Source organism: Equus quagga, chromosome 11, assembly GCF_021613505.1.
Source record: "Equus quagga isolate Etosha38 chromosome 11, UCLA_HA_Equagga_1.0, whole genome shotgun sequence".
Classification (NCBI taxonomy): domain Eukaryota; kingdom Metazoa; phylum Chordata; class Mammalia; order Perissodactyla; family Equidae; genus Equus; species Equus quagga.
In genome coordinates this window covers 97001076-97069432 of record NC_060277.1, presented here as the reverse complement: position 1 = coordinate 97069432, position 68357 = coordinate 97001076, and the positions used below count along the sequence as shown (strand labels likewise).

Below are 68357 nucleotides of genomic sequence, written 5' to 3'. Positions count from 1 at the left end.
GCCTCTCCCTGGGGTCTGCCTCAGCCTTTGAGAAAAAGGCTTTTTGAACCCTGGGCGACCTTGGCTATTCCCTCACCTCTCAGAGCCTTAGTTTCCTCATCTGTAATACGGGGATAAACGCAGCTCGTGGTGGGTTGTGCCTGAAATCACGCACTGCCCAGTGCACAGTAGGTGCTGAATAAACGCTAGTCCTTTCCTCTTTCCTTCAAAGGCCCAGGAGCCCAGTGGAGACTGCAATGGGCTGGGGACAGTAGCACGTGCTTGTGCAGTCCCAGCATTACTTATGCTCAGAAGACACCAGTGCCCTCAGTGACACCTGGATGAGGCTGGGGGCACACTGCCTTGGCAGGGGTCTCTATGCCAGGCCCGGCTGGACCCGGGTCTGTATGTGCCAAGCTGGATGCACAGATGGCAGACTCAGCTGCTTCTGGGGAGGAGACTGGCTTCTGCCTCTTCCTGCCCCATCTCCAATTCTTTAATGGAGAGGGATACAATGGGGTATCCAGAGAGACCTCTCCTCCAGGACATCATGAACAGCAGGTCAAGAGCCAAGGTCAGAGCTCCCATCTCAGCCTCCAGGAGAAAGAGACTTTCCTGACAGTCCTGTCACTCCTCTGCTCTTCTCCAAGGTATTGCCAAGCACGGGCTGAAAAGGTTGCCTTTTGGAAGGAATTGTCACAGCTCCCATAAGCTGGAGGAAACAAGTCCAGCCTACCGTCTCCCACTCCCACCCATGGACAGGTTTGGGAAGATGGACCCTCAACCCTGGTCTGCCCCAGGAGTCTAGATCCAAATGCTTCACTTCCCCAGGAGGCTAGACCTGCTGTGGGGGTCTGCGGGGTCAAGACAGAGTTCAGGCTAGGTACCCCGTCCAGAGGTGGCTTCCTCCTCAGCTCCTGTGAAGTGGAGGCATCATGCACTGTCTGGGTGTGGGCTCCGCGATCTAGCCGATCTAGCTGGGGTGGAGGAAAGGAGGAGGAAGGGCCCTCCCCCCTCGGGCTCCCCTCCGCCTTGGCCTCCCCCTCCCTTTCCAGGCCGGGATATAAGCCCCGCAGGGAAAGCTCTGAGCAGAGGAGGCCGCACTGCAGCAGCCTCGCCCTTGGGACTCCTCTTGCCTTCCACCTCCTGCTCATCTCCGCTTCGGGAGCTGTCGCTGTGAGTGGCCCGGGGCCCAGGAATGGTCTCCTGCTGGGGAACCCCGGCTGTTTTGCGGGGAAACTGAGGTTGGGAGGGTGGAAACTGGGACTGAGTGATGGGAAGCTGGATTGAGAGGGGGCCAGCAGAAGTGGGAAGGAGAGAGGCCCGGGAGCCCCCGCTGCCAGCATAGCTGTCTTCCTCCATCTACCGTTCTGGGAAGCGGCGTGTGGGGACAGGGGAGGCAGGTAGGGCTTAATGCCCCTCTGACAGAGGAGGAAACGGAGGCCAGAGACGGTGCAGTGAACACACAGTGAGCGGGTGGCTGAGCCTTGGTCGGGTACCAGCCCCAGGCAGGCCGCTGGAGCTTGGGCCTGACGGCAGAATCAGCCTCCCGCCGTCGGGATCGAGGCTCCGGGAGACCCACGCTCCAATGCCCGCTCTCCAGATGGTGCTGGTGTGCAGGCCGTGGCCCGCCATGGCCATCGTGCTGCTGGCCCTGCTCGCCTGCCTGGGGGCGCTGGCCGACGCCTACCCCGCCAAACCCGAGGCTCCGGGCGAAGGCGCCTCGCCCGAGGAGCTGAGCCGCTACTACGCCTCGCTGCGCCACTACCTCAACCTGGTCACCCGGCAGCGGTGAGCATGTGCCGGGCGGGCTGGGGTCCCCGGGCCTTCTGCCCTCCGCCCCACCCACCAGGGGGCGTGGCTAGTCCTGACCCCGCCCATCTCCGGCCCCGCCCCCAGGTATGGGAAACGGGACAGCCCCGAAGCTCTCCTCTCGAAACTGCTCTTCCCCGACGGCGAGGACCGCCCGCTCAAGTCGCGGTAAAAGCGTCCCCGTCGCCACACGCCCTGCGCCCCGGAGCGCGGCCTGGTCCAGCTGCCCCACGGAGCCCCAGCCCTGGCCCCGCCACCTAGTACTTTACCCCGGACCCATGGCCGGGCTCCAGATTCCCTTCCTTTCCCCCCTCCAGGTCAGAAGGCGCCTACGTGTGGTGACGACCCCCAATGCCTCCTGGGAGATATGCTAACGACGCCGACCTCATTTGCATATTTGCTCCTGACCCCGGAACGTGGACTCCTCTCCCTGCCGGCTGCGGCTGGGGAGGGTCCCGGGTGGGGTCCTCATGCCATTTCTCGCTGCTCCCGCCCTCCAGGTTGGAGGGCTGTGCGCGGTCCTCCCCCGGTCCCCAAATAAAGAGCAAATTTCACTGCAACGGAATGTGTGTTTTTGCGTTTCCTTTCCCTTCTTATTCGTGGAGGTGGCATCCAGGTGGGAGTGGAGGGTAGAGGCGCGAGACTCGGCACCTCAGACCAAAGGCGCCCCAGGTCAGGGCTGGGGCGAGTGAGGGGCTCCTTCTACTCTGAGCCAAGAGAAGACATTACCGCCCAGGCGGACAGTGGACTGCACCCAGACAAGGGACCTCTATGAAACTCTAGTCGGTGGAGGGGCCGGGAGGGTGGGGTCAGGATGAAAGTTCTTGAAAAGGGCCAGGGAGGAGCAGGAAGAAGAGTCATCCAAGAAGGAGGGTGGGGAAGGCGGAAAGGAGCATGCTAGGCAGCCTGGGAGGATAGATGGGGACAGAGCTGCATCCCCTCAAAGGTGAAGGCGGTTGGGGGCACACGCTAGGCACCAACACCCCAGGGGGGTTACCAAGGAGAGGTATTACTAGCCCCCAGGGCTGTAGTGGCTGGAGGTGGAGATGGGATCCAAGATGGGGCTGTGCAGGAAGAGTCATTGGGGGACGAGGCGGGGGTGTGTGCTGCGGGAAGGGGTCATTTCTAATATCCCCCATTCCCTGGGCAGGGGGAGCAATGGGAATGTGAAGGGATGGGAATGAAGAGTCCCCTGCGATGAATCGTGCATGACCACAGACAATTTCTGCTCTTTCCCTCATTATCCGCCCTCCCCCACCTTGCTGAATTCACACTCTGTGAGTAAGTCACTAATTGTGCCTTCCTGGTGACAGGCCGTGGGGATACCCTCCTGTGCACCCCCCCTTGCCCTGGACTAGAAGCTGAAGGCTGAAGGCACTTTGGATGTTCAAACTGGAGTCTACCCCAAATCCCTCACCACTCTGCACCTAGCACTGTCAGGAAGCCCTGCGCCTGGCTGCAGGGTGATCTCTGACACCCTTCCTTCTCAGCCTCTTTCCTCCAGGAAGCCTGCCTTGATTGTCCCTGATCTGTCCTCTTCCTGCCCCCTGTGGCTGCCCAGCTCCCATGGCCACTGCTCAGTTCTGTCCATGTTTCTTTGTCCTGGCTCCCCTCTAGGTCTGGGGATCCCCTGAAGGAAGGGCCTATGCCTCCTCCCTCAGACACGGCCTCCTCCGTCTGTGGGCTCTCTCCTAGGCCTCTAGTTCAGCAGGACCTGGCAGAGCCTGAGAAAGGGAGCTGGGGGACGAGAGGGAGAATCAAGTTGAGGCCAAAGGCCCAGACTCAGAGAGGGTAAGAAGGGCAGGAAGGCTGGGTAGTGTCATTTTGGAGCACGGGGGCCTTGCAGGACTATTTGCAATTAGGTGGCTCTGGGAGAAGACCCTAGAGCTGGCTCTGACATAGCTGCAGGAGAGGCCCCTGCTGGACACCACCTGCCCTAGGGGCCCATGGGCCTCTGCCTCCTGTTATCCCCTGCACTGCCTCCCAGGCTCCCTTGAGGTACGAGGTAGGGCCAGAAGGGCGAGGTGGAGGCGGGTCCCGGGCCTGGTGCAGTCATGACTATGCGGTCTCTGATGCTCTAAGCTTTTGCCCAGGCCACTCCCCATGCCTGCAGAGCCCTTTCCTTCTCTTTAGTTTGGAAAACCTCTTCAGGGTGGTGGTCACCTCCTCCCAGAAGCCTTTCCTTGTTTCTGAGGGTAGAGTTAGTTTCTCTGGCTCCCTCTCCTCATTGTCTGCGATCCACTTCCCATCTTGTTCCCCCCCCACCCATCTTCTCTTCTCCAATACCAGTCCCCTTGCACCGGGAGACGTGGGACGGGAGATGCAATGGCTGCCACGAGCTTTGGATCATTTTGTGGTTAGAGGAGTGGGGGGAGGTGTATCTGTGTTGGTGTCCGTGATCCCTTGTCTGTCGGTCTGCCTGGGAGAGCTGTTGTCAGTAGGAGGTTAATGGATGGTAGGAATTATGCATGACCACAGACAATTTCTCCCCAGCTCCACGCATCTGGTTGACCATCAGTGACGTGGGCTCCCCTCATGTTCACGTGGAGGAGCGTTGAGCAGGCGGTTAGTCCACTGCTGATCAGACTCACCCCATGTCGGGGCGGGAAGGAGCCTTAGGTGTAATATTAGTGATGACAACAGCAATGGCCACCTTTTTAAAAAAGCACACACTTCCACGCTAGACATTGAGCTATTTGTTCCACACACAGTCAGTATATTGCTAGGATATTGATTTGGCCTTGTAAACAGAGACAGAATTAACAATGGCTTGAACAAGATAGAAGTTTATTTCTCTTACATAAAACGCAAGTGGCACCTGGGGAGTTGGCAGCTCAGCTCCATGAGGGCATCCAAGGGCCCAGGGTCCTGTTTTGTGGCTTCCCCATGCCCTCACCTCCATGACTGAAGATGTTCAGCCAGAGAAGGGGAAAGGGCAGGCGTGCTAGTTACTCTGCTGTGTAACAAGTTACCCTAAAACTCAGCAGCTTAAAACAGCCTTTGTATTTCACTCACGATTTTGTGGGTCAGGACTGGGAAGGGCTGGACTAGGCAGTTGTCACTTGGAGTCTCTCATGCAGTGACAGTCAGAGGTTGGCAGGGGCTCCAGTCGTCAGAGGGCTCCACTGGGCTGACACCTGAGAGGACTTCCGCACATGCCTGGCGGGGGCTGCTGGCTGTGGGCTGGGAGCTTGGCTCGGGCTGTTGACCCAGCAGCTATGCATGGCCTCTCTGGTGTGATGTTCTCGGGGTAGCGGGACTTACACAGCAGCCGGCTCCCCCCAGACTGAGTGCGCCAAGAGAACCAGGAGGAAGCTGTGTTGCTGTCTTAGTTTTCTAGGGCTGCTGTGACAAAGTACCACAAACTGGGTGGGTTAAACACAGTTCTGGACGCTAGAAGCTGAAACCAAGGTGTTGGTTCCTTCTGCGGGCTGTGTGGGAAGGGTCCGTTCCAGGCCTCCCTCCTTGGCCTGTAGACGGGTGCCCCCTCTGTGTCTCTTCACATCATCCACGCATGTCCATTTCTGTATCCAAATTTCCCTTTAATAAAGACAACAATCATATTGGAGTAGAGCCCACCTACTCCAGTATGGCCTCGTCCTAATCAATTACATCTGTAACGATCCTATTTCCAAATAAGGTCACATTCTGAGGTGCTGGGGGTTAGGACTCCAATGTATGAATTTTGTGGGGACCCAATTTGACCCATATAATTGCCTTTTATGACCTAGCCTCAGAAGTCACATAGCATCTTCCACCATAGTCTACCGGCCAAAGAAGTCACAGGTCCAGCCGCAGTCAGGACGAGGGGACACAGACCCCATTGGAGAACTCTGTGTGGGGTGGGGGGATTTTTCTGGTCTTTGGTGCAGTTTGCCACAGGAGGGCGCGTCCGCTCCTGAAAGCAGAATGGCACAGTCATTTAAACTCCCATCTCATTGATTAAAACTTCGTCACGTGGCCCCATCTCGCTGCAATCATAACCTAAAGATGTCTTCAGCTGAGTGGCCATGTGCCCGTCTCAAGCTCTCACATCATGGAAGGAGAGAGTGGATGTTGGGCGACTAGCATTACCTGCTGCAAACAGGATCTCCTTTGAGCATGATCTAGAAATCATTTGGTCCCATCCCTTCACTGAGCAGACTGGAATCTCGAGGCCCAGAGAGGGGCAGAGACTTGCAGGAGGCCAAATAGTTGGGGACAAAGGTAAGAGAGCCACTCCAAGCCAGCTCTGATTCCACTGACCGTTAAGTCTAAACTCTTCTATCAGAAACGCAAGGCTCCCCACAACACAGCGCTTTCTCCTCTCGTGGCATTTCACACAGTTCCTCACTGTGTGCTCCCGGATTGCTCAGTCCCACTGCCACCTCCCTACTTCTGTGAAATAACATTCTCCCACCATTCTTTTTTTTTTTTTTTTTAGGAAGATTAGTCCTGAGCTAACTGCTGTCAATCCTCCTCTTTTTGCTGAGGAAGACTGGCCCTGAGCTAACATCCATGTCCATCTTCCTCTACTTTATACATGGGACACCTATACACAGCCTGGCTTGCCAAGCGGTGCCATGTCTGCACCCGGGATCTGAACTGGCGAACCCTGGGCGCCGAAGTGGAATGTGTGCACTTAACTGCTGCGTCACCGGGCCGGCCCCTCTCCCATCATTCTTGAAGGCCACCTCAAGCCTCATGTCCTCCAGGAAACTTCCTGCCCCGCCCTGCCCTGGTATATCTATAGCCTGAATCTGAGCCTTCACACAGGACTATCCTACACCATGAGCCCCTCGAGGGCAGAGACCCCAGAGTTGGTGTAGTGGCTTCCAAGACAAAAGTTTGGCATTTGAGTCCCGTCTCTGCCGTTAATTGGCTGAGTGACTTTGGCCTAGACATTTCATTTCACTGCATGTATTTCTTCCCTGGTTAAACAGGATACTGACACCTTAATTAATAATGATAGTTCACTGCTTTAAGGCTCAGAGAGATCATGTAAGTTGCCAAAGGTCACACAGCTAATGAATGGCAGAGTAGTGAGTAGTGGAGCTGAATCTATAGTCCGGATCAGTCTGGCCCAGCCTGGCCCGTGTGTAACCCTTGTAACCTAGAGCCCCACAGGTTCCAAGGAGCACTGCATTTAAGGCACAGCAGCTCCACACCAAAAGCAATGAAGGGACCTCCAGTTTTCCCCCCAGTCCTCAGGAGACATCACAGATCCATCCTAAGGTCTACAGCAATGCTTACTAAAATGCCCCTGCTTTTCCTTTACTCTCCTGCTCACTGCTTACCCATCTCAAGACTGCTCTGGTACCTCTCCCTTTCAAAAACCCCGAGGGACAAATTCCCTTCCTTCCACACCCAGACCCCATGGTTCCCTTCCTCCTCAGTCACCCCCTCCCCAACACTTTCTTTCGTAGATTGGTTTAGCTTCTCTCTTAGCAAGAAAGAGGGCTTCCTCTTTAAAGGTTTGTTTTTGCAGGCACTGTGTGCAGGGAGGGAGAAATATTGAGCACCCCTGGGCCTGCAGGGGGCCCTGGCGGCAGATGGAGTCCCCAGGGCAGAGGGAAGTAGGGGCAGAGTCCAGTCTCCAAGTTAGTGACCTGAGGCCCCAGTTGGGCCTGAGCTGGTCCTGAGCTGGCGGGATACAGGCTCAAGGTGTGTGTGTGTGTGTGTGTGTGTGTGTGTGTGTGTGTGAGACGGCTATCCTCAGCCCAAGGGACCCCAAGGGTTCCTGGCATCTGGGGGAAGTTGCCCCAGCCTTCCCCACCTCTGCTGCTGCCACCCAGTGTGGCAGTGAGACGTTGGCGTAAGAGTTGGGCCAGGCTGCTCTGGAGACACACTTGTGAGAGGTGGGTGATGGAGGACATGATGTCGGTCAACTTCCTGTCCTTGCAGTCCCACGTGTGTGGACCCCCATTCCCCTTGCTACTGCATACTCACCTTCCCTCTGTGACCCCAGGTGTTTCTGGGGTGTTCCTTCCCCAGCCTCATCACACCCCTCACTCCATCCCCAACACTGCTCAGTGGCAGCCTCCTGTCCCAGAGGGTGTGGGTTTGGGCAGGGGAGGGGGACCAGTATCATTTTCACTTGGTCCCTCTGCAGGTAAGCACTTGGTGCCTTCTCCGCACAGGGCTCCATGGCGAGCCCCAGGAACACATGAAGACGAGTGAGACGCAACCGTTGCTCAGTTCTGGACATGGTCATATAGTTTAGAAAGCACATCCACTAGCTCTTCCACCTCGATTGTCACAACATCCCTGAGAGGACCCAGAGGAGGAATCTGTTGTTTGCAAAGGAGAAAAATGAGAGCTACAGGTTGAGTTGTCATTGTGGAGTACCCGTCATTTCTTAGGCACTGACAAAGCTGTTTACTTCTGTGACAAGATCAAACTATAAATGGCCCCAGCACTTGAGTCAATCCCCAGATCTACCATCTGTCGACAGGAACTCGTTCCTGACGCGGGTAGTGGCCGGAACATGTCCCACCAGGCTACAGTCCTAAGGGAGCCCAGAACCTTTGGGCTGGGGTTGGAGCCTGTCGCCCCCTGGTGGCAGGCTGCAGTCTCTTCCGGCCTCACCAGAGGCGGGCCTGGGACCAGCCGCTAATCCACCACCCTTGTTTTGCAAGTGGGAACCGAGATCCAGAGAAGGGCTGGGGCTTGCGGAGACAGATGGACCTCCATGTTTGCTATGTGGAATGAAAATTGTTGTCAGGTGAAGCATTATTGTTCTTCTTGTTACCAGAAATCAGAACTGAGAGGAACACGGCGGAACACTGATGTTTACTGAGACTTCCTTATCCTATCTTGAGGAAAATCAAAGCTGAGATCTCTGCGGCATCACCTCTGGTCCTCAGCCCCCAAACTCCTCTCCCAGCACACAATTTTAGTTTCCTGATCTGGGACAGCAGGGGTGAGAGGTCCTTTGCTCCCTACTCAGGCTTCAGCGTGTCATTCAGACACAGCCCGTTCCTACTCCCTGGCCTGACTGGGGAGGGGGCTGCGAGTTGGGGGAAGGGACCCTGAGCAGGGAGAATCAGAGACTCCTGGTGGGGCGGGATGGTGGGGTTGGAATCTGAGCCAGAACTTGAGTCCAGACAGCTGTGTGATCTTAGGCACGTGTCTTCACCTCTGTGAGCCTCATGTTTCTCAGCCCCAAATGGGAAATTATAGCAATAATTTGACAACCTCACTTAGAGAGTCCAGATTTTGGAGTTAGACTTTGTTGCAAACCGTGGATCTCCCACTGACTGCTTATGTGGCTTGAGGCTAGTTACTTAATGTCTTTGAGCCTTAGTTTCTGAATCCGTAAAACGGGTTGTTGTAGGGACTCAGCGAGGTGATGAAGCTGGGAGCACTTTGGAAAACTCAAAGATTTACAAGTGACGCTGGTTTTTATCACTCCCCTGGAATGGGGGCTCTGGGAGATGGTGACTAGACAGCGGCACCCCCCATTTCCCCCGAATGCAGGCACATCTGTTCTCATTCTGCAGCCTGTGCACCAGCCAGGGAGTGGGTTTCTCCCTGTCTGGGTCCTCTCTCCTTTCCACAATGCCTAGTGCCTGAGGCATCTCCCTGTTCCCACCTTGTTCGAATCACAAATTGGAGCGGAAGTCCTGAGTCTCCATCCTTCATCCCTGGAGTCTCAGAGCTGCAGTCCCAATCTTCTGCCTGAGGAGTCCGTTTGATAATTTGGGTTGATCCTTGGGAGGCAGGAGGAGCTGTTCTGAGGCTGCGACCAGAGCCTTTTAGCCATCCTTTGGTCCCAGAACTCTGTCCTTCTTGGACCAAGCCTGCACGGGTGCCCAAAGGCAGATGAGGGGCCCACAGCGGACTTTCATCAGGTTCACTTTTACCTGTTACGCCGCTGGTCTGGCACCCATGACACTGCCTTGTCCCCTTCCTGTCCCCAGCCCCAGCGCTGGTGTTACAGGTACCAGGGAGACGGTGGGAGGAGGGGGTGAAGGCTGGGGAGTGAGAGAGGCTGACAGGAGGCGGGGACTCTGGGGGGCTGAGGACTATAAAGGGGCACAGCCGAGGGCAGGGGGACCCATCCAGCCTGAGGCAGGCACCGCTTGGCTCAGTACCTGCTTGCTCAGGACTCAGGGTAAGTGGGCTCAACCTGCTCAGGGATCTGGGGGGCTCCTGGAGCTAGGGCCTGGAATGGGGGCAAGGAATTAGTGCTTTGCAGGGCTGGGGGCCTTGAGAGGCCTGAGGTCCTGCTTGGGTCTGGCTCTACATCTGGACAAATCTTCACCCCAGAAGAGCAGTCTGCTGACTAGAGGACCATGAACGTGTATGGGGAAGGGGTGGTGGCTGTGAACACAAATGTGTGAGTGACTGTGACCCTGTGAGTGACTGAGATCCGTGTGTGTGGCTGTGCCTGTCTGCCCAGGGTGACATGGGCAGCAGTGTCTTCTCCAGGACCTGCATCTGCATGTCTACCCCTGGAGGTGGGGTTGGGGGGGCAGACCCACAAGGAATGGATTTGTGTCCTTTGGTTCACAAGTTCGTTCTGTGCCCCCACCCTGTAGGTGAGCTGGAGTGCCCCTATTTCCCACCAGCCCCTTCCCTCCAACTCCCACCCCACATCTGCCTCCTAAGAGCCGTCAGCCCTGCATGTCTCCTGCCCCATGTCCCCACCCTCTCCGCTGCACTCTTGTACTTTGCCAAGGCCCTGGCTGAGCTCTGGCTGCTGTGCTGCTCGTGAGAGGGGGCTGGCTGTGCTCCCCAAGGCAGAGTCTAGGAGGTGGGGGGGTCAGGTCTGAGTAGCCCTTTGCTCTGCCCCTTGGTCCCCAGGCATGGAGAAATGGGTGAGGGGCTAAAATTCCGGGTGGGTGGGCTCTATTCTGCCTTTATCCCCCCACTTCTTGCTCCTCAGATGGCTGCCGCAGGCCGCTGCCTCTCCCTGCTGCTCTTGTCCACATGCATGGCTCTGTTGCTGCAGCCACCACTGGGTGCCCAGGGGGCCCCGATGGAGCCAGTGTACCCAGGGGACAATGCCACACCAGAGCAGATGGCCCAGTACGCGGCGGAGCTCCGCAGATACATCAACATGCTGACCAGGCCCAGGTGTGTGTGAGACAGAGGGACACAGATCTCAGCCCCTGGGGCCCTGGCCACCATCCCGGCCCCAGCCCCCTCCTTGGTCCTGGGAAAGCAGCGCATCTCTACTGACCGGGCCTGGGCCCCGAGTGGGATGGTGCCCAAGCGTAGGCAGGGGGCAGGTGAGCTGGTGCCTGGGCACAGCGTGTGCCCCAGCTGCCTCTCCCCCCAGGTACGGGAAAAGAGACAAAGAAGACACGCTGGGCTTCCTGGAGTGGGGATCCCCCCATGCAGCTGCCCCCAGGTGGGTCTGATTTCCAGCCCTGCCTGCCAGCTCCCTGGGGCTGAAACGGGGGTGGGAGAGGAGGCAGAGGTGGTGGTGGGGAGGACAGGGGCCCAGGGCTGGCCCGAGGGCATGAGGACCACCCACTCACACTGCCATGTTCTGCCCTCTCCTCACAGGGAGCTCAGCCCCATGGACTTGTAATGCCACCTCCGGCCTCCTCGGATTCCAAGGGCAGCTCTCCCCTTTGCACCCTTGGCTCCCACCAAAGCTTGCTCCCTGCTCCCACACAGGCTAAATAAAGCAAATCAAAGGCAGAGCCTCTGTGTGTGTGTCTCTGTGGACCCCTGGTGGGGGCAGGAGGGGCCACACGCACAGGAAAGAAGGGGGGAGGGGAAGAGAATAAGCTAAAGGAGAGTGTCGTTAATGATCCAGAATGTCTGTACCATCATCGGAGCCATTCAGCTCATTCTCTCCACTTTACAGAGGGGCAAGTTGTGGCCAGAGGGAAGCAGGGACTCCCCCAAGGTCATTCAGCAAGTCAGTGAATCTTCCCATTTCAGCACCTCTGGCCCCTCCTGATCATCTCTCTCCGGACATAATTCCCCCTTCCCCGTGCCCCCCCCCCCCCCCACCGCCATGCTTTCCTATAGCCTGGGCAGTAGATGGAGTACTCATTTATACTAAAGTGTCTTGGCATGGGGGCAGGGGAGATGGCCCTGGTCCTAAGACAGTCACCAGTTGCATTGGTGGCATCAGAGCTGCCCTCCTCTGGGCAGGTCAGAGATGTGTCACTGTGCAAGTTCAGCTGGAGCACAGCTCATCAGGGGGCACAGGGCAGGACCCACGGAAGCATGGCAGGAGGAGGGGGGCTCTGATGGGGAGGGGTCTGGAGACGGGTCACACACAGACTGTTGGGAAAAGGAGCCTACTGTGTGCCAGGGGCATTGAATTCTCTCAACAATGCTGTGAGGAAGAGATTGCTATCCTCACTCTTCAGAGGAGGAAAGCAAGGCTCAGAGAGCTACAGCAGCTTGTCCAAGGTCCTGGAGCAGACGGCAATCTAATATAGAATTACAGCACTGGCTCTGGAGTCAGATGAACCTGGGGCTGAATCTGGGATCTGCCACTTTCCGTCTGTGTGCTTTTGGGCGGGGATATAACCTCACTGAGTCTAGACTCCTCATCTGTAAAACGGGAAGAATGATAGGGTTGTAGTGAGCACGACATGAAATGATGCATGCGAGACATTTAGCATGGCCCTTGACCCACGTGAGCGCTCAGTGAACCGGAACCTTTGAGGGGCAGCCTCGTGATGCAGACCTTGGCTGACCAGCTGTGTCCATGAAGCACGCTGGGAAGACGAGTGGAGAGACAACGTGCTCTTCAAGCATGTGAAGCTCCATCTTATGGAAGAGGGTTGGGGTTAACTCCATGTGGCTCAGGACGGGGCTCAGGAAGGCAGGCTTTCCGTGACTACACAGAAGCATCTTTGAAGAACCAGAAGCTTGGTGAGAACTTGCCCCGAGAGGTAGTGAACTCCTGGGAGGAGGAGCTATTGAAGCCGCTGCAGGAGGGGAGGCCGCAGGGGGTATGTGGCCTTTGGGGAGGAGGCTGGATTAACCTCCAGAGTTCTGACCACCTCCACGGGTCCAATCTGTGAATTCCACACTCCAGCTCTGGGAGGGCAAGGACCCGGATGCTGCCCTGGGGAGGCCTGCACTGTGGAGGAGTCCCAGGGGTGCCAGGGGCCTTCGCCAGCCCTTGCCCTTCTCAGGTACCCCGATTAGGTGGGGATGGGGTGGTGTGTGTATGACTAGGAGGGAGTGAGCTTGTTGCTCTCCTTTGTTTCTGGGGCTGGGAGCACCTGTGGGTAAGGGAAAGTCCTGGCAGGGGTGAGGGGGAGTGAGAGAATGAGAACCTTTCTGGTTCCTGGAATGGCTTCTCCTGCCTCCCCCCCCATGCTCTGCCTGAAAGGATGGGCCTTGTGGGTTTGGTGGATGAGAGGGTCCACTTTCTGGCTTGGCACCTCACGCTGACCCCATGGCAATGACACCACAATCATGTTTGCCCTCAAGTCCTGGCTGCTATGGTGTGTGCAAATAACCTGAAACTGGAGCCAGGCCCTAAAAGGCAAAGGGCTGGAGAGGATACAGCTCCCAGGAAATGCGCGGCTCAGGTGGATGCTTAAATCCAAGCTGGTGTCTGCAAAGGGGGCTCATTTCAGCAGAACAGAGTTGAGTTTGAATGATGGAGCCCGAAGTCCTAGAATTTTCTCTGGCAGTTAAGGGGATGGGTTCTGAGTAGGGAGAAGTGTAGACACTTCCCAGGGGCAGGAATCGGGACCCTGTTCTGGACATGCCTGCGTGTGAGTTGCATCCTGAGAGGGGCCTCTGCAGCTGAGGGCCTCTGCCCCCGCCCAGGCCTATCTGACTGCCATCAGCCCCTAGACGAGAGTGCCACCCCGCTCCTGGCTTCTGGGGGACAGGCCCTGGCTGGGCTCCTGCCCCTTCCCCTGCTCTGCTCACTGCCAGAGGGGATGAGAGGGCCCCGGAGGCAAAGGCACTTCTGTTTGTCGCTGTGCCACACTGACATCCCAGGCTGGCATCAAAGCTGCCCTGCTCTGGGTAGAAACTGGGAGGGAGGGGGTGGTCTGGCTCTGAGGTTGCTGGGACCTGCTTCTCTTCTGTTCTCCCTCTCAGTTAGAGCTCCCCCTCCCCCAACGGTGTGTGTTTGAGGTAGAGGAGAGGGAGGGGCTGAGGGAGAAGGCAGGGAAGACCCTGCAGCTGAGGTCTTTTTCTCCCACAGCGGGAGCTCTGGCGTCCCCTCTCCCCGCTGAAGAACAGGTCCCTTCCTGCCAAGGGCCCTTGGAAGCCATGGAAACAAGAGAGATTTTATTTCTCTTTATTGTTCTCACTGGGAAGTGGGGAGGAGTTAAGGCCTCTCTCAGAATACAAAGGGGTCGGTGGGCAGGGAGACTGGAGTTGAGCGTCTGGAGGTCAAGGTCCGGACTGGAGAAGGAAGTGGGGGGGGGGCCTATACCCCCGGCCCCCCAGGGCTTCCTCTCGCTCCCCCCCGACCCTGCCCCCAGTTCTGAGGCCCCTGACTGGTGCCCGCCGTGCTCAGGGTCTCCTACCTGGGGCCCTGGGAGGAGACTCATGGTCGGCTTTCCCGGTGTGCAGCGGGGGGGAGTTTCGTGGCGTTCGCTGGTGAGGTTTTTGTGGCGTTAGCGGTTTTCCTGTGGTTTTCAACATCTTTAGATTTCTTGGTGTCCTTAGACTTCAAGCTGGGGAACACGTCTTTGTAGAGGTCATGGGGCCGCTCAGCGAGCCCAGCTCGGGTCTGTGATGCGCGGGGAGGGGGTGCCAGGTGGCGTCCATTTCCTCCCCCACCCGTCCTCCCTCCCGCCCGCCCTCCGCCTGCCCACCTGCCGTTGAAGAACTTCTCCAAGAACTTATTGAACGGGCCGAAGCCAGTCAGCCATTCAGTCAGTCTGGGCCCGGGAGGATCTTCCAGCTGCAGCTCCTCCCCCAGGGCGCCCTCCGGCTCCAGCAACAGCAGCACCAGGCACGTCAGGGCTAGTGCGCACGCGCACCGCAGAACCGGAGCCTGGAGGCGGCGAAGCAGACCAAGGCGCGGGCGGTCATGTGACGCCCGGACCCGCGGCTTGTGGCCGGCAGGGCGAGCTGGGGCGCGGGGACCGCTCTGACCCAGGGACGTGTCTGCCTCTGGGACGTAGACAGGTGCACGAGCGCCGTAAGGGATGTCCAGGTGCCCAGGCCGAATGGTGCACCCCTGGACGTGCACAGGGATGTGCGCAAAGCACCGGATAAACGGGGACTCGGGGGATGGGGCTGGGGCTGGGGATGGACAGGGTGGCACATCCTGAGACGGACATAAGAGGACGGCCTAGAGCCATTGGTCACCTCCCTAACCTCACTGGCCTTTGCCGAAACTCCCTGCTCACCCTCCTCCAGCCTCACCCGCCTCCTTGCCGTTCCTAAAAATGTCAGACAGGCTGTTCTCTCTGCCTGGAATATCCTTCCTCAAGATGTACGCATGGCCAACTTTCTAGCACCCTTCAGACATCAGCTCAAAATTCGCCTTCTAATTGGGTCCTGCTCTGACCCCTGTTTAAAATTGTAATCCATCCCTTCCTCTTGCTCTATTCCCCTCCATTGCACCATCTAACGTATTATATTCCATACTTATTTTTTTATTGTCCTCGTCGCTCCCTAGCAGCACTCCCACAATATAAGCACCATTATAGCTGGGCTCTTTGCCTGTTCTGTTAACCGATGTATCACAAGCACCTGGAACAGTGCCTGATACTTGGTAGGTGCTCAATAATACAGGTTAAATGAATGACTAATAGTTGCATACAAGATGCCAGCCCAGGGATCTCCAAAAACACACCCAGCTGTGCACAGAGAATTTTGTGCCGGCAACACACAGTGAGTCACATACAATGATGTCCATACACATGATACACACCCCCAGAGTCCCCGAGACCCTTGACCCTCTCCTGGCCAGGAACTCCCCTCATCCGCAAAACCCAAAGCAGGGACAGAAACCCTAACAGCTGTCCTGGCCATCAGACTGGCAGAGGGGGCTGCCCCGACCTCTCTCCTTCGTGCCCTTAATACTCTGGGAGGGGCCCTTGGTGCCAGGCCCCCTTCCCCAAGTTCCTGGAGAACAGAGCTGACAGGGGTCCCAGACTCAGCCAACAGACATTACCATGGTGCTGGGCAGGTGCAGAGTGGCACAGCAAAAGGGCCTCTGGACAGGACCTCTGAGGCCCTTTATACTCTTCAGATCTGTGTCCTCTTCCTCTAAGGCTCTGCCCCTGATTTGGCCTCCTTCTCCTGCCCCTGTGTCATAACCTGGGAGATGGGAACAGGGAGAGGGTGGGGGTGGAAGCACACGGGCTGCTGGCTGTCCTGACCAGGGCACAGTCCCTGCCAGGGGCCCAGAGCATGGGTGGCAGAGGCGGGAGGCACTGGGGAGTAGGGTGACATTTTGCTCCGAGTCTTCAGCTCCTATGGAGGACCTGTCTCTGGGGCTGAGAGGGGCTGAGAGGGGCTGTGCTTTTCCCAGGGGCTATTTTCGTGGTTGGGAAGGGGGCCATGCTTCCCATCCAGCTGGATCCAGGGTTTCTCCTTTCCCTGCACGGCTGCTGTGGGACCTCAGCAGCCCTCTTCCTGGCTTCTAGGTCTTCTGGCATGGGGAGGGGGTAAAGCTGAGGTTTCTACCTTCAGGTGCAGGCCCTACTGCTCATCCTGGAGATTTTCCCAGCCTGCCTAGCCACTTTGGAGCCCCTGATGGATGACCGGCAGAGCCCTCTGAAGGGTGGTGGGTGTTGACTGCTTGAATAATGAACTTAGGCCCTTGGGCTGCCTTGGGTCACAGAGCTTTGACTGTGTGGCCTGTCAGGGGCCCTCTATCTGCTCAACAGTGCTGCTTTTCTGGGACAAGGTTGTGAAATGTGTGCTGATGCTTTTTCATGCCCACACCACCCCAAGAAGGGGCACAGTAGAAACAGCAGGGGCTTCTGGGTAGGAATCCTGACTTCATCACTTCCTGGCTGTGGGACCTTGATTAAGGGGCGTTATCTCCCCTGAGCCTCTGTCTCCTCATCTGTGACAGGCACCCATGGCATAGGGCTGTTGGGAGGATCCAGTCAGGTGACATAGCTCCAGCCTTTGGACAGCTCCTGGCACATGTCAGCTAATGAACATGTGTGAGCCCCTCCACTCCTGGATGTGTTCTTTGTCCCCATCCACACATTTTCTTGTGTGTGAATGGAAGGGATAAGAAACTCAGTGTCAATGTCACTGAAGTTTATGGCATAGCTCAATAGCCGAGTGAGACCAGGACTGCATTTCCATGGAGCCAAGACTCTCCGGAAAAAGAAACGGGATTCCTATGATAAAATTCCATAGTACAAGGTGGAGGGAGAGATCCAGGGGCCAGTGTACCCCAAATCCCAACAAACAGGCTACCATTTATTCCACTTAGGCACAAGCCCAGTGCTGACACCCCCATCCCAGAAAGAGCTCAAATGATGTAGCCTCGTGCAGCTTTGGCTGTGAGAAGCCAGGCTGCCTTACAAACCCTAGGCCACCTCCACGGGCATCAAGATCTCAGTACCTCACTCTTCCACGCTTACTCACTTATTCCAGGAACTGCCAAGTTCTGAGGGATAGTGCTCAGCGACCCTCCTTCCTGGCCCAGAACAAGAGAAGATGCTTGATGGGGTGAGCAGGTTGGGGTAGGAGGCACAAAGGCCTCACTATTAATATCAACAATAATAGCTCTATGACTATATAGTTACACGCTAATAACTGACCCATCGTTGCACTTGCTCAGGGCCAGGTACTGGGAGGAGCATTCTGTTGCAGGATCGTCTCTAATTTTGATGACACTTGTAACACATCATTAACTCCTTTTGCCTTTGAGGAAACAGGCTCAGAGAAGTTAGGAGACCTACTGAAGATCCGTGGGGCTGAGATGCAAGCTCAGGATGAGATCTGGAGAAGCAGTCCCACCTTCTCGGAAAGCTACCCCCAGCCAGTTCCGTGCCTCTCTGTTCTTCATGCCTCAGGCCATCTGCACTGCTCAGTCCCCCTCCTTCGCCTCCAAGTCCCTTGGCCCATCAGCCGCTCATGACTCGGCAGGGCTGCTTGCTATGCTATGTGGCCCCTCCTCCTGCCCCCTCTCCCTCCATCTGCTTGGCTGTGTTCCTCACAGGAGCCTTTTTGAGTGAATTCTTCTCTGCTCCTCTAGGTCTGGTGGTCAAGCCACAGGCATTGGCATCAGACTGACCTGGGTTCCAGGCTGGACATGGCCACTTGCTGGCTGTGTGTCCTCAGACAAGTCACTTTGCTTCTCTGAGCATGGTGTCCTCAGCCATGGGGGAATGCTAGAGCTGGAACATGGAATTATTGGAGGGCAAAGCTGAGAGAAAGGTCCTCAGGCTTCCAGCCTCAAAGTCTTCTTTGAATTCCTTGAGTTCTTTGGCTTCAGCTGGCTTGCGCTGGGTTTTTACTTGCTCCCAAAACACAGCAAAGCAAACTGGAAAGCCTTTGACTAATAAAGCTTCTGTTACTCCCTGGATTATTCGGTCCAACCTTCTTAGTGTGATGTTTAAGGTCCTTCACAATTTGACCTCAGCCCACTTAAAAAAAAAAGCACCTTTGAAAACAAAGTAGTATGGAAGTATAATTTACACACAGTAAAATTCACCCATTTTAAGGGTACAGTTGGATGAGTTTTGACATGTATGTAACCACCCCACAGTCAAGACACAGAACTTTTCCATCCCCCGAGCACGTTCCCTATTGCCCGTCTCCCATTCATCCAGCCCCCGCGGCCACTGATCTGGTCTCTGTAGATTAGTTTTGCCTGTTTTAGAACTTCATATAAATGACATCAAACAGCGTGTTCTTTTTGTGTCTGGCTTCTATCTCTCAGCATAAGGTTTTGACATTTCTCTGTACTGTTAGGCACATAAGTCGTTTATTCTCTTTTATTGCAGAGAAGTACTGGTCCTTTGTGAGGAGGCCCCGCCGTTTGTTTATCTCGCCCCTGTTCTGGACATCTGCCTTTCGACCCACTTTCTTTAGCCACATCTGCTTTTCTTCCTCCCTCGTTGCACCTGTCCGCCCTCCAGCTTTTAGACTCCAGTGGCTCCTGCACAGCCCTGCACCTCCGCATCCTCCAGCCTTTGGGCCACTCCTTCAATCTGGAACGAGCGCTTCTGTTCCTCTGCCTGGCAGACTCCCTCAACCCCGGGGCCCAGTTCCAGCCATTCCTCTTCTACGATGCCTCCCTGGTCCCCTCCCTGCCCTGCCCTGGGCTCCTGGGGCTCTCGTTCCACTTGGGTGGCTGTGATGACATTTATCAGGTCTTCTGCTGGGCCAGACTGAACTCCAGGAGAGGGAACAGTGCCTTACTCACTCCGTGTCCCATGGACGTGGCCCAGTGCCTGGAATAGAATAGATGCCTGAGCACTGTCTTGCCTGAGAAACAGACTCTATAAAATCAGGATGTGGATTTTCACTTCATCCTGAGGGGGATGAGGGAAGGCAGGCGGGTCAGCTCCCAGCTGGGGCCAAAACCGTCTGGGGAGGGATCAGAGAGGCTCCGAGAGAAAGGAGGGAGTCAGTCTTTGAGCCCAGTTCTTCCTGCCTGAGCTTGGTTGGCACATCCAAAGCCCCTTCTCCCAAGCCTGAGACCCCGCCCAATGGAGACAGGCCTGGGTCTCTCCTCACAGCCTTTGGGTCTGAGAGCCTTAGACTCAAACCTTTTGCCCCAGTGAATGATTTGGTCTAACCCTTGGGAGGCAGGAGGGGCTGTTTCCATGCCTGGGACCCAGAGGGTCAATCTTCCTGATGTCCTCACACATCCCCCTCTGTCCCGCCCTCACTCCTAGGCCACAGGCCTGTACTTGATCTGGCTAAGCCTTTTGGCTGGATCTCGAGGCAGAGTGGGGGTGTGGGTATGCTAAAAACAGCTCTTGTCTTTGCAAAGGGGAGTGGTCTGGAAAAGTCCAGACTAGGAGTCCTCGGGGGCCACTTGACATATTTATTGCACAGTATTTAATGAGCACCTGTCCTCCTGGAGGGGCTGCAGGCGCTGGGGACACAGCAGTGAGCACAACAAAGTCCCCTTCCAGGAGCTTCCATTCCACATACACCCCCTTTTTGGGGGGTAAAAGTTTTTATGAGATATAGTTCATATACCATACAATTCACTCACTTAAAGTGCACAATTCAGTGGCTTCTAGTATATTCCAAGAGCTGTGCAACCATCGCCACAATCAATTTTGGAGCATTTTCATCTCCCCAAAAGGAAACCCCATGCCCTTTAGCAGTCACCTCACATTGCCCCCAGCCCCAGGCAACCAGCAGCCTACTTTCTGTAGAGATATGTCTATTCCAGACATTCCATATAAATGGAATCACATAATACCTAGACTTTTTGTGTGTGTGTGTGTGAGGAAGATTGGCCCTAAGCTAACATCTGTGCCAATCTTCCTCTGTCTTATGTGGGACGCCGCCATAGTGTGGCTTGACAAGTGGTGCTAGGTCCATGCCTGGGATCCAAACCTGCGAACCCTGGGCCGCTGAAGTGGAGTGTGCGAACTTGACCACTACGCCACCGTGCGGGCCCCTAATGTGTAGTCTTTTGTAATTGGCTTCTTTCACCTAGCGTGTGTTTTCAAGGTTCATCCATGTTGGAGCACGTGTATGAAGTTAGACGGGCAGTTCAGAAGACCACCTTCACTTCTGATACCCACTGCAAGTTCACGTGTCCCTAAGACCACCATTAGAGTTGATGATTTGCTAGAAGGATTCACAGAATACAGGCAAGCTGTTTTACTCATGATTATTGTTTATTGCAGCTAAAGGATACAGCCACAAGAACAGACATGTATGGCAGAGGCCAGGAAAGTTCCAACCATGGAGCTTCCAGTCGTCATCTCTCACGGGGTTGTGGACAGCATTACCTTCCCAGCAATGATATGTGACAATATGCATGACTGCTGCCAACCGGGGAAGCTCACCCGAGCCTGGGTGTCCAGACTCCCTCATTTATTGGGGCCCCTTCACATAGGCGTGGTTGACCACCCACATGGCTGATCTGTCTCCAGTCCCTCTGGAGGTTGAGGGCACTCAGTGCAGGGGAGAAGAGAAGGTCCAAAGAGAAGTTCAGGCCTCCAGGTCATAGTCTTTTCAGAAAATCCACTTGGGCCCTTGGATTATGGCAACCCAGTTTCTGACAGCAGGGACTCAGGGCTTGGGTGGGGGGATGCTGGGTTACTCTGGTCAGGCCCTCCTCCAAAGAATTAAGATCCCAGTGCATAAGACAGGGAGATAGGAGTGAGAGGAAACATGGTGCGTGGTGGGCTAGGGAGGAGCGTTCAGGAAAAGAGATGGTCAGTCCTGGGAAGGGCAGTGAGGGGCCCAGTGAGACTCTCTCACAGTGCTTGGGAGCCCCCTCCCCCACCTCCTATCCCCAACCCCAACGCTGGTTCACGCAGGGAAGCGATGGCATCCTCCCTCCTGGCCCCCCGAGGCTGAATGCTCACCACTCCAGGGTCCTGGGTCTGGCTGCCCAAGGATTCTGTGGTGGACTCAGGAGGGGAGACCTCCAGCACTAGACAAACTCCCCAGGTTTTAACTCTTACCAAGAATGGGTCATTTTTGGTAACTGCAGTGGGGGAAGCAGGAGTGGGCTGCTGGGGAGGGGAGCTCAGGATCCCACAGTGGCAGAACCCAGCAATTCCCTACATCACACACCCACCCCCACACCCCCACACTGGCTGTGAGTACAGACTTGTGCATATGCACAGACACAGCATATTGCTACCCTCATATGTGCATCTGTGCACACAGACACACAAATGCATCATGAACACAGTCATGCACATGTAAACACATACCCACAGATGTGTCCTTGCACACACCTCGGGCACACTTAGACCCATGCTTGCTGTCTGTGTGTGCCAGTGCACACCTCACAGGTTTCTGCCCACCTGGCTCAGGAAGGCCCAGAGCTCCTAAGGGGACGCTGCCACCTGAGCACTTCTTTCTGCCTACCCCAGGGCTGGTCCTTTGGGAGGGTGTAGGGGTCAACCAGAAGGGGGAGTGCCCAGGGAGTTCCTGCCATCAGCAGTGACTGTACCCTCCTCTCCCTGCACCTCCATCATAGGCCCTGAGGCCTGCTGCCAGGACCTGAGCACTCCCAGTCGGCTTTGGGTGATGGTGGCCACCCCCCCACTCTCTGTATTGGTGGGGGTGGGAGGGCAGCCGCTGCAATGGATCTGGCCTGGAAAAGGACAGTGGCGGTGGTGACGGGCACAGATGATCTAGACTTCTCCCTCTCCCAGGGCCCCACCTACTCCCCACGCCAGCACCTCGGGACAGGCAGCTGGAGGTGGAGAAGCCAGAGGGCTCAGAGCCCCTGTGGGATGGGCAGGAGGTCACCGACTCTGCCCCCAGGCACCTCAGAGAGGACAGGTGCACAGGGCGGGCCCAGGGTGGCTAAACCCCAATGCAGAGGGCAGGAGAAGATCCTGGGGGGAGCTTGGAGCTGAGCAGTTGGCGCCAAACAGGGCTGGAGAAAAGAGCTGTTGCTGGGCAGTGGCGCAGGGGAGGGACAGAGAATGGCTCTGGGACTGGGACCTCCCTGCATTCCCAGGATGGGTGGCCAGGCCCTCCCCTCCCCCCACCATGGTTCACAGAGCACTTTTGTATGGGTTATCCCCTCAGGTCTACACGGAACCTGTGGGTGGATACTGCCCAGCCCAGGCCTGCCTGAGGCCACTCAACAAGTTGTCCCAGTGCTCTCCACAGTCCTTGGCTGTCCCCTCTGTCTCTGCCCCAACCCACTCTGTAAGTGTTCCCTTGGCTCAGGGCAAAGGGGGAGGGAAGCAGCACAGGGCGTGTGTGTGTGTGTGTGTGTGTGTACATGCAGCCCTCCTCCAGGTCACCAGTTCAAGTGGAGACACTCTTCTCTCCTTTCTTTCTGTCTCCAAATAGCAACTCAAGTGCCTCCTATAGTCCCCAGGGCATCTACTCCCACTGTCCGGAGCCTCCCTCCACTCCCTCACCTTTGGCCCCCACCCTTGCCCTCTCCAGAGTCTACAGGGGTGCTCCAAGGCACAGTCGGCTTGGGGAGGTCTCAGCAATGGGCAGGGGCTCATTGAGATGGCTAGCAGGACGCCCTTTCACTCCCAGGGTCTGCCCTGCCTTTTGCAAGCTCTTCCCCACTCTGGCGATGGGCTACCTGTTGCTGGCTCCCTTACATGGCGCCCACAGCGAAGCCCTTGGCACCTCAGTGGGGGCACTGGAGGGAGAGGAGGACAAGAGAAGTGGGTGGCTCAGATAGGGCTGGGCAAGATGCCACTAATGGGTGTGTGGGCAGCGGGAAGAGGGCATGCTATCCGTACCAGATACCTGGGGCTCCAGAAGCCCTGGGTGGACCCCCACCTTCCCCAGAAGGACCTGAGGTCAGTTAAGGGCACATCAGACAGCCAGAGAGAGACTAACTACCCACTGCCAAGCTGGCACCTAGCTAGAGCCTGCTTAGACCTACTCCCAGAAGGGAAGCACATTTGTGGAGCAGCTTCTGTGTGCCTGGCACTGTGGCGGCCGCTCTACATCTGTCCTCTCCCAAGGTGGCGGCTGTTAGCCCCATTGTACAATGAGGAAATTGAGGCTCAGAGAGGTTATGTAACCAGCCTAGGACACAAACACCACGTGGCTGAGTCAGTATGTCAATACAGAATTGTCTGGTTCCAGAACTTCCCACTCCATGGGGTTGTGGCCGAGTAAAGCAGACAGGCAGGATGAAGCGTGAGTGGTGGGCTAGGGCTGGGGTTGGGGGACAAGGGCAGGGAGGCTGCTTCTGGGAGAGGTTTTGGGTCTCTGTCTTCTAAACGGGCAATCTGATGTGGGTGCAGGGCAGGCTAGTGGTGGTGGTGGTGGTGGTGGTGGTGGTGGAGGGGGTTTCAGGGTCTTGAAGGTTGTGAGGGGAGCAAGGGCCAGCACACCTGGCCCTCCAGGGGGGGTTTGGATTGGTGGTGGTGGGGAGGCAAAGCTACCTGTCTGGATGCCCTGTTGAGCCTGGGCTGGGGAGGGTGGGGATACAGCTTTTTCTTTAGAATTGTGGTTTCCAAAGTAAGCATGCACCTAGAGGTGCACAAGATGATCCTTTGGGGTGTAAGAAAATGCTGGCACTTCTGTTTATAGTTTAAAAACATATTCATTTTTAAATTTCCTTTTTTAAATGCATATTTTAGTTCAATAGCATAGATATAATAAAACATAAATGTAAACATATGTAAATATATATATACGCTCTAAGAGTTCCAGACTTTTTTCTACTGAGATATATAGCCAATAGAAAAGGTTTCCAGAACAAGACTGGCGAATCGCAGGGTGGGGGCGTGGAACCGAAGCGGGTGGATGTCCGGGAGGAAGATAGACTCGGGATAGCTGTTGGCGGCCCCTGCTGGGCATTACCGGAAGTGCAACATCACTCAAGACAGTCTGATCCGCTGGAAATTCAGAACGCCCGCTCTGAGTTGCATTTCTCTCGCGGCCCTGACTCTCAAAGCCCTAGGATGAACACCCACCAGAGGGAAACCTTGATTCAGGGGAAGCAGTGACACTGCCTGCACCCTTGTGACCTCTGAGGCGGAGGCAGGGTGGAAGACAGAGGGAGACTGAAGCTGGCACCTTGTCTGGAACAGAACAGGAGCATCCTGCTCTGCATTGAGAACTGTTTCTCTCCACTCTGTCACCTCCCCGGGGCTGTTGTAAAGAACCAAACAATTTATCAATCGTAAGGTCCTGAACAGATGTGATGGGCTGGCATTTTATAAGGCCCTTATTAGAGAGATGATTGCTGACTGACTAACTGGGGGAGGCAGCTTGTAAGAATAATGAATTGGGCTCCACCTCCCTAGTGGGCCAGAATCTGGGATCCCACCTTGTCTTGGGGATCCTGAATGGAATTGAAGGTTTGCTGCGGGTTGTTATGGGGTAATAGTTGCCTGACTGAGTAGTAATTAACATTGTGGAGGATTTCAAAATCCTTCCACTTCCCAACCAAATGCAAATAACTGAGTGATTCCCTGCCCAGAGGTGGACAGGTGAGAGTGGAGGGTGTCCTTCATCATGGGAAGGGGACTTCCTCCTGAGTTGAATTAGGAGGATCTTCTGACTTGAAGGCAGAGGGGGTTGGAAGCAGTGTGCTCCAGGAAGCCTCTTTGGTCCGAGACCGAAGCCTGCAATTCCAGTCCCCGCCATCTGGGGTCACTAGCTATCTTCTCCTCCCTCTGTTAAGGTGGAGGGCCCCGAAACCTCCGGGCTCTCAGTAGTTTGGCCTGGTTCTGTGGCTTTCTCCGTACCTCAACATATTCCTTCCCGAGTTCCGGGGCGAGCTGAATTTCTTGGGACCCGGGGACTAGTTCCCTGCTTCAGGGATGTATTCCGAAATCAAACCCATTTCTGAGATTGCCAAGCAAGTTTTCCAGGTGCAGGCCACTTCTGATCTTAGGAGCCCAGCTAGCAAGGAACAGGGATAACCCCTGCATATTCCAGAGGACAACTGGCGACGGGGAGGAGGGGGGACGACACGAAGACGACGACATCGAGACCGGAATAGTACCGCGGTAGGCCCCAAATGCGCAGCGCACTGAGCGAAGGGTGGTCTCCGGGCTGAATTTCCAGTATTCTGAGGCCATACAGTATCTTTTACTAGCAGGTCTGGGGTGGAGCCAGAGGCCGGGCAAAGGCGGGCAACTGGGTTTAACGCTTTATTTACTTCTTGAGATCGAACTCTGAGGAAGCATAGCGAGTTACTTCTTTCTGTATTCCATAGATAGATAGACCAGCTCGCCCGTGCAGGCTTATTGTAGGGTCTCGAACTCCTTCGCGAAGACGCTTCCCCTTTTTTTGCAAATTATTCTGGAGAATCTGGGATCCAAGTATCCACCATTCGAGTCCTTAAAAGGTGCCCCTGAGCCGGAGGCCCTATGGGGCTGGGTCTCCTGCTCCTTGGGGGTCTCCCTAAACTCCTCTGGTTCCCCTTCCCAGTTGGGAAGCACGATAACAGGGAAAGTGAGGCATGCCTGGGACTGGAACGCGGGTCCAAACTGAGAGAAGGGGGCGGAGTAATCTTTCACCATCGCCCTTTTAAGGGATCTCTGGGCGCCAAGGGACACCAGTTGGTACAGGTCCCAGTTCGTGCTTCCCCGAGTGGGAAGCGAGCAGGGGGTCGTGGGCTGTGCGGTGTCTCCCAAACCCCCACCTCCCCGCCTACCCACTAGCTGTTCGGAAAGACGACTTTCCCCGGGTCGTCCCACGGCGTCCACATCCCCCTCCCCCTTCTCTCCCCTCTCGGTCTCCGCCCCCTCGCGCAGAGGAGGCCTCTCCGCTTTAAGAGCCTGGTAGCGATTGACAAGCAATAAACGCGGAGCGCCGGGCTGTGCTGGAGCCGCCGGGAGATAGGGGCTCCCCCGGGCGCAGGTAGGCGCCCCCTGGTCCGGTACCCACCCCAGGTCCCCTGTCTCCTCTTCATCCTTGCACGGCACTTGGGGCCCTATTCTCTGGGTCCAATCTCCCCCGGCCCCTTCTCTCAGGCCCGTCCCCTCCCTTCCCACCTCCCGCTCCCCCCTCCCCTTCCTTGGGTGCTCCGAGAGAGAGACCAAACCCGCTGCCCATTGACGCTGGCCCCCGCCCCCGCGGTGAGGGCTCCAGAGTGACGTAGGGCGCAGAGCTGGTGAGCTGTGCGGAGCCTGGGTGTCCGCCCGGCTTCTCCAGGCGCTGAGCGCATTCGGGGGACTTTGGAGCCGGGCATTACGTAAGAACCGCGCTGTTTGCGCTTCCGGGGGGTGGGGGCGCGAGACAGGGGTTTCGTGGGTCCCCGTGGCCCCGTTGTTCCGTTGGGAGGCCAACACCTCAGTCTTCCCTGGGAGGGGGTCCCGGGAAGGGGTGCGCTCCTTCTTCCGCCTCTCAGGCTGTAGGGGGGTCGGGTCGGGGTCGGGGGCCAGGGTTAGGGTCTGGTGACCTGGGAGGGGATCCATGCCAGGAGCGAGGAGCCAGGGTCGGAAAGTTAGGTCAACTAAGGGGGCAGAGTGAGGACGGGGGCGGGGGGGACAGCCATTCAGTGACCTCATCCCCCTGGTCTCCCGCGGGCGCGCACGCAAAGAGCCTTCTTTGATGGCTCGCTACACGCCCCCCTCCCCCCAGGTCCTAGCGCCCAGCGGGTTAGGGCTGCGCTCCTGGGGCGGGGGCGATCTCATGGTGGGTGCGTGGAGGTCCGCCCGGCCTCTAGACCCCCATCCTTCGGCCCTCAGTCTAGCTACCCCTCCCCATGAATTGTCGGTCTTCAAAGCGCCTTTGTCAGACCTTTCTCCTCTGCATCTCTTTGTATGTGTATTGATGGAGGGGTGGGTGTGAGGTTGGAGGAAACCTCCCCCTCTCACGCTGGCCTGCATCACCTACCGACCCTGGGTGATGTGGATAGCCTGGAGGTAGGGGTGAGAGGGCACCTGGGCCCAGGCTTTTGGAAGTCGAGGTGCAGGTTCCCAGATGCCTGGGCCCCTGACCTTGGCACGGAGCCAGGCTGGCTCGCCTGGCACTGCTGTTCTCCTGTGGGCAGAGCCGGGCCCCGCCCTCTCAGAGGCTTGGGTGGGGGTGCGGCAGAGCTAGCTGATACCGTGGGAACCGACTCCCCAGGGAGAAAACTTGGGCAGGCTGGGCGAGACTTCTGGGGACAGGATCCCGCCTGCCTCTTCCCTCCCTTCACCCTCTAGAGAAGGAGGCTGTCAGGAGTCCCCTCTGACTGCCACTACCTCTGTCAGGGAGAGCGCAGGTAGCTAGGAGAAGGCTTCAGGCTCCAGTTCGCCAGGACCTGGGATGGGGAAGGAAGGGTTCCCTCCTGGCAGCTGTCTAGGAATAGGGACAGCAGACGTTGGCACCGGAGGCACTGGCTGGCACAGTAGATCCTGAGCGTTTCTCCCAGCCTGGGGTGCTGGCCTGAGGGGGGGTGCCCTTCCTCTCCTTGAAGGCTCTCTCCTTTCATGTCCTCAGGGGCAGATCCTGGAGGAAGGGGAGCTGTCCCCTCACCTTTGTAGTTTCTGCTACCTGGACTCAGGTGACCAGCTCATGTCTGGGAGGGGGGTGGGAGCAGAGAGAGTTTTATTAAAATCAGGTAGCGGTCCCTCTGGGGAGAATCTTTTTTTGTGTGGAGATGAAGTTGCAGCTCCCCCACCTCCAGGGCCCAGCAGGCATTCAGTCCTAAAGTGGGCACTGCCAGCTGCTTCCCCCCACACCCCCACCCCTGCTGTGAGCCACTGCCTCCTGTTGTTATGGCAACTGGGAATTAGGGTTTTCTCCAACAGCACAGCCCAGGAAGGCAAAGGGAGGAAGGGTGGTGGGTTACCCCCTTGCCCCCGCCCCTGGAGAATGAGGGAGCCAACCTCAGCTTGGGAAGGCCATGGGATGGGAGCTGGGGCTGTAAACTCATGGCTGGTTCTGCCCAGAGTCCCCTGCTGTCCTTGTCCCAGCTCTGGGCTAAGAAGGGGTGAGGGGAGAATGAGGAAGCCAGAGAGGCCTTGGGGAGGTACGACACCATTTCTCTCAGCCAGATGGACAAGTGTTTGCGGAGCATCTACACTGTGCTGGGCCTAGGATCCAGAGGCAAATAAAACAGGTGTAGCTCTTGACCTCATGGAGCTTACAGTCTGGGAGTACCCATCTTTCCTGCTTTTGACTCAAATTCTGGACTCCTGTACCCACTTCCTCTCCAAAAAAAAAGAAAGAAACAAACAAACAGATGGCAGGCAGAAACACTTAATTATTTTTGAGAGTCATAAAGCCTGGGTGTTCATTGTCCCTTTCTTTATTAGCTTTGTGACCTTGGGAAAATGAATTAACCTCTCTGATCCTCTGTCTCCTCCTCCTTGGAGAAATGGACATGTAATATCTGCGTTTCCTGCCTCCCAGGACTGTGGGATCATCCAGTTTCTGGGCAATGCCCTGTCCCCTACCTTGTTAGCTGATCCTGAGGGGGAACCCCTTCCCCATTGCTTTGCCCTTGTGCCTTCTCATCCTCCTCTCTCCTCTCCTCCAGGAGAGACTTTTCAGAGCCCTTGCTGACCTCACCATGCCTGTGGCCGCCACCAACTCTGAGACTGGTAAGAAGGGGGTGAGGATGTTCAGAGGGTGCCAGGCAGGGACTTGAGGGTGGGGAGCAGCCGTCAGGCAGCCCCACAGCTCCCTGCAAGAACCAGCTGCCTTGCACCGCTGCTCCGCCCAGCCACTCAGCCATTCTTTCAGCTGGCTTCTATGACTCTGCTGCACCTGCCCCATGGTGGGGCTGGAGACACAGCGCAACTCACCTCTGTGGAGGGCAGGGGGATGCGTGCCCCAGAGATGATCCACACTGTTGCTGGAAGGCAATGGCCTGGGGCCAGGCTGCTTAGAGCAGGGGCCTCTAGGAGCTGGGCCTTGGGGGGTGGCTTGGGGATGGAGGGACTGCAGCAGCAAGGCCTGGGGCTCAGAAGTTCGTGGAGCAGTGCCCACCAGATGGGTGGGGTAGACCAGCGAATGCTAGAGATGGGGGCGTGTATGTGCTGTGGTGCAGGAAGCTGTGCGTGGAGAATGCCAGGTCAGGAAGCCTCAACTTGGTTCTGTAGGAGGTTTGGGGGCAAGGGAGTGGGCCACCCAGACAAGCTCGGAAGCCTCAGGAGCAAGCTACGTAACCTCTTGGAGCCTGCGTCTCCTCTCCTGTGAAGAGGCCGAGTGAAACTCCCAGGCTGTGGTGGGATAGCGCAGTACTGTTAAAAATATTCAGTTGTTGTGCTGTGCTGCTGGGGTACCTTGGCTGATTAACCTGTGACCTTGAGTCAGTCACTTCCCTTTTAGGACCCAGGTTTCCCCATCTGTAAGATGAGGTGATGGGACAAGATTAGTGTCCTTAAACTTTTATGGGTCCTGGATCCTTTGATCCAGGTGAGAATCTGGTGACAGCCACAGGCCCTCATTGGAGACAAATGCTTCTATGTGTGAAATCTGCATTCCACTCCGGGGGTTCGTGGGCCCCCTTAAGTGCATTCAGGGACCCGCCAGGTGAAGTTCCCTGTGCTAGAGGCTCACTAAGCGGCCTGATAACCACTGGAAACTGCTGTGGTTTGCCCTGATGTATCCTAATTTCCCCTGCCTGCATGCTTGCCGCCCGTGCAGCTCCTCCCTGCACTCTGGGCCCTGCTGCTCCCTCGGCAAGATGTTGCCCAGTCTCTCCCATTCTGGTTAGCGTGGGTGGCTCCCCTGTCCCTCCCCTTTGAGAAACTGAACCAGGAAAGCGAAGGCTGCTGTGGTAGGCCAGAGCCCAAACTGTGACACCCTTGTCCCCCCCCCAGGAAAGCCCTCTTCTCTATGCAGTGGAGGGACTGTGCCAGTATCCCTCAGCTTCTGCAGCCTGGGAGGGCTCAGTGCTTCCACCTCCTGTCCAGCCTGCTGCGCCCCCGGGCCTCTCCCCCTGCTCTAGCCTGCCTGGGCCCCACTGTAAGCTGCTTAGGGGTTAATTAAGCCCATCCCTGAGCCCGTGATTAAAGGTCTATCAATCTGGGGCTGCCCAGTAAACCCATTAATAGTGCCTGACAGCAGTGAAAACGCTCCACAATTTGGCTTCCCTGCTGCCGCGCTTGATGGTGGTGTGGTAGGATGGGGTGGGGGACAGGGCAGGGAATGGAGCCCAGGGGTGTGGGTATGGGGCCTGCTTCCTCTGAGAACTCATGGGGCCCCTGATCCCCCAGTGTTGTGCCATGGGCTGCTTCTGCCTTCCCATATCCAAAGGAAGGTCAGGAGCAAGCTGCTTAACCTCTTGGAGCCTGCATTTCCTCTTCTGTAAAGAGATGATGTGAGACCAAAAGGCTCTAAGTTTCTTAGCCTCCCCCTCAGGCGGCCCTCTCTGCTTGCTCTGGGCTGGATGGGCTCCAGGCCTCAAAAATCTAGCGGTGGGTTCTGCTCCTTCTCATTTCACGGTCATTACACTTCCCACAGACAGCTGCGCCCTGGCCTCTGGGGTCAGGTTCACCACCCCCTGCCCCGGGAGATCCCTGCCTTGGGCTCTTCAGAGACTGAAGCTAGCAAGGTCCTCTCCCACCCTTCCCACTGATCAACATGGTCGTTGTCATTGTGGAGGGAGGGAAATGTGTTCCTCTTGCAGAGAGACCCCAAGTCTATTTCTAGTAAGGTGGAGAAACCCTTTTCCTGAGGGTTGGAAGCAGGGTGGAGATGTATGGGTGATGGCCTGGGCTGAGAGTTTAGAGAACTTGCCCCTGGAGACTCCAGACCTGCAGCTTCGCCCTCTCTTCCCCCTTGACCCAACTCCTTCCTTTCTTTGAATAAGGCAGGGATGTGGGCTGCTTTCAGGTGGAGCTGTTCCTTTAAATCTCTCTCTCATCCCTGGGTTAAAGTCCTGGTGTGTAAGCCCGCCTGCTGCCATGGCAACCAGGGGTGCAGTGCAACCTGGTGCCACTCCTCAGGGAATGGCTGGCTGCTGGCCTCATGGGTACAGGGTCTCAGAGGAATAAAGGTTCTGGGCTGGGGTTAACTGTCAAGTCCCCCCTTCCTGCCCACCCTTGTCCCTGTTGTGGGAATGTGCTGTCACCTTTTCACTCCTCCAATTCCAAGATGCCTGACTTGCCCACTGGGCATCACCCCCTTACCTAAGGGCAACAGCTAATGGGAGATGGGGGAGGGGAGAAGCCGCTGCTGAGATGTAGGGTCAGAAGGGCTTGAGGTACCCTTCCCTGCCCACAGTGGTGCTACCCGCCTTCCTTTTCCTCCCTGTCCCCTCACCACCCTGCCCCATGGCTGGCAGCCAAGGGGAGACAACTGGGGCTTGAGGTATTTGCCCTGTGCCAGAGTGGTGCCACTGGTCCTGGCGGAGAACTGAGAGTCGTACTTGGGGCCTTCCTTTGATCCTGAGGGGGTCATTGGAAAGGGGCCTGGAGAGGGGACATAGAGTAGAGGTCTGAGGGCAGGAGGAGGAGGTGGCACAGGGTGTATTTGAGGAGGGACTTCCAGGAAAAGGGGGCGGGAACTAGATGGTGCCAAGTCCCCACCCCCTTGGGTTTCGAGCTTCCGAGATCAGGCCGTCCTAGGAGAGGGATTCTCTCTTTCCCATTGCCCCCTCCCCACCTGTCTGCTCCAGTCGGGGTTTTGGCCAATCAGCAAGGCGGTTAGAGCGGCTGAGCCTTGCTATTGGCTGATCCTGCAGAGGGCGCTCCCTGAGTCCCGCCTCCTCCAGCGCAGCCCCCTCTGGCTGGGAAGGCGCCCACGGTGGCGTGGAGGCCACTTCGGCAGCCTGGGCGGGTGGAGGCGGCCATGGCGGGCAGCCCAGGCAGCGGGGCCTCCTTGGAGGGCATATCCCTGGGCTCCTCTGAGGAAGCCGAGCTCCGGAGGGAAGGTAGGGGAAGGCAGGAAGGGGAGTTTGGGGGTGAAAGCTGGACTGGGGGTTGGGGGCGTCTGGAGAGGTGCCCTAGGAGTGGGCTCCCGGGAACCTAAGGGTGTAAGGGCATGGCCCACCAGGAGTGCTGGCCCGGGCAGAGGGCACCGGCTTTCCCCCATGGCTGGCGGCTGGGGAGGATGACAGGGGAGGGTGGATTCCAGGATACTCTGGCAGAGTGGGAAGGGTCCTGCCCTGGCCTTTTTCTGAGCCAACTAAGGGCCTTGCAGGTCTCTGAGCAATGCCAAGCCCAGGCCTGGGCAGGAGAGGCCTGGAGGGCAGCTTGGATGTTGTTTCTGGAGAAAGTAGGGAGGAGGAGGGGGAAGAGGGTGAGAGTCCAGGAGTCCCTGAACCTTGTCTGCCTGCTCCAGTGTCACTGCCCCCTCCTCCCCATCCCCCTTCCTTCCTGGAGGAGGGGGCAGTGACAAGAGCAGTGAGAGGTGCCAGGAACCATATCCACCCCTCCTCCTCCATGGCTTGGGTGCTGTTCTGCAGATGTAGGCGTGGGTGGCAGAGTGGCAGAGTAATGATACCCCCTGCCCATCTCTGCCCCCAGCTGGGCACACTCTGCTTCTTCCTTCCTTCTCCCAGAACCTGCCATAGCCAGAAGCTCCCACCTCTGCCAGTGGGTGAAGACAACCCCCACTTCAGATCTCAGCAGCCAGTGCTGTGGCCCAGCACCAGGTGTTCTCATGTCCTTGGTTATGTCCCATCCCAGGCTAAGGGTTTGCTGATCCCTGAGATGACTTGGTCCGACCACTGCACTTGGGTGCCCACAGCCATCCCAAGCCCTAGGGACCCTATTTCCCCGACTCCTGCTAATGTTCCAGGCCTCAGCTTTGGCTTCCCATGATCTATATTAATTTCTCAATGATTCCAGATCATTGTCTGTCAGAGCTGAAGGGCCTGTAGACACCATCTGGTCAAATCTACCCATTTTACAGGAAGGAAAGACTGAGGCCAGTGAGCGACAGTGACTTGTGCAAAATTACACTGAATGACTGGTGCAACTGGTGCTGGATGTTGCACAACCCTGGCTTCCTGCATGACTGCCTGCTGGACTCTAGGTCTGCACTCAGGGACATGCTCCAAATGCTGTCTCTCTCCTTCCTGAGCCCGCCAGGTGCGGGTGGCTCAGTCCTGGGGCTTCAGCCCGTCTAGAGATTGAGTGAGGCACCTGTGGTTTTCTGGTTCAGGGCAGAACCTGGAACCTGACACCTGCTTCCCTGTCTCCTCTCCCCCACCTCAGAGTCCACTTCCTGCTACCTGGAGCCTCCCGCCTGCCCAGGCTGGCATAACCTGGAGTCTAGAGAACAGGCCAAGGAGACTCTCCCTAGCCCCCCAGGGCCCCTGCCCCAGGCGTTCCCATGCTGACAGGGAGGGAAGTGCTGTTGGGCAGGGGCTGTCTTCTGTGGGATGTGGGGTGGGCGCGGTGGGGTTGTGTGGTGTATTTTGGTCTCCTGTGCCTTGCTGGAACCTGTGTGTCTCACCACCTGCACCTTCCCCCCAGCCATGCAGCAAGTCCTGGACAACCTGGGATCCCTCCCCAATGCCACGGGGGCTGCGGAACTGGACCTGATCTTCCTTCGAGGCATTATGGAAAGTCCCATAGTCAGGTCCCTGGCCAAGGTATAGTGCTCCAGGGAGGTGGGCACAAGGGGACTGGGTCTGGGGAGGCTCAGTGGGGATGGGGTGTTAGCCACAGGGGGCCCTGGGAATGGAGCATGTGGCACAGGAGACCTGTGGAGGGGGGTATGCCCAGGTGAACACCCATGCCCAGGTGAAGAATCTGAGCGACTAGAGGTAGGAGGTCTGCCCCCACACCTGGCTAGTGAGTGTGTGGACACGCCCGTGTGGATGCACGGTTGGTGGCTGCCAGCTTGTGGAGGGTGTGAGTGGTGGGGGCCAGCGTGCCTATGTGTTGGACTCTCCAGAGTTCATCCTGCCTGTCCCTCTGCCGTTGGGCGTTCTGTGCAGACATCTTTTCAAGGTCACCTGCCACGTATTGGATGGAGCAAAGACTCGCTAAAAGAGGAACTTATAAAACCACTTGGTCATGGCAGTGATAGCGGCAGATACACTAGGCATTTTAGGAACATAAAGGACAGATGCCCCACCTAGCCCGGAGTGGGCAGGGAAGGCTTCCTGGCGGAAGGGCCACTTGAGCGGAGTCTTAAAGAGTGAGGAGAGGAGGGAGGGCGTTCCAGGCCACAGGAAGAGCTTGAGCAGAAACAGGTGAGAAAGAGCCAGAAGTATACAGGGGCTGTGAGTGTCGGTGTGAGGCTGGAGCTGCAGGGGTGAGACAGGGAGTGTGAGCTGCGCAGATGTTGGCGGGTGTGGAGGGTGCTGGGGGCTGTGCCTGGGGCTGGGGCATCGTCCCGTGATGTCCTGTGAGTGACGTGGAGCCTTTCGTGAGCTTTAAGCAGGGACGTGATGATGGCAGTGGACGTTTTGGGCACATCCTTCTGGCAGCACATGGAGGACAGAGGGAGGGTCATGGCTGGAGTTGGAGAGACCAGAGTTGGGGGTGGCGCTGAGCTAGACCTGTGTCACAGGGCTTGAGGGAGGGGAGGCTGGAAGAAATATTTTGGGAGTAAATTGGCAGCACTTGGTGTTTGGGTGTGAGAGGTGAGGGGTGGGTGTGGAAGGCCCCTGGGATTCTGCACGAGGTCGGGGTCGGGGGGAGTGTGAGGCTGGGGCCGCCTTCAACTGAGAGAAGAAGCAAGCATGGTGAGGAGAGAGGCGGACCCCTCGAGGAAGAGGGAGGAGGTGAGAATGGTGTGAATAGCTGTGTTGGAGGCAAGGCTGGGAGTGGCAGGGAATTATGCCTACTTGCTCAGATTTCTGAGGGGAGGGGGACAGCCATCTGCTGGGAGTTAGGGATCAGAGCTTGGGGGGGATTTGGAAGGGAAGGTTTGACTAGTTGCTGAAGAGGAGGAGAGAGGGACTCCGCCAAAGCCAGGGAGCAGAATTGACAGGGCCCCAGGCTGTCTGTGGCAGGTACCCGATTGCCCAGGGTGGGGGTGACTCAGTCCAGAGATGCGGAGATAAAAGGGGTGGCTTTGGTCCAAGACTTGTGCTGGATGGGGACTCTGGGAGGCTGAGTGCAGGGGATGGTGTGAAGGGGACAGGGGAGAGGGGCTGAGAGCATCACCTCTAAAGCCCAGGCGGGCCAGGGAGGGGAGAGGAACCAGGAAGAGACAGAGAGGCAGGGAGAGAATGGAGGCGCAGGCCTGGGGGCTCTCTGAGGTTGCTGTGTTTGGAGAGAGAGTGTAGCTGGAAGAGAAGAAGGCCGAGGTCAGAGAGAGGGAGGTGGGAGGTGAAAGATTTCCAAGAAGGACAGTTCTGGGGGGATGACATGACAATCTAGGGTGTGGCTGCAAAGGATGGGCAGAGGTCCAGGGATGGAAGGCTCGGATGTGGGATGGCGTTGGAATCTGGGGCTACAGCAGCTGTTGAGGTGGGGAGAAGACTGAGGCAGTCCCAGGTCTGCATGGTGGTGGGGGTGACTAGGAAGTCGGTAATGACAGTGACAGCGGGGAGGGAGAGGGTGGTACAGGCAGCTACAGGGTGAGGATGGGGACTCAGCTATGACCGGCTCTGGCATGGGGTGTGGAGGGGGACCAGGCCCCAGTGGAGGGAGAGAGCTGCTGCAGGGGACACAGCCTCGTCACGTTGTCATCTGTGGAGTGGCTAAAGGGTTGGGGAGGTTGTTAAGGATGGAAGATGAGAGGGCTGAGAGGGTCCATAGTGGGAGGTTCTAGGGAAGAGAAAGCTGAGCAGATTGGAGGAGGTTGGAGAAAGGCAGGTTGCTCTTCACTGGGTGGTCAAGGATTGTATTCATGTAGTAAAAATAGAAACAAGGAATTATGCATGTCTCAGACACAGAGAATGGGAGCTCCATGAGGGCAAGGATGTCTGTTGGGATCCCTACTGTATCCCCAGAGCCTAAAACAGTGCCTGGCACATAGTGGCTGCTCACTGGATATGTGCGAATGAATGAATACTAGAGAGTAGGAAATTACATACCAGACCTCGGAGTGCCCATCTCCACGATGGTGTGCTGGCTGGCCATATTCGCTTGAGTTCTGGCTCTTCCTTTTTAAGAAATAAAAAGTATGACACAGTCAGTGCCTCCCTGCGTTTCCTCGTTTCCACTGCTTTCCCTCCCCACAGATAACCGCTGGCTGGAGGTTGATGATGTCCTACCCCTGATGTTTTCATGTCTTGCCTACGTATGTACTTTATGTAAACAGTGTGCCCCCGCATATGTGTTTTTCAGCTTTGCATAATGGGATGCTAGAGCGAGCTGCTTAGGTTTTTGAGATTTCTGGCTCATATGCGGAGTGTGGGTATGGACATCAGTGTGGATGTAGACAGAGAGAGAGATGGGTTCATGGTAACTGGTGTGAGGAATCCCAGTGTATGACAGAGCCCAGCGTCTTCATTGATGAGTTCCCCTGCTGAGAGACAGGTACCTGGGTGCTGACTTACCTCTGCTGGGGACAGTGCTGCAGGGAACGTCCTCAAGGCTGTCTGCTGCACGTGTGAGAGCTTCTTGAGGGTGGACACTTGGCAGTGGAATTGCTGGATACGTGTGTTTTGAACCTCAACATCTGTGACCTTCCGAAGCTGATTTCAGAGTTGGGTGTATTAGGCCACGTTGTCTCTGGGTCACGTTAGCCGTTGCTTCAGTAATGAGACGGCCAGTGAAATGTGGAGGGGCTCTCGGGATGGCAGACTCTCAGGGTGAGAAGGTCCTCTAGCCAGCCCCCTCCAAAGCATGATCCCCTTCAGTAGCCTTCCTCTCTGCTGGCTTTGTCTGATCCATTTGACAGCTCTCCCGTGATGGGACTGCTGGCTGGCCGGCTATGTCATTCACTCCGTCATTCAGTTACCCATCAGCTCTTCAACAAACATCTGTTGCATGCTCACCAAGTACCAGGCACAGTGCTGGGGCCATGGCGATGAGCTGTCAGAGAGTTTGTTCTTCTCCCGATGGAGCCCAAGTCTCATTTTCTCGCTGAGCTCTGCATTGTCCCAGACCTGGGGCCTCACAGTTCAGCCTAGTTGAGAACTTACCATGTGCTGTATCAGACTGAGAGTAAACTCCCTTCTCCAGAAATGTTCTTGGGGATAGCTGGTCAGAATTTCCTCCCAAGAAATTCCTAGTGTGGTTCCAGATGCACAAAGCACAATAGAAGGTGGTGTGGACATTTCTCCAACTCTGAGACCCCCAATAAGAGGCTCCTGGGCTGAGGAACCCCAGTGATTTCTTCTCTCCGTCTAGTTGTGAAATGAGCAGGAAGTGAATCTCCATAAAGGCCGGTCTGAGCTCCTCCGTGTGTGTGTGTGTGACACTGCAGGGGGGCTTTGCCACCCCTCTTCAATGGTAGAGTTTCTCTCTCCACTCTTCAATCTGGGCTTGACCACGAGACTTGCTTTGGACAGCGGGACCCACTTCTTACTCCTTCTCAGCAATTTTAATGATTACGTCTACATAGGTAAATTTCTAACCGAATAGACAAAGTACTTTGATCAAAGATCCAGCTGCAAACACTTGGTTCTCCTGGCGAAGTGACCCAGAAACCCTCAGGAAGGGAATCAAGTTGGATCTGCGTGTGGTGGCTGTTAACCTCCTTCCCTCTGCCTTATGGAGCGGCTTGACTCTTCTCTGGGGACGTGACAGAGGGTGTGGGAGGGGCCAGCCTGGGTAGATCTGGGACCAGGGAGGGGCAGGGCCTGAGGGGACTAACCCAGAGAGTTAAACACTAGAGGGAAGTCAAATCTGGTAGGCAGATCACAAATCCAGGGCGTTGGCTGCAGACAGCAGGTGGCAGCCCTGGCAGGTGGGTGGCATCTGGGAGGGCTGACATGGATCCAGCAGCAGGTGTTTCAACAACAAGCAAGGCCAAGGTGAGGAATCCCAGGCAGGTGACATTCAGAAATTCAGGCAAACTGTTGCCAGTGGGGACATCTGCCAGCTGGCAGGCCTGGGAACTGATCCACATGAGATGAAGAGGAAAGAGATTAGGGTTTGGAGTCAGAAGATTCACTGACTGGCTGTGTGACTTTAGTATGTCTGACAACCTCTCTGAGCTTCAGTTATTTTCTTCTGAGAAGTTGAGATAATGATGCCCATCTCTCAGAGTCATGGTGGGAGAGGGGAGGTCATGGACATGGAAGTGCTTTTTAAACCATAAAGAGTTGTTATAATGTAGTTTTGGCCATCGGCCTGGAGTTCATAGGGAGGACTCTAGTCCTATGGTGAGGCTGGGGTGAGAGAGCTAGCAAAGTAAGACAAGGCCCTAGAAGAATGAGGGTCAAGGGAGGTCACTAAGATAGAGACTCTTGACCAGGGGACGTGACAAGCAGAGGCTACAGTGGCAGGGAGCCAGATGGGTCAGTTAGCTCTTGCTGTGTAACCAAGCACCCCGCCGCATAATAGCTTAAAACAACTGTGCTTTACTTCTCATGATTTTGTGGATTGGTGGGTGGTTTTTCTGGTCTGGGCTTGCTGTGTTGGGGCCGGTGGTCTAAGATGGCCTCACATGTCTGGTGGTTCAGCTGGGAAGGCTGCCACGTCTAAGATGGGTGGTCTCTCCTCCTGGGAGGGTGGCCCAGGTTTCTTCACATGGCCATCTCAGCAGCAAGGGGGGACAAGCCCCAAATGCCAAGCAGTCTGCAAGGTTCTGCTTGCATCACGTTTGCTAATGTCCCGTTGGCCAAAGCAAGTCACACGGTCAGATCCAGATTGAAGAGCAACCTTACCTCCTGCACACCCATCTCAGGCTTCTCTCGGTATGAACTATTTAATTATGAGCGGGGCTTCAAACGAGAACTCCCTGTCTTCTGCCGAGATCAAAGAGGTTGGAGTGGGAGGGCGGAGGGAAAAACTTTCCAGAGAAATGGCTGTGTGGCCTTTCTGCTTTTGCAGTCTACTGCTGGCTCTGGCTCAGGAGCTGGCAGATCTGGGTTCGAGTACCGGCTCCACTGTTAGCTCGCTGGATCCCTGGCCCAAGCTTCTGCTCTGTGATGAATCTGAGCCTCTGCTGTGCTGAGGATGATTTTCAGAGGACAATTAAACAAAGGGTTACCGCAGAAATTCAAAACCACTCTCCTGGTTTTGGGACCTGGGCCTTGTGCCTGTCTTACTGCAGTGTGTGCTGTACCAACAACATGGCTTTCCAAAAATAGGTGCCCAGAGAGTGACACCACAGCTGTGGGGAGCTCAGAGAGTCAGGAGACTTTGACTGGAGTCCCTGGGGTATGCCAGTGAACTGCGTGCTCTTAATGAATTCATTCTATCCTTTCAGTCCTCGGACGCTTTATTGGACTTAATGCTGCTAATCTCACAGGGGCATTGTGACGTGTAAAGGGGATGATGTTCTGCAAGTGTGCTGTTTGGCCATCGAACATGCACATACCCCACGGCCCAGCAGTTCTGCTCCTGGGAGAAACTCTCACATGTGCACCAGGAGACACAGACTAGAATGTTCACAGCAGCATCATTCGTAATGGTAAAGCCTGAAATGACCCACATGCCTTCCAACTAGAGAGGAGATAAATAAAATGTGGCCTGTTCACACAACGGAATATAATACAGCGATTAAAAGGGAGGAACTAACGTGACGTGGGAAGGAAGAATGAATCGTAGCAAGATAATATTAAGTGAAAAATTATTTCACTTACTATTGTTTACTATTATTATCCTAAGATTTATGCTTATTTCATATGATTAAATGAAAAAGTTGTTCCTTAATAATTATTAATAATTATTTGCTTATTAATAATAAGCAAAGTATTTTGCTTATTAATAATTATTAGTAATTAATAATATTTCTAATTATTATTAGTAGTAATTAGTAATAAGCAAAATACTTTTTCACCTAATATGAAACATAGGAATAAATCTTAGCACAATAATAGTAAACAATAGTAAGTGAAATAATTTTTCACTTACTGTTATTAAGTGGGAACAAATCTGGCTCCCAGAGATTATATATGGCATAATTCCATTTTTTTTTTTTTACTTGTGGAAGATTGGCCCTGAGCTCACATCTGTGCCAGTCTTCCTCTATTTTGTATGTGGGACTCCGCCACAGTATGGCTTGATGAGCAGTGTGCAGGTCCGCACCCAGGATCTGCACCCACAAACTCCAGGCCATGAAGCAGAGGGGCGAACTCAACCACTACGCCACCAGGCCGGCCTGTTAGAATTCCCCTTTTTTAAAGGCAAAAATAAATAAAAACAATATTCATTTTAGGAATATGTAGAATACATATAGGTACGATAAAACTATGTAAAATGGGAGGTTACCACACGATGAACGTGACGAATCACGATGGTGGTTTCTGTGGGTGGATGGGTGGGTGGGGCAAGTGGTTAGATGTAGGAGATCGCTAAGATCCTCGTTTTTGGTTTCAGTGGTGGCTTCTTAGATCCTCATTATAGTATTAAAAATATCTAGTTTAATACTGACTAACTGAAAGGAAGCCGTGCATTCACCAGCGATGAGAATATATCATGACCCAAGGATTGTACTTAATCCCACTCTGAGTGTCCAAAGCCCGGAAAAGTGGGGTGCAGATTGTGATACACGCTGGGTGTTCTCAGCCCTGGGCTGTCAGCTGTTCACATTGGCCCGGGTCGTGTTTTTTGTATTTGAATGATTAAATGTTCAAAGTCTCCTCTGGGCCCCGAAGGTAGAACTTCGAGACCTGAGCTTTTATGTCTGTGAGTGAGACACCGGAGCGGCCTCAGGAGGAGCAATGGATCAGCCTGGGGAAGGGTCATCAAGTCAAAGATGGGAGGGAGGTGGCTTGGGAGACGGGCTGGCTTCCCGCTTGGTCATGCAAGGCCTCCTAGAGAAACTAGTTCTCCATCCATCAATGGAGCAGAAGATGCTGAAGCTAAAATGAGTGACCTCTGCGCTCATGTCAGGACACCTGGGCCAGAGCCAGCTCCTGTTACCCTGAAAGAGCCCAGCCGGGGTCGCCGTGGTGAGATCAGTGCAGGCCTGAGTGCCTTTGTTCGTTCTTCAGACACGGTTCCTGGGGCCCTAGACTCCAGCGTTGACCCAGACACGTGGTCACACAGAGCTGGGGAAGTTCCTTGGGCTGTGCTGAGCTAAATGACTGGGGATCACATAGGGATTGGTGGACCCTTGCAGGGCATGTCTCTGCCCTCCAGCTTCTGAGGGACATCAGGGCATAACAGGTCTCCGAGTGCTACCCCTTTGCCCCTTCGATTGTCCGTTTCCCCAGCAGGAACGTTCTGCCCAGCCAGGCTGTGGGAGTCAGTCTGAAATGCTGCCCACCTAGGAGAGGGTAGTTTAGGTGACTGTGGGGCCAATGTGCAGAAAGGAGCTAGCCTTTATTGAGCACCTGCTCTGTGCCAGCCACTATGTCCATCTCACTGATTCCTCGGATTATCCCTATGAGGTGTCATAAAAATCTCCCCATCTCATGGGCTTGGAAAACTTTCTGTTGTGACAATTTTTGAAAATATCTCCCGATCCCTCATCATTCATCACCCCACTTCAACATTTAACAACTCTTGAACAATCTTGTTTCATCCATACCTCCACCCACTTCCCTCTCTCCTGAATTATTATTATTATTATTATTTTTAAGATTTTATTTTTCCTTTTTCTCCCAAAGCCCCCCAGTACATGGTTGTGTATTTTTAGTTGTGGGTCCTTCTAGTTGTGGCGTGTGGGATGCTGCCTCAGCATGGCTTGAGGAGCGGTGCCATATCTGTGCCCAGGATTTGAACCGGCGAAACTCTGGGCCGTCGAAGCAGAGTGTGCAAACAACCACTCGGCCACAGGGCCAGCCCCCTCTCCTGAATTATTTTTAAGCAAATCTCAGACATAATTTTATCTGTATCTTAGTATGTGTATCTGAAAGATAATTTAAAAAAAATAATCACAATACTATTATCATATGTAGAAAATTAAACAATAGTTTTCTTATGGATTTTCTTCTTTTTTTTTTTTTGGTGAGGAAGATTCGCTCTGAGCTAAAATCCATTGCTAATCTTCCTCTTTTTTTGCTTGAGAGAGATTAGCCAGGAGCTAACATCTGTGCCAGTCTACCTCCACTTTGTATGTGGGATGCCTCCCAGCATGGCTGATGAATGGAGCGTGTCTGCTCCTGGGATCTGAACCTGTGAACCTGGGCCACTGAAGTGGAATGTGCAGTAGTTTAACAATTTGGCCATGGGGCCGGCCCCTGGATTTTTAATAAATGGTATTGGGACATCTAGATAGTCATTTGGAAAGATATCAAAGTATATCCATACCTCACACCAAACATAAGAATGAACTCCGCACAGATCAGAGATCTCAATGTGAAAAAATAACCATACATGTACTAGAAGAAAACAAGGATCTGTGTGTGAGGAAAGCCTTTCTTTAAAAAAAAAAGGGGGCTTCAAAATTCAGATGCATAAAATATTAATAAATTTAACTACATTAAATATTTTTTTGCATTGACAAAAAAAACCATAAGCAGAATCAAAAGACAAATGACAAACTGGGGGAAAATATTTGCAAGAAATCTCACAAAGTGCTTCTCTTCTTAACATAGAGAATGTTTAAAAACTGGGAAAAAGAAAAAAAACTAACACCTGGTAGAAAAACTGGCAGAAGACGTGAACAGATAGTTTGCAGAAAAAGATACACAGATGGCCCTTAAACATACAAGGAGATGCTCAGCTTCACTCAATAAGCAAAACGCAAATGCAGCCCCAGGGAGAGATGGTTTCTCATCCTTGGGATTGGCAGACATTCAGAGGCTTGATTGCACTCTCCGGTGGCAAGGCCTCAGGAAAGTCTCTCCTCAGTGGTGTGGGAGGGCAAGCGGCCCAAGCCCCATGGAGGGGAGCCTGTCAATATCTAACAAAACCACATCTGTATTTACTGCTTGACCCAGCAGGACTTCTAGGAACTGCCATGGAAGATGTTGTCCACAGCTGCAGAACAGCTATGCCAGGGTTATGCACTGCAGCTTTATTTGCAATAGTAAAATACTGGAAACAATTTAAATACCTGTGGAGACTGGTTGAATAAACTGTGGTACTCCAGTCACGCAATGAGTCAAATGCAGTAATTAAAAAATGATGATAAAGGAAGCTCTTTGTGTAGAGCATAGAGTGATTTCAGGGCGTATCATAAAGTAAAAATCCAAACAATAAACCAAATCCATTAAACAAACAAAAACCCAAGCTATCAAAGAGTGTGTATAGTGTTCTACCTTTTATGTAAGGAAGAAGGGGAATTATTTACTTATTTTTGTGAAAAGAAACAGGTAGGATAAACTAGAACCTGATGAAGACGTTGCCTCTAGAGTGTGGGAGTGGATGAGGATGGAGGTGAAACTTCTTTGAGTTTCCTTTTTGTAGAGATCTGAAATTTGAGCCACGTGAATGTTGCACGTATTCAAAAAATAAGATTAAATTAAAAGAATGAAAAAAGCAAACCATGAAATTAAGTGCAGATAAGTGAATCGATCTATATAGCAAATTTTTAGCATGATCATACTGAAAAAGGAATTAATACAGGTAACTTTTCTCACAATATTCTGACTGTACCCTACGTGGGATAGATGCTAAGGCTGTACTCTTTAATATGGTAGCTGTTAGCCACATGTGACTATTAAATACTTCAAATACTTAAATAAACAAAAATGCTGGTATAAAACTCAAAATCCAGTTCCTTGTCATCCTAGTCACATTTTTTTTTAAAGATTTTATTTTTTCCTTTTTCTCCCCAAAGCCTCCCGGTACATAGTTGTATATTCTTTGTTGTGGGTCCTTCTAGTTGTGGCATGTGGGACACCACCTCAGCGTGGTTTGATGAGCAGTGCCGTGTCCGCGCCCAGGACTCGAACCAATGAAACACCGGGCCGCCTGCAGCGGAGCGCGCGAACTTAACCACTTGGCCACCGGGCCGGCTCCCCTAGTCACATTTTTCAATAGCTGCAAGTGGCTAGTGGCCACTGTATTAGCACAGAAAAAGAGCATTTCCATTAAGTTCTTTTAGACAGCACTATTCTGAAGACAGAAAGAAGTGCAGATGAATCTTGATTTTTACGTAGTGGGTTTGTGATAGGTAGTAGAAATAGTTTAGCAATTCTGAAACTTTCTTGAATATTGAAGGACAGAATAAGTAAATATATTAATGTTACTGGGAAATAAGTTCTCACTGAAGGAGAAGGGTGATACAAATATGGAATGGGGGAAAATCCTGCAGAGTTTGCTTTTATTCAGAACTATCAGTATTGGTGAATGTCTGCTGCAGACATGACAACCCAGAGGCAGTGAGCACTGAGCGCCCGGGTCTTGGTTTCTAACACCATTCTCTGACAAAAGGAGTCAGAGTTCCTTGGAGAAATTGCTGATTCCAGACCTGGGGTGGGGCAGGTGAGACGAGCCTGTGGCAGAGGGAAGGTGCCCAAGGACTAGTGGGAACATGTGAAAAGGACACAGGCCTTTTGTGCTTGGGGCTCCTACTGGACAAATCTGGGATAAATTGAGGTGATGAGAATAGTGATGGTGATGGATTAGAATACACTGAGTAAAAAAAATCTGTAGTGATATGGAGAGAGAAAGAGAGGGAGGCGGGGGACGGGGAGCATGTGGGAGAGAAAAAGGAAAAGCTCTTTCCTGTAGTAAGATGCCAAGGAATAAATGTCAAAAGAATAATGGAGTAAGGTAATCACTGTTTTGCAACCCCCCAGATAGTAATTGATTCAGGCAAGGGTCATAAATGGACACTAAATCCATTAGTGAAACGTTGTTGGGGAACGGAATAGTCTCACGGTCGCAAGGTGTGGGGAAGACACAAGATCACTGACAGAAAACTCTTGCCAAAGTGATTAACCTGAGTCTAATCAGGAGGAAACAATCATGGCTCTCGGGGAAGCATCAGGCCTCACTTGTTCCGTCCCCACCCGCAGGCCCACGAGCGGCTTGAGGAGACAAAGCTGGAGGCTGTGCGAGACAACAACCTGGAGCTCGTGCAGGAGATCCTGCGGGACCTGGCGCAGCTGGCCGAGCAGAGCAGCACCGCCGCGGAGCTGGCCCGCATCCTCCAGGAGCCCCACTTCCAGGTTTCCGCCCAGGCTGGCGTGACGACTGGGGGAGGGGCTGGCAGGAAGTTAGAGCCAGGATGGGGCAGGGACCACAGGGCACTGCCCCATGGTCACTCCTCTTTCCACCATCTCTCCAGTCCCTCCTGGAGACCCATGACTCTGTGGCCTCAAAGACCTATGAGACACCACCCCCCAGCCCCGGCCTGGACCCAACGTTCAGCAACCAGCCTGTGCCTCCGGACGCGGTGCGCATGGTGGGCATTCGCAAGACTGCTGGAGAGCATCTGGTGAGGATGTCGGGCAGGGCCAGAGGTGGGGTTTGGAGGCGGGGTTCAGAGTAACCGACGGGGATCAAATCTGGTCAGGAGACGGCTAAAGAGGCGGATGGGATCAGCTTTGCCCAGGGAGGGGCCCACGCAGACCCAGGAGCCCGCAGGCGCTGTGCCTATGAGCCGCACACATCCGGGCGCCTGGGCGCTGTCCATTCTGCCACTTTCCTTCCATTAGTGCTCCTATAAGTGAAGAATTCGGGTGGCAGGATGGAAGAGGAGGACTCAGGGCAGGGGCGGAAGGGCGGGGGTGGGAAGGGAGAGGCTGTTAGGAGACCCTTTTGAAGATTCTGACTTGGAGCAGTTGGGGCCTCATCATACGCGCTCTCTGTCCCCCCCAGGGTGTGACGTTCCGCGTGGAGGGCGGTGAGTTGGTGATCGCACGCATTCTGCATGGGGGCATGGTGGCTCAGCAAGGCCTGCTGCACGTGGGTGACATCATCAAGGAGGTGAACGGGCAGCCGGTGGGCAGCGACCCCCGCGCGCTGCAGGAGCTCCTGCGCAGCGCCAGCGGCAGCGTCATCCTCAAGATCCTGCCCAGCTACCAGGAGCCCCATCTGCCCCGCCAGGTGGGCCCCTGCACCAGGCCCCTCACCCGGTACAAGGCCCAAGGGTTGGCTGAGCCTCCCAGCTGACAGGGTCGTACGCCTCGGGGCAGGATCCTCTGTTCTCCAATCGGTGTTCTCAAAGCAAGACATGGGGCTGGACCTGCGGGCTGGGGCGGACGACCCAGCCACCTACAGGCCTCCGCGTGTGGTGCACATGCACCTTCATGCATTTACCCTGGTCTTGGACAGTCATGCGCATGTGCAAGGGATGTGTGTGCATCCAAGCCCTGGGCTACCCGGTTGTACACGTGAGCGCCTGCATCGTGTGCAGTGGTCCGCGTGCGTATGTGTCTCCGTGGGTGTGCAGAGATGTGTGGTCACGTGTCCTGTATAGCTGCCTCCTGGTTGGTGGATTATGGAAGTTTGGCTGCTCTACCCGCCTCTCCTATTGGCTCTCTAGCGTCTGCCAGAGCCCTCTCCTACAACTGGACGGGTGGAAAGATGGAGGGATCTTGCATTGGATGCCAGGGTCCTGTCCCTCACCCAGTGATCCTGCCTTCTCAGTGGGTGGGGCCACGGCCCCAGGCCTGAGCAGATCTCCCATCCCTCCATCTGAGTCCTTCTGTTCTGGATGCCAAGGGAGGCTGGTACCAGAGAGCCCGTCTAGGCAGCCCTGGCGGCATCACAGCTCTAGAGGCAGTGCCAGGGCCGCTTGTATCTTTGTGAGGGGAAGGGGCAGAGGGTGGACCGTGTGACACACCCTCCCACCCCAGGGTGGGGGTGGGAGAGGGCACATCCCCTCCAGCCTTCCGCTACTTCTTCCCCTGACCCTTCATTGATCCCCGGCCCAGGTATTTGTGAAATGCCACTTTGACTATGACCCTGCCCGAGACAGCCTCATCCCCTGCAAGGAAGCGGGCCTGCGCTTCACCGCTGGAGACTTGCTGCAGATTGTAAACCAGGACGACGCCAACTGGTGGCAGGTGAGCCCTGGGCACCCGTACAGGCTCTCCAGGTATGGCGTGTGAGGGAGCTGAGGGCTCGAGGAGATGTCCTCTCTCTCAGGCAGATCTCTGTCCCACGTCCACTTCAGGCATGCCATGTGGAAGGGGGCAGCGCAGGGCTCATTCCCAGCCAGCTGCTGGAGGAGAAGCGGAAGGCTTTCGTCAAGCGCGACCTGGAGCTGACGCCCACCTCAGGTATGCGGTCCCCCCCTCAGCAGAGCCTAATCTGGGATCTGACATGGCCCTGCTTGTCCTCACCAGCCCATCTCCCTGTGGCCAGGAACGCTATGTGGCAGCCTTTCAGGAAAGAAGAAGAAGCGAATGATGTATTTGACCACCAAGAATGCAGGTGAGTATTGGAGGCCCCCTCCCCTGTCCTCCTCTGACATGGCATGCCCCTCCCTCCCCCACCGATGGCTGGTTCTGATGCCACCAGCCTTGTCCCTAGGCCACGCCCGGTTCCTCCCTGCTGCCCTGGCCCCAGCCCTCTTACCCTTGGCCTCCCCGAGAGCCCAGCCCCTGATGAGCAGTGCCATCTCCGTGTGTCCAGAGTTTGACCGCCACGAGCTGCTCATTTATGAGGAGGTGGCCCGCATGCCCCCTTTCCGCCGGAAAACCCTGGTGCTGATCGGGGCTCAGGGTGTGGGTCGGCGCAGCCTGAAGAACAAGCTCATCATGTGGGATCCAGACCGCTACGGCACCACGGTGCCCTGTGAGTGGGAGCTGGGCCTGCTGGGTGGGGGGCAGGGAGCAGGGACTGCCCTGGGGCCAGGGCTGGGTCTACTCAATGGACATCTGCATGGGCACCAGGTCAAGCGATACCTTTGGCTGTGAGGTGTGGGTGTGCGCCCTCTGTGGGTGGCTGGGGGAACTGCAGGCTGGGAAGGGCTGGGTTACCTGTCGCTGGAACCTGTGGCCAGGTGGGCTGGGCTGGGCTGGTCTCTCCTTTCCTTCTCTCATGTTTCACTTACTAAAAGCCCAGCTAGGGACCCATGTGAAACAGGGCTGTGAGCCGCCTTGTGTGCCCTTGTGGAAGACAGAGCTTCTTGGTGACAGAACCAGTTGGGGTGGAGAAAGCTCCTGGTTCCTGGAGGCAGGAACCTGAGTGCTGACCCCAGGTCTGCTTGGCCTTGCTCTGTGGCTTTGGGCTGCACATTGCCCTCTCTGGGCTTCAGCCCCCCGTCTGTGAGCACTGGGTTGGAGCAGGTGAGACTCTCGAGTCTGTGTGTGTGCCAATGGTGAGGGTGAGGGCAGTATGTGGGGGGCGGCCGCGCTGCGAAGGTAGGCTGTGCAGCCGTGTGGAACGTGTGTGTCTGAGTGGTGTGGCCTGCCTTGGCCGTTCTACTCCTCCTTCCCCCAGACACATCCCGGCGGCCCAAGGACTCAGAGCGGGAAGGCCAGGGTTACAGCTTTGTGTCCCGTGCGGAGATGGAGGCCGACATCCGTGCTGGGCGCTACCTGGAACATGGCGAATACGAGGGCAACCTCTATGGCACACGGATCGATTCCATCCGGGGTGTGGTTGCTGCCGGCAAGGTGTGCGTGCTGGATGTCAACCCCCAGGTACCGCCCGGCCTGCTCCCCCTGCCTGCCCGATGTCCTCTCTGCTCACTCTGCTTGCCCCCAGCGCTGCCCCTTATGTTTCCAGGCACTTGTCTCTCAAGCACCCCCATAAAACCCCTCAGCTACTGCTAGGGACCCAGCCCACCTACAGCCTCCTTCTCAGCCTCCTGGGTCCCCCACTGTAGTCTCCTCCAGTTACCCCAGGCCCAGCCCCTGTCAACTGTCCCTCTGCCAGTCATCCCCAGGACCTGCGTCCCAGAACCCAGGTACCCGTCCTCACTCCCATCACGCAGATGCCTGTGGGCATATACTCCCCCACCCTCCTCTCCTGCAGGCGGTGAAGGTGCTGAGAACAGCTGAGTTTGTCCCTTATGTGGTGTTCATCGAGGCCCCTGACTTTGAGACCCTGCGGGCCATGAACCGGGCTGCGCTGGAGAGTGGGGTGTCCACCAAGCAGCTGACGGTGAGGGGCTCCGAGGTGTGGTGGGAGGGGCCTGACCCTGGCCCGGGTCGGGGCAGGCTGGAGCTGGTGAAGAAAAGGAGGTGGGAGAGGCACCCACCCGAGGTGTCAGAGAGGGAGAACTTGACAGTCTCGCTTTAAGGTATGGGAACAGGTCTGAGGGAGGAAGCGCCCGAAGTCTCATAGAGTCAGGGACACAGGTAGCCCAGGGTGCAGGGGCTTCAGCCAGGCCCACTGCTCGGCCCACTCAGCAGGGACAGAGTGCTGACCAAAGGGAGCCCAGAGGGCCAGCTGGAGATCTGTGGCAGAGGTGGGCCAGTTGGGCTCAGGGTCTTTGCAATGGGAGGAAAGGCTGAGGGAGGGGGGAAGCGGTAGGCTGGGAGTCTGGCTGGAGGGAGGAGTTAGCAGCAGGGAGCGGGCAGCGCTGGGAGGAAGGCTAAACTCAGGCGTTGCAGACCCCAGGTCACCCCACCTCCAGGTACCCCTTGGAGCAGCCTTTCCCGGGAGCTGTAGGGTTTGCAGCGCTCTGAGCTCAGGGGTCCCTCTGCTGGCCGTACGGGGTACCGCAGCTCTCGGGCCCCAGGTCAGAGGGCCGCTGCGGAGCGAGGCTGGCTGGGCTGGGCTCCCCTTTGCTACAAGCCCCTTGGCCACAAACACTGCCGACTGGAGCCGCTGGGACACAGCCGGGCCAGCCCGAGAGCTCCTGCCTCAGCTTATTTAAGTCTGTTTTCAAGTTCCCCTTCCACCCCTGCCTGGCCCGTTCCCCCTGGGTCTGGGGTGGGGGTTGCCTTGGGCACTGTGGGCTGCCGGAGTGGCAGGCGAGGCTCTCAGTCTGCCTAGGTGAGAGGCCTAGTCAGAGTAGAGGGAGCACTGGCTTCAGAGTCAAGTAGACCCTGTTGAGCCACTGGCCAGCTGTGTGACCCCTTTGTACCTCAGTTTTCTCTGCTGTAAATGGGGGATGATTAATGCTGCCCTGTAGAGCTATAGCGAAGATTAGGCCATTGCAAAGCAGGTGGGGCCGTGCTTGGCATTTACTAAAGCTATTTCCTTCCTTCCTTCCTTTCACTCATCTGTCTGTCTGTCCGTGGTTGCAGGAGAGCCACCTTGGGGCATGCAGGGAGGGGCTCCTGCCTCCCTACCCAGGGAGTCCTCGCCTGCCATGGTTGGGCTCTGGGGAAGGGCTAGATGAGGCAGTTGTAGATGCCCCTGATGATGGGGTGAGTGGGGGACACTGACGGGCCCCCTTGTGCCGAGCAGGAGGCGGACCTGAGACGGACAGTGGAGGAGAGCAGCCGCATCCAGAGAGGCTACGGGCACTACTTTGACCTCAGCCTGGTCAACAGCAACCTGGAGAGGACCTTCCGGGAGCTCCAGGCCGCCATGGAGAAGCTGCGGACCGAGCCCCAGTGGGTGCCTGTCAGCTGGGTGTACTGAGCCTGATCACCCGGACCTAATGCCCTCTGGCGTGTCACCCAGAACCCTGAATCCCTCCCCTTCCCATCTGTGACCCCCAGCCACAATCTTTAGTTCCCCTGGCGCTCTGGCTCTCCCTGGGTTACGGCTCCTGGCGGGCCCGAAGTCTGGCTCCAGCGTAGAGGCGTGCACTGCCAGGGAGGCGGGCGTTCATGGGGTACCTCTATGCCCAGGTGCTGCCCACTCCCGATGCCCATTGGCCACCAGATGTCCCTCTCTGAGGGCCAAGCTGTGCCCAGGAGTGTGTCAGAGTCACTTCCATAATGCTCAGTCCAGAGAGAGAAAAACTACTTTGGGACCATGTGGTCAGTAGTACACTGCCCCCTGCCATCTCTCTCCAGTCACCTTTTCTCCTCTGGACTGGCCCCCCCCCCCATTCCTCTGTTCCTCCCGCCTCTCACCCCTGTGGCCTAGGAGCAGGCTGTAGGCTGTTTCCATGTGGTCAGGAGAGTGCATGGCCCCATGGCCGCCAAGCAGGCCCAGGCGGTGGTGCCAGCCTGGTGCCATCCTGAAGACTGGGGGAGCCAAAGCGCCAGCCAGCGGCCACAGCCGGAGCCGGGGGCAGTGTAGCTCTCGGCTCTCTCGGCGTGGGGCGGTGTCCCACGAGAGGACGTATCCCCGTCCCTCCCTCATCCACAGCTTTTCACTGCCGGAGTCTCTCCACAGACTTCTCCGACGTTCCCCTGAGAGGTTGGCTCTGCTCCTCGCAAGGCCGGGCTGCAGGGGTCAGCAGCCCAGGTCGGGGTGGGGTGAAGGCTGAGCCCTGTGAGGAGCCTGCTTCTACTGACTGAAGAGCCCCAGGCTCTCCGTGGCCCCTGGTAGGGGCGCGTCCTGCTTCTCAAGCCCGTTTGTCCATCTTGGTCTTCTCTGGCCGGGCCCACTCACATCAGGGCTTCCTGGGGGGCTGAGGAAGGATGCGGAGCAAACCCTGCGAGCACCAGGCCGTGGAGCTTGGGCTTGGCGAAGGACGTTTGTGTGCTAGCAGTTCCTCATTGCACAACTCCAGGGGGTGCCCTCCACGTGGTTTCTGTGCCGTTTATGCTCCGTATGCTGTGGGGCCTGGTCTGTGTTTCTGTCCCTGGCGTGTGTGTGTCAGGCTTGGTTTTTGGTGAGGAGAGGCAAAGGGTGGTTTTGCTTTGGAGGTCACTCTTTGGGGCCTCTTTTTTGGGGTTCCCCATCAGCCCCCATTTCTTATGAGACCCTTATCCCAGATTCCAGAGGCTTGGCCCTCCCCAGGTGTCTTCCTCCAGCTCTCCTACTGTCCCCCAACCCTAAATGCCACTCTCCAGTTTTGGGGGAGGGCAATGTGTAAAATAGGAGAATCTCTTTTAAGAAAAGAATGCCATCCTAGACACCCCCAGGCATCTCCTCCCTCCTCTCTGTGATCCTTCCTGGGGTGAGCCTGTCCTTGCAGGGACCACCCCAGCGCCCCGCCCCAGGCCCCGTGCTTCCCGGATCTGAGTGTCTAATCTGTCTTCGCTGCAGTGTCAGCCCAAGCTGGCCCCTGAACCACTGTGTGCCCATTTCCTAGGGAAGGGGAGGGAGAAGAAACAGAATATTTATTACAAAGTTAGAAATATATTTATTATATTAGGGATCTCATTTGCATTGGCACAGGATATGCAAATGAGATATAAAGGTCAAGCCTGCTCCCATCTCATTTGCATAGCTCTGCATCCACTGTGCAGTGATGTTTATGTTCATCTTTTCCCTCTAGTCAGTGTTCTTTTATTCTCAGTTCAGCTCTCCCTTGCTTCACCCTCACCGTGAGCCTAAGGGGACTGGGAGTGGGAGGAAAATGGGGAGTTTTGCTGCTGGCCTGAGGTCACAGCATCATTTGCTAGCGCCCTCTCTTTGTGGGGACGTGGGAGTAGAGCAGCAAGGATCTGCTGTTGTGGCCACTCTCTCCTCCTTGGTTAACCTCCAGAGCCCCTTGGACCACAAGGAATCTTCTCTGATTGGGGTGAGGGCAACCACGCATGGGGGGCTGGGCATGTTGCTGGGGAGTTGGCACCTGGCCCTTTAGGGCCAGTCTCCAGTGTTGATGCTATTCTGGCACCTTCACCTCTAGTGATGCCTGAGTGGAGAGCTGGGCCCCTCTTCTGTCTCCATCCCTCTCTGAACTGTGTCCTCCGTTCCCCTGGAAGCCCCATTCTATGTCGGAACAGTTGCGTGTGCCCACCCACCATGTTAGCTCTGACTCTGTCCTCCCTCTCCCATGTGGACACTTGTATTTGTGGGACCTCAGGATAATGAGGACCCTGCGCCCCGCTGTCCACACTCAGTCCCAGCCTGGTTGCCCTTTCCCTCTCCCCTCCCTCAGCCATCTAATTCTTGAGCCTTCTCTCTGACTGGTTTTCTTTCTTTTCCTTTGATTAAATGTGAAAGCAAAGGCTTCTGGGCTCTGTTTCTCTTTGGTTGGGGTTGGGTGGATGGTCGGGAGAGGGGGAGAGCGGGGAGCACAGCACAGATGATTCTGGAATGAAAGTCGGAGTGACATGTCTTGTGTTCTGTGATGTCTTCTGAAATTTCCTGCCCCGCCCTCCACACTCCCCATCCCCAGAAGATGCTCTTTCTAAATGCCTGTATCCAGGAGTCTATGAGCATTTATGGGGGCCAGGGGACCCAGGAATTCCATGGCTAATCCACTCAGCTTCACCTGGAACTTGCTGTGTTGCCTTCAGCAGGTCCCTCTCCTTCTCTGGGCCTCAGGTTCACCCTCTGCAAAAGTGTCATGGACTCTTCCGGTGCTAATGCTAGGATTGGTTCTAGGTACTCAACAGCGGAGGCCATAGAGAGCTGGTTGAAATGTCACCCAGATGTCACCACGGGGGTATTTGTGTGTCAAATCCTTTAGGGTTAAGGGGTCAGCCTTCCTTCCCACCTTGAGTTCTCCCTGGATGCTCGCTGAGGATTCTCAGGAGGGGCCTTTGGCTGTGCCCTTCTCGCTGTGACAACCCAATGTGGAACTGACCCCTTTCCTTCAATCCCCCAAAGCATCTGCTCACACAGGGACGAGCGTGGGGCTGACTTCACTAGTGATTTGGAGGCAGCCATAGGGGCTTATGTCACCCACCTAACCGCTCTGATGAGAATTCAGAATCGAATATTAAACACCCCAATCTGAAAAGCCCCCTGATCGTTCCTAGCACAGAGAATGTTTCCCTGGTCCTCTTTTCTCCCTGGGTCTCCCTGCCTCCCTCCATATTGCTGGGCCCTCTCCTGTTCTCTTCTCTCATTTCTGCACAACCCTCTTCCCATTTCCTGGGACTCCCCTGGAAACTCAGTATTTCTTTTCCGTGCCGAGCAACTCTGCGCTTGTACCTTTGGCTCTCAATCCTGGCTGCACATGAGAATCGCCGAGGGGTTAAAAAAACTGCAACTGCCTGGACCCAGTCAGGAGTTCCAGAAAGGCTAACTGCTGTCACTAAGAACCATAACATCTCCGCAGCTTGACACCTTTATTATTCACGTCTTGCTCACGTCACAACTGATGGGGATTGGGTGGCACCCCTAGCAGTGACTCAGGGATCTTGCCTCCTTCCATCTTGTGACACCACCATCTTTAATGAGCAGGCTCCACAGGTGTCATGGAGGAAGAACAGAGAGTAGGAAATTGCTCAGGGATTTTATGAGCTAGGCCTGTCTGCCCATGTCCATTGGCCAGAACCTAGTCACGTGGCTCTATATTCCTGCCAGGGAGTCTGGGAAATGTAGTCTTCTTGGTGCTCAGGAAAGGAAACAGGATCTAGCCAGTCTCTGCCAGACTGGGAGTGAAGCCTGGGAAACCCTATGGTTTCAAAGCTTCCCATGTAATTCTAATGTGTAGCCAAGTTTGCTGACCACTGCTTGTCTGTTCCGACCGTACCCTCAGGGTGGGGCAAATTTCCTCTTAGCCCCAAATTGTCATCAAGGTATCTTCCTAATAAAGACGATTGAATTTCTAAGAGGAATTGTGCTACCGGTTGTTTGTTGTTGTTGTTTTAATCCCTTTTCTCTCCTGGCACAGTAGCATGTGGTTAGAAGGGCAGAATGGATTCTTATTATAGTTGGGAAAACTGACCTAGAGAGCTGAAGGGCTTTGTCCAATGCCACGCAGAAAGTCATTGGCAGAGCTGGAACCAGATCCCCAGAATCCCGGCTCTCAGTCTGGGGCTCCCCATCCCCCTCCCAGAGATGGACGGGGATTGACTGGAAGCCCTGGTGGGAGTGCAGCTGGGGAAGAAAGCACCACTGGAGGAGGACCGTGGGCTAAGAAAGGGACTATGAGGGAAAGTGGGGGCCACCTTGCCATCCCCAGATTCAGCTCTTCAAGAGATCCAGGCGCCACCAGTGGTTGAAGTATCACAGTCTGAAGCCGCCTGGCGCCGGCCCACCTCCCTCAGGGCTGGGTTTGGTGGTGACCACAGACCTCTGGGAAGGACACGAGCAGCCGTGCAAGAGAGCAGGGAGGACCATCTAGCTTGTTCCATTGATCGATTTATCTAACCTAATTGCTATTATCAAAGTTTTAATGATTTAGAAATTTCTCTGTTTTACGATCTGCTAAGAAAAATTTCCAAATACTGTCTTGATCAATGATTTTTTCTTAGTCATGCCTTCTTGTTTATTCTGGAAGGTGCACTCTAGGATCATTTTGTCCGAGGACGTCCTCTTCCTATCGGGGTCTTGACTGGAATTGCATTAAATTGGTCCATTAATTTGGGAAGAACTAGGACTCTGCAGCGCTCAATCTTCCCCTCCACGACCACGGTCTGCCTCTCCATGGACGCCGCTCCTTTGAGCCCAGGGTCCCCCACCTACCTGTCTGCCAAGCAGCGCTGTTCAGACTGACGTGTTCTCTGATCAGCAGCAATGTGATAAAAAAGACAGGGCAGTGCCTTCCTCATAAAACAAAATTCATTCCTCTTAAAGAACTTTATCCCAAGGTTCTCTCTCCTACCCCTACTTTTGGGGTTAAAATGGTCTTCCTTTTATAAAAGAGCTGTGATGTTAGATTTTTTTCTTGTTTCTAAATGTATAAGTTGACAAAATATAGTCTGGAAATTTTGTGGATCTGCAAAATCTCAAAGTTTGGATTAGATCTCTCAGTAAGTTTAATCACACAGGTGCTCTGTGTTTGGTTGGGTATTTTGTATTGGGGTTGCTATTGTGAACAGGGTCATTTTTTTCTATTATGTCTTCTAATACATCATCCAGTTCCTTGAAAAATTATGGCATGGAAACTTAAGCATTAATTCAACAACCATCTGCTGAGCCCCTTTGAACGAGGCAAAGTCCCTACATCCAGAGGCCCAGAGACAAACAGAGCAAATGGAAGATGGTCTTGATCAGGACACCGTAATGAGAGGCTGTAATGGGAGCACCAGGCAGCGGAGTGTGGTAGTGGTGCCACGCGCTGGTCTGTGGACCGTTTCATCTGTGGCAATATGAGAAAACTAAGAACAGTGCAGAAAGTTATCATCAAGCTGAATACGTTTACTTTTGAGGATTATCCTTTATTCCAATATAGTGCTTGTAAATTTTATTCGATTGCATGCTGGTGTAAGTAATACTCCATTATTTTTCTAACTTGAATCAAATCTTTCCCTGAACCCCTGCTCATCAGAGTGGAAAGAGGTACAATCTCAGTCCTGTTTTGGGGGCTTCTTCCCTTCCCTGGAGTCACATGAATGTCTAAAGGGCTTACATGGTGCCTGGACAACGGGAGTCAGCGGTTCTGGTTCAGGCAGAGCGGTCAACAAGGTTCCTTGTGCTTTTAAACAATGAGAGCCTATGTGAAACAATTTTTATTGTGTTGCTGGGCTTGTGGGAAGGAAAATTTCCAAGAGGCCACAAAACAAAACGACCCTCATAAGCATGGTGAGTGGACAGGAAAGGTGGAGTAGCCCTAGAGGCAAATGCCAATATTAGCATCACATTTGGAACGTTAAGTACGAAGCCAGGAGCCAGGTGAGGTGACCTGAGATTCTGTAACTAGGGAGCTGGGAGGGGCCTAATCTGACCCTAAGTTGCTGTCACGTCCTGGACTCTGACAGAAGCAAATGCAAATCTTCTCTGGAGGAAGGTATCCTCAACATCAGCCCCTAGATTTTCCATAGATTAAGATCATCCAAACTTGAGCTCACAGAGTGAGATCATGAAATACAAAGAAAAAACACCGTGAGTGATAGTCAACATGAACAATAACATGTTTGTATCTCCAAGGACTTTTGATATTAGGCACAAAACGTAAACTAACTATGTACCTGTAAAATGTTTAATGAAATAAAAGATGGCATTACAAAAATTAACAAGCAACAAGACACTGGAATGACTAGTCAGGTTTGAAAGAGAACCACCTAGAACTCTTGGAAATAAAAAAATATAATGATTAAAATAAAAACTAAATTTGGGGGTTTAACAGTAAATTAAACAAAACTGAAAAGAGATTAGTGAACCAGAAAGTTGCTCCCCTGAGGATGGTCCTTGGACCAGCAGCATCATCAGCCCTGAGAAATGCAGACTCTCAGGCCCCACCCACAACTACTGAGTCAGAATCTGCAGTTTAACAAGATTCCCTAGTGATTCATAGGCATATTTGGGTTTGAGAAGTACTAAACTAGAAGATAGAATTGAAGAAGTTATACGGAACGTAGAACAGAGCGATGAAAAGGGAAATGTGAGAGAGGTTAAGAGATATGGCAGCTATAAAGAGGAGGTCTAAAAAAAATTTAATCCTGGTCAATGGGGAGATTAAAAAAGAATAAAGTGCAGGAAACATTTGAGGAGAATTTCCTAGAACTGATGAAAGGCATGAATCCACATATACAATAATTTACACCAAACAAGAAAAATAAAAAGTTTACAGCCAGTAGTGAAACTGCAGAATGCCAAGACAAATGGAAAAGCAATCTGAGAAGATGACAAGTCACAGCAATCAGTCTGATGGCAGACTTCTCACTAGCAACACCTAAACGGAGAAGGCAGAACAGGAACACAGGTATCTCCAGAATGCTGAGAGAGAATGGATGTCAACCTAGAATTGGACACCCAGCAAAAATCTTTCAAGAATGTTGATGAGGTAAAGAGATTTTCAGGGGCCGGCCCTGCGGCCAAGTGGTTAAGTTCGCACACTCCACTTCAGTGGCCCAGGGTTTCGCTGGTTCGGATCCTGGGCAAGGATAGGGCACTGCTCATCAAGCCATGCTGAGGCGGCATCCCACATGCCCCAACTAGAAGGACCAACAACTAAAAATACACAACTATGTACTGGGGGGCTTTGGAGAGAAAAGCAGAAAAAAAAGAAAAAAAGATTGGCAACGGTTGTTAGCTCAGGTGCCAATCTTTTTTAAAAAAAGATTTTCAGATAAAAATGGATTGAGTTTACCACCAACAGAGCTTTTAAAAAAGAAAATCTGAAATGTAAGAATCTAAGCAAGTGCTGTCTGTGTGAAAGAGCAATTAACAATAATGTCTAATTTGTACTTTCCCACAAAGAAAACTCTAGGCCCAGATGCCATCACTGATGAATTCTACTAAAGAGATAAAGAAGAAATATTAACAATTCTACACAAACTCTTCCATAAAATTGAAGAGGAAAGAATAATTCCCAACTTACCCTGATATCAAAGCCAGACACCTTAAAACAAGAAAACTCCGTATCAATATTCCTCACGACCAAGTCAAGTTAACCCCAGGATACAAGGTTGGTTTATTATTAGAAAATCAAAGAATGGAGTCATATTTATAGATTTAAAAAAACCCCAAACATATAATCATCTCAATAGGTGTAGAAAAATCATTGACATAATTAACATCTATTCCTGATTTTTAAAAAAGCTCTCAGTAAACCAGGAATAGAAAGGAATTTTCTCAACCTGAGAAAAGACATCTATGAAAAACCTACAGATAACATTGTATTTAATGGTGAGAAACAGTGCCTTCCCCCTAAGATCAGGGACAAGGAAAGAATGTCTGCTTTCACCATCTCTTTTTAACATTCTTCTGGAGGTTTTAGCTAATGCAAAAAGACCAGAAAAAGAAATAAAAGGCATCCAGATTGAAAGGAAGAAATAATTCTGTCTATTCATAGATTATGCAATTGTCTATGCAGAAAATTCTATGGAATCTACAAAAAAAAAGCTACTAGAACTAGGAAATGAGTTTGGCAAGATTGCAGGATACTGTTACCACAAATGGGGTTCTCCTACTGATGTGCATAAAAAAGCCAATTAATTACTGCATCAGCATTTTTTTTTTTCTTTGGTGAGGAAGATTGTCACTGAGCTAACATCTGTGCCAATCTTCCTCTATTTTGTATGTGCAACACCGCCACAGCATGGCTTGGTGAGCGGTGTGTAGATCCGTGCTTGGGATGCAAACTCACGAACCCTGGGCTTTCAAGGCAGAGCCTGCAAACTTAACCACTGTGCCACTGGGCAGCCCCAAGGCATCAGCTTTTGGGAAGACAAATCAGCTTTATTCTGCAAGATCGATTTGCAGGGAGACAGGGGGCATGTGCCCTCAGATCTCTCTCCCCAATCCAGGGCTTGGGGCACAATTTATAGGATGAAGGGCAGAGCAGTCTGAAGTGTGGAGATGCACGATTGGAGGTAAGAAGTGAGGAAACTGATGATCTGTGCAAGTGTAGTCAAGCTTCATGCCCCTTCATAGGATGCATGTTCACAAAACAGCAGTATTACCATGATCTGAGGGGGAGTTTTTAGTTCCTTGATCTCAAAAAGGTCACCTATTGAGCATTTGCGCAGGCCCAGGGGAGGGGTTGGTAGCCTCAACCAGCCTGAACTGGACAAGGGGTCTCAGTTGCTGAAAAACGCCTCCTAATCACTCTGTTGATAAGATGCCGTCAGCTGAGCTGGTCCTGGAGGACCGGCGGTTACAGTACAAGATCCACACACGAAAGCAATTGTATTTCTATATGCTAGCAACGAACAATCAGAAATTGAATTTTAAAAAGTAATACCATTTACAATAGCATCAAAAAAATATGAAAAACCCAGAGGTAAATCTGACAAAAGATGTCGTGGACCTACACACTGAAACTATAAAGTATTGCCAAGAGGAATTAAAGAAGACCTAAATAAATAAAGAGTTATACTGTGTTCACGGATTACAAGAATCAATATTGTTAAGATGTCAGTTCTCCTCAGATTCATCTGTGTATTCAATATAATCGCAATGAAAATCCCAGCGAGCTTTTTTTGGGGTACAAATTGATAAGACCATGTGGTCCATTCAAGACGGGCAGACCTGCTGCTTCTGCACCAGGCTTGGGGGGCCCCACTCTCTGATCCAGCCCCTTAGAGCCCCTCCCAGTGCAGGTGCCTGTCACATTCTCAAAGGGCTACAGATGGAGAGCACGTCCTTCTCACTTTGGGGCAGGTCCCCAAAGCACAGCACACCGCCTTGCACTCTTAGGGGCTTTCCAACTTCTCTGCTTCTGTCTTCTCTTCCACTACGAGCCACAACCTCCTGGATGAATTAGAAAATCTGTCCTCAATGGGCTTCAGTAGATTAGGATCATAACATCCAATTCTTCATGGAGGGGTAGGGTGGGGAAGAGAGAGCTCGAATCATTCATTTTTCCTATCAATAATCCCTTTTGGTGATAAAACGTTTCTTTTAGAGAAACAAATGGGAGGATAAAGAATAGTTTATAATGACTGTCATATTTAATATCCCAATTTGGCAAAACTAAATGTTAGCAACTCTTTGATGTTCCCCTAGTTTTTTCTGAAGTTTTACCTCTCAGCAAGTCCCCAAACGGGAAATGCTTCCTCTCAGGATGGGCGGTGAGCAGTGACTTGTTACATTGTTGAAGGGGATTGAACAGAATCTCCCACATCTACAGAGGGCAGAGCCGAATATTTTGGTGTACAAACATAGAACAAAGTGTATCAAGACAGGGACTTTGAAGTGGCAACTGGTAAGGAAGTGGTCCTTTCCAACTGCCTGGTGGGCGGAGCTGGGTGGGCACCACGGCCGTGGTGGGAGCAGGGGAGTCTCGGAATGATTCCTGAGTGTCTGATAAACCCACAGAAACTTGGAATCCCGCGGACGCCAATCCCAGGTTGCTTTGGAGAGAGCTCTGCCTCACAAAAGACATCCATCTGTTTAGTGGGCCCTTGGTCTGAGAGTGGGCAAGAGGTGGACTGGAGTGACCTGGCTGACCACCTCGGGTCCCCAGGAAGCCCTGGCTGCAGGACGGACGGATGGACGGGCTGAGAGGGCAGGAGGATTCTTCCCTTTCTAGGTCGTCTTTCCCAAAGTTCTCACCAGCCTCCAGCCGAGGGATTTCTCAAGGGGGAAGTCTGCTTTGGGTGAACTTTTGGGGTCTGAGACCACCTGAAACTTGTTGCTCTCTACCCCCCCAACATCTGGGCACACACTGTGCCCAGATCCTGGGCAGAGCCCCAGAGCTCAGATCCGGGGGCTCCCTCTTCAGGCAGAGAAGGTAAGTGGAGCTCGCCCCTCCAGGGGCGTCGGGCACTGCCTGGCACCTTCTGGTGAGCTTCCTTCGCTTCATCAGACCGGCTCCCCCTCGTCCAGCTCTCCCAGCCCCCTGGTGTCCCCTTGCGGGGGCATTCCTCAGTGGTTTCTCCTGCCACACCAACAGGGACAGGTGTAGAGGCTGCTGGGGACTTGGAGAAACACTGACTGAAAAGCCCTGGTGGGAATGAAATTGGTTCTGCCGTTTGGGAAAGCTTTCAGCAGTGGGTCTCAGTAACTTCAAAAAGGTTCCCGCCCTGGGGCCTGGCACTTGCACATTCCCGAATCCTCCTCAAAGAAACCTCCAAATGCGGACAAAGCCTGGGCAAAGGTTCACCGTGCTGTTAGCTACAATAGCAAAAATAGAAACAAGTTAAATATCTAGTCAGAGAGAATTGACATAAGTTGAAGAAACATTACACAGCGACAAACATTTAATTTATAATAGGTTTATAAAAACATGGAGAAATGCTTATGATATAATAGTTAAGTGAAAAAAAGCAGGATACAAAGTTGTACATACAAAATATTTGTAAAAGAACACCAGCAAACGACGGGAGGGGAAAAGACTGGAAGGAAATACAACAAAATGCAGTGAGGATTGTCCGGGCGACGGCGAGACCATGGCTGACTTTTCTCCTCTTCTATCTTTCTAAGTTTTGTATACTGAGCAACCCCCCTTTTCACTTTTTAAAGAAAATAGAAAAAGAAAAAATAGTAGTTCTGTAATTCTAACCCCTCACTCCCACCCCGTCTCCAGAGAGCCTGAGTCAGGGTCACGTTCAGGTTCCCCTTAGGTTCCTGCCCTGTGCCCTCTCTCCTGCCCCTCCTGGATTCACCCCTTCCGGTGTGCCCCTGCCCTGGGTCTGGACTCAGGCAGGCCCTGGAAAGCCCCCAGCTGGCTCATGGTGTCGTGGGCACAGCAACCCCTACAGGGGGCAGGTGGGAGACCCCACACACAAAGTGTAGATTCAAAGCTGGAGGGACCTGAGCGTTCAACAGGGCCACTGCTTCTCTAACTCGAGTATTCGAATCACTGGGCTCTTGTTAGAAATGCAGAGTCCTGGGCCCAGGAATCACATTTTTCACCAGCTTCCTGAAGGACTGGGATGCAGGTGGTTCACAGCCACGCTTCAGGAAATCAGAACCCAGTCCAACGCCAGCACGCTCCCTCCTCCCCAGCTTATGCAGGAGAAAGGGGTGCTGAGGCTGAGGAGGGAAGGAAGGGAGGAGAAGGTGGGGTGGAGTGGGGGGAGGCATGTTGCTGGGCACCCAGGCCCTCGGGATTTCCTGCAGCAGATACAAGCCCAGACCAGCTCTCCTGAGCCCTGCCTGGCCCTGGTGACAGTCTAGGTCCAGCGGCTGCAAGCCCTGCCCAGGGATGTGAACACATTGGGGAGGTGCCAGTCTCTGCTGGAACTGTGAGGCCACCACTGCGGGCTCCACGGCCCACAAAGGCTCCCAGGTCAGGCTGGGGCATGCAGGAGGCGGGCCTGGGGAGGGGGAGGGGGAGCCCTGGAGTCTGGCAGGTGAACTCTGAAGCTGTAGCAGAAAGCTTATTAGAGTCGGTGCAAATCCAGCCATTCAGCTTCACAGCAGGCCTGGCCTGGAGGGCATTCTGTGGCTAGACCGAGATGAACTTAGAGAAGTCAAGCTCCTCCTCAGACAAGTGGAGGGGAGGCCCTGGGATCGTGGCCCCCTCTGGGTCCCGGGAAGAGGCTTCAGCTTCCTCTGAAGTCTGTAAAGACAACAGTGGGGGTTGAGAAGCCGAGCTGAGGGGTCTCCAGGTAGCTGCTGGGTCCACCTCAGCCTTTTCCACTGTCTGGGCCTGTGTTCATCTAAGCAGCACAAGAACTAACAAGTTCTCCTCCCCAGAACCCCCAGGCTTTGACTCATGCCCACCTCCCCTCCATCCATCCCCTGAGAGAGCATCCTCATGGCCTCATACCAGGTTCTGGCTGCAGATGTTGGAATCCTGCCAGCCCAGAGCTCTTTAAGCTGTGACTCCTGACAAGCTATTCAAGAATTTTCTGGGTCAGGGAAAAAGAGGAGGTAAAGTCAACAGCCCTGGTTTCCCGAGCGAAATGGCCCAAGCCTATGGTTGTGGCGGGGCAGGTGGGTGGACGCAGGGCAGCGGAGTTTGGGGAGCGGATGCTGAGGAAGGAGGTCCCCACTTCCCTGCATTGTCAGAGGAGCCGGGCTAGGTGACTCTGGGCTCCCAGGGCCCTCTGTCCCACCTGGCTTAGGCACCCGATGTCCCTGCAGGGACTGGAGGAGGGCTGGGGGCTGGCTCGAGGCCCAGCAGGCCCTGCAGTGTTGATCTTGGCGCACTCCTGGACCCAGCAGTTCTCCAGCGGCTGAAACAGAGATGGGTCAGAACAGCCCATTCTTGGGCCGGCCCCGTGGCCGAGTGGTTAAGTTCCAGCGCCCTGCTTTGGCGGCCCAGGGTTTTGCCGGTTCTGATCCTGGGCGTGGACATGGTACCGCTCATCAGGCCATGCTGAGGTGACATCCCACATGCCACAACTAGAAGGACTCACAACTAAAAAATACACAACTATGTACTAGGGGGGCTTTGGGAGAAAAAGGAAAAATAAAATCTTTAAAAAACAAAAACGAAAACAGAAAAAACTGCCCGTTCTTGGCAGCAGGGATGGTCTGTGAGTGGAACCAGAGGAGGGAAATGTAGCACGGGGTGGAGGGGAGGAAGCAGGGCTGCGGGGCCAGAGTCCTCAGGTCCAGTTTCCTGGTCTCAGGGGATCTTGGACAAGCCGCCTAACCTCTCTGAGGCTCGGCTTCCTCAGAGGTCAAATGGGGATACGACTTTTCCCCTCAGGGTTGTAATGAATATTCATGATAATGTTTTATCACTCAACAACTGGGAACTCCTGGAATGATTTTTTTGGATCATTTGTTTTCATTATTGTTCATTCTTGTTATTTCTATCCTTTAAGCAGAAAGAACGCACAGGCTGCATGTTCTTTCTAACAAGCCTGGAGACAGCAAAGTCGGATGCCTCAAAGATTCATGAATAACAAACAACACAGGAAGAATTCTTAAGACATCATCAGTCTGAGCAACTCCTCCTTGATCAGATGAGGAAACTGAAGCCCAGGGAAGAGACGTGGGTAGTCCAGAGTGAGCGGGGAAGCCCATCTCCAGCCCCGGCCCCCGCTGCCCCAACCGGTCCTCAGCTCAGAAAGCCAGGCCCCTCCACCCCCTCCTTCCTTGTCCTAGCATCTGGGCAGAGCAGAGGTGGGAGCTGGTGGAGGCCCAAGGCAAGCCTCCCAAGGGCACAGCTGTCCTCAGGTGCCCTGGCCAGCAAATCCCATGGCCCGATGGGCACTGAAGTCAAAGAAAGAAGCTCCCACTTTCTGGACACTTAGAGGTGTCTCACCTCACTCACCCCTAACCACAACCCTGTGAGATGGGAAACTGAGGCTCAGAGAGGTGATATAACTTGCCAGAAGTGACACAGCTGGCGAGCAGCTGAGCTGGGCCTTGTATTCATGACCATTTGACCTTAGACCCAAGCTCTTTTCCCATACTATGCTGCCATCCTGGCAGGGCACGCTGCACACTTCTCTTTATCTCCTTGTCCCTTGTCATGGGCCCCCTGCTTCTGTCAATACCCTTGCTGCAGGTGTTGGGGGCAGAGGTGGCTGTTTGAGTCATCTCTGGTGACACCTGCAGTCTTACAAGATAAAAATCAGAGCAGAATTCCTCGAATGAGAAATGACTGGGGGGATGCGGGGACAAAGGAATGGGGGAAGAGGAAAGGAGATTTCACAAATGCCGTCACCTATGGTGACAAGTGCCTCACCTATGGTGAGGACATGGCAGAGCTGGGCTGGACCAGAGGACCCCCGACATCAAGTCCACTTCCTACGAATCCCGTATCTACAGCTTTGTGATTCAGTCGAAACCCACACTGCTGACCACCGGCAGCCACGGAAGTGTCACCCACTCAAGGATGGCTGAATCTGAGGAAGGAACCTCACGGCACAGAGACCAAACCACACATGTAGGCAGCGGCCAGGACCACTGCCCTGCGTCCACTGTGGGTCTCGATCTCTCGTTGGTTCCTCTGCCACGCCGTGGACAACCGGAGGCATTTTCTGGGGTGATGGGTACTCGAGATATACATGAGAACCTCTGCTTCTGGACACTAGAAAATAGTAGCGAAGATGCCACAGGGAAGCCTGGAGAAGCTGGGGTGTGTCCTGCCCCAAGCCCCGCTCTCCCACCTGGGCCATTCCAGGAGTCAGGGCCCAGGCCACCCCACGCCCACGGCCCCAGGATGGGCCTTCTCCTGAGTCTGGGGAGACTCTTGGGCCGAGGAGTTGGTTGCAGCCCTCAGACCCCTTGCTCTTGGATGTGGCGGGGCAGGAGCACAGGGCACTGAGGCCACCCCGCAGACCTCAGTGAGTTTTCCTAGTTCTGCCTCTTTCAGGCTGGGTCGCTATGGGCAAGTTACTTATCCTCTCTGAGCCTCTATATGGTATTTTCTAAGAAGGGGGAAATAATTACACCTGGCTCATGCAGGGGTGATGAAGATTTAATGACCTATGGAAAGCCCCTGGCACACAGTAGGTGTTCAAGAAAAGGGTGAAAGGAGCACTTCTAGCAATGGCTCTCTGGGGAAGGAAAATGCTGGTCTGACCCCTAACGCTTCCCTCTGAGTTTTCACACCCCCTGGGGCTCTCTGGCAGAGCATCCCCTTCCCTCTTTGACCTGAATGTGGGCAAAGAAAACCCCAAACGCGTTCAGTTCTGCCTCCAGACTCTGCTAAAAACTGCAGAGAAGCCAAAAGGGAAATAAACCAAAGAAAAGCAAAACCTCTCAGCCAGCCACATTCACAGGGTCTTCCCCTGACCCCCTCCATCCTTCCCCAACAAGGGGCTGCCCCCCCAGCCCCTCTTCCCGCTGGCCCTGTGCCCTTTCCTGGCCCTCCCACAGGGCACTGGCCTCAGGCCCTCTTGTCCTCCCCACGGCCATGGACGCTCTCCCTCCTTCCCCAGACCCTCTTGTGGAGTGGGGTGGGGTGAGCCCCAGGCTGCATAGACAGGAGGCCGGGCTCTGGCGGTGGCAGTGGCATTGCCAGGGCCTTTCCCACCATTGGCCTTGTGGAGCTTCCTGAGCCAAGGTCCAGCACCACATTCCCACCCCAGCCCATCCCTAGGGGATGGGGCCTGAGTCTTTTGTCCTCGGTGGCGCCAGGAAAGGAGAGGTAGTCCTCTTTTCCTGTGCTCACATTTAAGGAAATCAGAGTGGAGGCATCTCAGTAAACAGCCAAGGGAGGAGAGGAGGGCTGGAGGTGGCGGGTGGGGGGGGGGGGGGGTGCAGGTGGGCTAGCTCCCTGAGTGTGATTCTGCAGCCCTCCCTGTAGGAGCACCGTGTGTGGAGGGACAGTCTCTCTTTGTGGGGTCAGGGAAGGGCCCTGCAGTAGGCAGGCTCCCCTGTCCAGGAAGATGGGCACAGGAACTCACATTCTTTCTGCCCCCTGGTCCCCAGAGTGTCACCCTTGGCCTGGGTCTCAGGGCAGCCACACCACCTTGGTCTTAGAGCAGAGGAAAGCTCAAAGAAAACATTAGGGTGCTCTGGAAAGAAGAGAGATGAGAGTCGAGAAATCTGGCTCCTGCTCTCTATTTCGGCTAGCACCTGCTGTGTGGGCTTGGGTAAGACTTTTACCCTCTCTGGGCTCTGTTTCCTCTTCTGCAAAAGCAGACTAGAGTCTGAAGTTGTCATACTCTGGTGTGCTGTCAGAATCCCTGGGGGCTGTGTTTAAAATTCACGTTCCTGGGCCCCCCGAGAGGTTTCTGTTAGGATTGGCATGAAGGAGGCCCCTGCCAGGTGATCTGAAGGAGGGTTTGCACCAAATCTAGAGGAAGTCTGACTAGATGATGTCAAAGGCCTCCCCTGGATCCAGCTCTGATGTTCTCCAATGGGCAGAGGGCGCTGGGCCTGGGGAGGAGCCCTGCCTGGCACCTGCTGGGAAGCTGGGGTGATGGAGGGGACTCTGCTGGCTCACAGCCTGAAGGGCTGGTCTCGGGGCTCACACAGACTCCCCAGAGGTGGGAAACAAGCCAGGCCTTGAGGTCAGTGGTGGAGGACCAGGCAGGGAGCGGCAGGGGGGTGCCCAGGAGCCTGCCTTCCAGCCCCGCCTCCATCCTTACCGAGTGTGGCAGGTGCACCTTCTCCATCCTCTGTGTCTCAGTGGCCAGTTGAGCTGAAAGAGACGGGAAGCCGCACCTTGAAGCCAAGGGCAGCCAGGAGTAGCCTGCAGCTGCTCCCGCAGAAGAGGAGCGGCCCGTGCACCTGGGCTTCCCCGAGGGAGGTGGCAGGCAGTCTGGGCAGAGTAGCCCCTTCCAGCTGGGACCCTTGGCAATGACCCAGCCTTTGGGATCAGTACACGGAACCCCCCTGTGGGGCAGAAACCAGCTGGGGACGTAATTCTGTGCACTAGGTCGTTGCTTCTTAAAACTCAGGGTGCATACAGGACCCTGGGAAATTCTATTAAAATGCAGATTCTAATTCAGTAGGTGGGGGGTGGGACCTGAGAATCTGCATTTCTAACGGGCTATTAGGGGATGTCACTCCTGCTGGCTGGGGACCACAATTTGAGAGGCAAGGTGCTAAGAGGCTCTGAGGCGACGGGAACGCTCCCATGCTGTGTCCTCCCTGACTCTCTGAGGGAGCCTGGGGACACTGGTAAAGCCGACAGTTCTTCCCAGGGGTCACACAGGGAGGAGTCGGGAGGCAGGCCCAGGATCCCCCACGGCCACCACACTGGGACAACATTGCCAACTTGCAAAGTGCATTCACACACATCTTCCTGGCGCCTCTGATTCCTAGCTGTGCAAACACAGGAAAAGCTACTCAGCTGCTCTGTGCCTCAGTTTCTTCCCCTGTAAAATGGGGGAACTTGTAATAAGTAGTTCCTAACTAACTCCACAGTATGGAGATTAAAGGAGATAGAAGCAATGTAAGCCACCCAACAATGCTTGGCCCGTCGTGGCTGCTATTACTGTTATTTCTGTTAATGCTCTTAATCTGTGCTGTCCAGCACAGGCATCACGAGCCATGCCCAGCCACGGAGCACTGGAAAGTGACTACTCTGAATGACACCAGGTTTCCAAGGAAAAAAATGAATGTAGAATGTGTACTATTAATATTTTTATATTTATTCCCTGTTGAAATGATAATGTTTTGGATATATTGTGTTAAATAAAGTATATATTAGGACTAACGTCA

At 54.3% G+C, this 68357-nt stretch overlaps 4 protein-coding genes across 12 annotated transcripts in view; 3 read left to right on the top strand and 1 right to left on the bottom strand.

Annotated features, from left to right (window-relative positions):
• The first annotated feature begins 1582 nt into the window (after positions 1–1582).
• On the top strand, positions 1583–1963 carry PYY (peptide YY). Its single transcript, XM_046674666.1, has 2 exons — positions 1583–1770; positions 1879–1963. Exons 1-2 carry the CDS (start codon positions 1583–1585, stop codon positions 1961–1963), a joined length of 273 nt encoding a protein of 90 aa, XP_046530622.1.
• An 8697-nt stretch (positions 1964–10660) lies between these two features.
• Positions 10661–11311, top strand: PPY (pancreatic polypeptide). Its single transcript, XM_046674730.1, has 3 exons — positions 10661–10851; positions 11057–11128; positions 11287–11311. The coding sequence occupies exons 1-3, from the start codon at positions 10661–10663 to the stop codon at positions 11309–11311; spliced, it is 288 nt and encodes a 95-aa protein (XP_046530686.1).
• A 12140-nt stretch (positions 11312–23451) lies between these two features.
• On the top strand, positions 23452–54529 carry MPP2 (MAGUK p55 scaffold protein 2). Of its 6 annotated transcripts, none has more exons than XM_046677409.1 (13): positions 23452–23469; positions 28757–28820; positions 33648–33766; positions 45101–45253; positions 45373–45522; positions 45906–46133; positions 46964–47095; positions 47206–47311; positions 47397–47465; positions 47667–47828; positions 48477–48679; positions 49014–49142; positions 50397–54529. In XM_046677409.1, the coding sequence occupies exons 2-13, from the start codon at positions 28790–28792 to the stop codon at positions 50571–50573; spliced, it is 1659 nt and encodes a 552-aa protein (XP_046533365.1). In that variant the 5' UTR covers positions 23452–23469; positions 28757–28789; the 3' UTR covers positions 50574–54529. The 6 variants fall into 6 exon arrangements, with proteins under 6 accessions (XP_046533365.1, XP_046533363.1, XP_046533364.1 ...); XM_046677407.1 differs by lacking the exon at positions 23452–23469 and adding an exon at positions 26073–26148; XM_046677408.1 differs by lacking the exon at positions 23452–23469 and adding an exon at positions 26395–26482.
• Positions 54530–61552: 7023 nt separating this feature from the next.
• Positions 61553–68357, bottom strand: part of CD300LG (CD300 molecule like family member g) — a 13620-nt gene continuing 6815 nt past the window's right edge. For all 4 annotated transcript variants that reach the window (XM_046674629.1, XM_046674630.1, XM_046674631.1 and 1 more), the window contains 3 exons: positions 67280–67332; positions 63341–63460; positions 61553–62841 (listed from right to left, as the gene is read on the bottom strand). In XM_046674629.1, the coding sequence (XP_046530585.1) occupies positions 62728–62841; positions 63341–63460; positions 67280–67332 (287 nt within the window). In that variant the 3' untranslated portion in view covers positions 61553–62727. The remainder of the gene's footprint in view (positions 62842–63340; positions 63461–67279; positions 67333–68357) is intronic.

Bases quoted from the DNA above. Each gene is read 5' to 3' on its own strand.
- PYY (XM_046674666.1), top strand. From the start codon at position 1,583: ATGGTGCTGGTGTGCAGGCCGTGGCCCGCCATGGCCATCGTGCTGCTG. The intron at 1,771-1,878 runs GTGAGCATGTGC...CCCCGCCCCCAG, and splicing joins AACCTGGTCACCCGGCAGCG to GTATGGGAAACGGGACAGCC.
- PPY (XM_046674730.1), top strand. From the start codon at position 10,661: ATGGCTGCCGCAGGCCGCTGCCTCTCCCTGCTGCTCTTGTCCACATGC. The intron at 10,852-11,056 runs GTGTGTGTGAGA...CTCTCCCCCCAG, and splicing joins AACATGCTGACCAGGCCCAG to GTACGGGAAAAGAGACAAAG. The intron at 11,129-11,286 runs GTGGGTCTGATT...CTCTCCTCACAG, and splicing joins CCCCATGCAGCTGCCCCCAG to GGAGCTCAGCCCCATGGACT.
- MPP2 (XM_046677404.1), top strand. From the start codon at position 32,017: ATGGCGGGCAGCCCAGGCAGCGGGGCCTCCTTGGAGGGCATATCCCTG. The intron at 47,466-47,666 runs GTGAGTATTGGA...CCGTGTGTCCAG, and splicing joins TTTGACCACCAAGAATGCAG to AGTTTGACCGCCACGAGCTG. The intron at 48,680-49,013 runs GTACCGCCCGGC...CCTCTCCTGCAG, and splicing joins TGCTGGATGTCAACCCCCAG to GCGGTGAAGGTGCTGAGAAC.